The 64988-nt window shown below is 40.1% G+C and overlaps 5 protein-coding genes and 1 long non-coding RNA gene across 7 annotated transcripts in view; 3 read left to right on the forward strand and 3 right to left on the reverse strand.

Moving 5' to 3' along the window:
- Positions 1–4974, forward strand: part of LOC134632453 (S-adenosylhomocysteine hydrolase-like protein 1) — a 7467-nt gene extending 2493 nt beyond the window's left edge. Inside the window, exons 7-17 of the mRNA XM_063481177.1 lie at positions 980–1086; positions 1173–1289; positions 1690–1753; positions 1841–1929; positions 2054–2124; positions 2248–2342; positions 2425–2523; positions 2952–3020; positions 3135–3213; positions 4217–4337; positions 4447–4974. Coding sequence (XP_063337247.1) covers positions 980–1086; positions 1173–1289; positions 1690–1753; positions 1841–1929; positions 2054–2124; positions 2248–2342; positions 2425–2523; positions 2952–3020; positions 3135–3213; positions 4217–4337; positions 4447–4453 — 918 coding nt within the window. The 3' untranslated portion in view covers positions 4454–4974. The remainder of the gene's footprint in view (positions 1–979; positions 1087–1172; positions 1290–1689; positions 1754–1840; positions 1930–2053; positions 2125–2247; positions 2343–2424; positions 2524–2951; positions 3021–3134; positions 3214–4216; positions 4338–4446) is intronic.
- Positions 4975–8217: 3243 nt separating this feature from the next.
- LOC134631495 (uncharacterized) lies at positions 8218–12489 on the reverse strand. Of its 2 annotated transcripts, none has more exons than XR_010094404.1 (3): positions 12373–12489; positions 11719–12002; positions 8218–8873 (listed from the first exon to the last, which is right to left on the reverse strand). It is a non-coding gene; the product is annotated as an uncharacterized LOC134631495 (long non-coding RNA). The 2 variants fall into 2 exon arrangements; XR_010094405.1 differs by having other exon boundaries at positions 12320–12437.
- Positions 12490–18536: 6047 nt separating this feature from the next.
- Positions 18537–27792, reverse strand: LOC134631496 (ubiquitin-conjugating enzyme E2 H-like). Its single transcript, XM_063479898.1, has 7 exons — positions 27470–27792; positions 23878–23954; positions 23689–23763; positions 23550–23589; positions 23305–23357; positions 21313–21441; positions 18537–21082 (listed from the first exon to the last, which is right to left on the reverse strand). Exons 1-7 carry the CDS (start codon positions 27520–27522, stop codon positions 20958–20960), a joined length of 552 nt encoding a protein of 183 aa, XP_063335968.1. The 5' UTR covers positions 27523–27792; the 3' UTR covers positions 18537–20957.
- Positions 27793–35490: 7698 nt separating this feature from the next.
- On the forward strand, positions 35491–41972 carry LOC134631498 (kelch domain-containing protein 10-like). The gene is made up of 10 exons (XM_063479901.1): positions 35491–35736; positions 36664–36756; positions 36984–37205; positions 38762–38916; positions 38994–39142; positions 39262–39346; positions 39431–39497; positions 39582–39629; positions 39705–39844; positions 39933–41972. The coding sequence occupies exons 1-10, from the start codon at positions 35652–35654 to the stop codon at positions 40140–40142; spliced, it is 1254 nt and encodes a 417-aa protein (XP_063335971.1). The 5' UTR covers positions 35491–35651; the 3' UTR covers positions 40143–41972.
- Positions 41973–42133: 161 nt separating this feature from the next.
- Positions 42134–56352, reverse strand: LOC134631497 (uncharacterized). Its single transcript, XM_063479899.1, has 20 exons — positions 56198–56352; positions 53015–53161; positions 52818–52924; positions 52611–52725; positions 51058–51174; positions 50919–50980; positions 49032–49184; positions 48629–48820; positions 48440–48539; positions 48220–48361; positions 47946–48129; positions 47548–47647; positions 47017–47150; positions 46892–46923; positions 45213–45358; positions 44978–45123; positions 44810–44904; positions 44652–44730; positions 44439–44547; positions 42134–43770 (listed from the first exon to the last, which is right to left on the reverse strand). Exons 1-20 carry the CDS (start codon positions 56265–56267, stop codon positions 43697–43699), a joined length of 2304 nt encoding a protein of 767 aa, XP_063335969.1. The 5' UTR covers positions 56268–56352; the 3' UTR covers positions 42134–43696.
- A 4528-nt stretch (positions 56353–60880) lies between these two features.
- On the forward strand, positions 60881–63430 carry LOC134631847 (zona pellucida sperm-binding protein 4-like). Its single transcript, XM_063480405.1, has 8 exons — positions 60881–61559; positions 61735–61919; positions 62012–62109; positions 62206–62348; positions 62436–62628; positions 62924–63086; positions 63174–63249; positions 63330–63430. Exons 1-8 carry the CDS (start codon positions 60881–60883, stop codon positions 63428–63430), a joined length of 1638 nt encoding a protein of 545 aa, XP_063336475.1.
- The last annotated feature ends 1558 nt before the right edge of the window (positions 63431–64988 follow it).

A 64988-nucleotide genomic window follows, 5' to 3' on the forward strand; every position in this document is an offset into this window, starting at 1 on the left:
AACTAGTGATCATTTTATATTTCTTCCATTTCCAAATAATCACATCAGCAGTTGTTGTCTTCGAACCACGCTTCTTGCTGATGGACTTATAGGCCATTCCAGACTTGTGCAGATACTTCTTAAGATCAGAATTATCTGTAATTGATTGATTATAATCTGTGTGCTATATGGACTCACAACCAGCATGAATTATGGCAGGGTTGTAGGGGATCATTTCACTCAGTGTGTGTGTGTGTGTGTGTGTGTGTGGGGGGGGGGGGGGGGGGGGGGGGGGGGTGTTGTTATTTTTTCTTGATATTCTGTCTCTCTCCAGTAAAATGAAATTATCATGAAAATTAAACACTGTTCATTTATTTCTAAGTGAGCAAACTTACAAATTCAACAAGAGGTTGAATAATTATTTTCCCTCACTGTATGCATAATGTGTCCTGTTTTTTCAAAGTGGGTCTATTATGCACATTTCCAGCTCTATATCCTTAGCTATGTGTTCCTGCAGCCTCATCTGGAGTCTTAAAATAAACTTCTTTGAGCTAACTTTCTTCTAAATGTTGGCTTTCACCTGATAGCTTCATGTGCAGATTCTCTTAAGAGAGATTAATGTAATATTTAAGCATACATTTCAGGAGGAGTGTATTTGTACTCACATCCTCTGTGGTATTTCAGAAGATACTGTTCGTGTTTGAAGACTTTTTGTAGCCTCAGATCTTAAACACCGCTAGTATTTCAAATATAATTAATACTTGGTAAACTGTTCCTTTACACTCAAATTTTCAATGTAATTTATTGGAATTTATTGGAATCTTAATGAATAATTATTTGAATACATGAACCTTTGATTTTATATATTTCAGATGCATTTTATTCAAAATTATTGCTTCATGTTTATGTGGGCCAAGAACCATTTGACCTACAATTCAGTGTGTTATCTATAAATGCTTCCATGAAGGTGCCTCGAGCTTGTTTTTCTTATTATTCCCAGATCCTGGATGACGGTGGTGACTTGACTGACTGGATCTATAAGAAGTATCCGGAACTGTTTAAGAATCTCAAAGGTGTTGTGGAGGAAAGCATCACAGGGATCTATCGGTGAGTGCAAACACGAAGCTCGAATGACTTTAAGGTTACAAAGTCAATCTGCAGCTCACGTGGTTGTTTCCGTGCCTCTGATTCAGGTTGTACCAGCTGTCAAAGGCAGGCAGACTGTCTGTTCCTGCTATGAATGTCAACGATTCAGTGACCAAACAGAAGTTTGACAACCTGTACTTCTGCAAGGAGTCTGTACTGGAAGGGTAATTAATCCTGTTGCGACTATTGGAGATTATGTATCGGAATTTCAGGAGCGGGACCACGCCTCCAAACACGCTCCTTCCGGTTGTCATCTATATAGGTTCACCCCAGTTCTGCAAACTGTTCATTCTCGTTTACGTGCCCCACCCTCCCTCCCTCCTTGTTCTCAATTCTTTAACTTCTTCACTCCTATTTAGTACATGGGGATCTGCCCGGCCCGGGAGCCGTCGCCAGTCCCCTTCGAGGCCTTCCCCAAACAGCAGCTCAGTTCATGTCAAAGCATTCACCTTTACCTACTAAAACGCTGTCAAACCTAAAATGAGGTCGTGGGCCCAGCTAGTGAATAAACAGATAAAAACACCAGCATAGCAGCAAACTGACCATGGTCAACTCTGCTTCCAGGCTGAAGCGGACCACTGACATCATGTTTGGAGGAAAGCAGGTGGTGGTGTGTGGATATGGCGAGGTTAGTGGGATATAAAGTGTTTGCCCCGTGAAATAACCCACATTTAAGCCACTCGGTCAGACTGTGTTGAATTTCTTTTTCTTGTAGGTTGGAAAAGGCTGCTGCGCTGCCCTAAAAGCACTGGGTGCTATAGTGTATGTCACAGAAGTGGATCCTATCTGTGCCCTTCAGGCCTGGTATGAATAGAAGAAGCTTTTATCAACCAAGATGTGAAGTGTTCCCTCCTCTTACGCCACACCATGAAAAAAACATGATGAAATACTGTTTTAACCCTGTCCTCTTATCCCCCACTCCACTCAGCATGGATGGCTTCAGAGTAATTAAACTGAGTGAAATAGTCAGACATATAGACATGGTCATCACCTGCACAGGTGACTGCTGTCATCCTATGATTAATACTTTTTTTTTTTTAAACAAAACAATCAAAATATTATTTTTAATTAATATTTATTTTTCACCTGTTTTTTTTTATTTTACTCACTGCTTCTCTGCAGGGAATAAAAATGTTGTGATGAGAGAACATCTGGACAAAATGAAGAATGGCTGCATAGTCTGCAACATGGGACACTCCAGCAGTGAGATAGATTTGGTAAAGACAGATGTTGTGTGTGCGTGTATAGGCCTCTATATGTGAATGATTTGGCGTTAAACTATAGATTCCTATGTCTCAGACTGGTCTGCGGTCTTTAGATCTGAAGTGGGTGCATGTGAGACCTCGGGTGGACCATGTCATCTGGCCTGATGGCAAGAGAATTGTCTTGCTGGCAGAGGTGAGGATACTCTGTTCTTCTAATGAGGCCCAAATCATGTAAGGACTTTAAATATGTGACCTTGAAGTACACTGCTTATTTAGCAAGAGAAATATGCGCTCTTCTTAATGTATTATAGGGAGCAGATGGATGAATCTGAGGGATTTTGAGATAAAAATAGAGAGAAATTCAGAAAAGAAAAGCAGCAATTATGATATAAAGACCAGGTGTGTATCCTCCAAAACTAAATAATGACATCAGACAGCACAGGAAGACCATTAGTGTACGCTGTGCTTTAAACTGGGGGCTCATACTACACTAATCATAACATTATCCTGTTTAGTACATACAAACCACAGCTCAATTGGGATGAAATATTATTTCAAATGGTTGTAATCATAGCCGCTCTTATGTGATTTGTTTTCATTTAGTATTGACTTTCCTCTCAGGGTCGTTTGCTGAATCTGAGCTGCTCCACCGTGCCCTCATTTGTCCTCTCCATCACAGCCGCTACCCAGGTAAGAAAACAGATTTACAAAGTGGTTATTCTTTTCTAAATGCATCACGGCAGCTCTGTCAGTCATTAGGCTGCTCGCAGTCACTTTCAGTTAACGTTTGCTGTTATGTTTCAGGCCATGGCTCTCATAGAGCTGTACAATGCCCCAGAAGGAAGATACAACAAGGATGTCTACCTGCTGCCAAAGAAGATGGGCAAGTTACAATACACTGTTACAATAGTTTGATGCTCATTTTTAAAAGCTCAGGTTTTAGACTACTCTATATACTCAGTTTCAAGTTGTTTTAGCAACTCTTGCTTCTGCATGATGTCACTACAGATAGAATGAACAGGGATGTGTAGTACATTAACTCAAGTGCTTTCCTCAAGTACAGGTTTAATGTTCTTGTACTTTAGTATTTCTGTGTAGTGTATCTGCATTGTGCTAATTACTTCCAACCGGTTGCAGCAGAGTCCCAGAGTTCTGCTGGAGCATTCTTCATGTTAAAAAGGAGTTTTTCCCTCCCACTGTTGCCAAGTGCTTGCACATGTTGGTTGTAGGGTTTTTACCTTTTAATATAAAGTGTCTTGAGGATTGTTGTTGTATTTGGTGCTATACAAGTAAAACTGAATTTAATTTAATTACTTTCTCTTTCTATTCCACAGCTGTTAATCTTGTACTCGATACTAAGCTTTAGTTACTTACCATTTTGTATTGAAAATCTACAATATATAAGTGATATACCTGTAATACAGTCATTAAAAAGTTACAAAATTAAAATGCATATCAATGAATTAATAATTATGATCTAATAATATAAAGTATTGATTGTGGAAAAGTGCCATTCTAGATAATGACTACATTTACTTTAGTGTTACTAGATACTTTAAATATGTTTTTTATATTACATAGCATGAGAACTATTAAGCTACTTAAATGGGATTTAATTTAATTTAAGTAAAAAAAAAGTCTAAATACTTTTTTGCACTTTGCAAAACAACTATCCAACACAAAATCAAGCTCAAATTCAAGCTTGAAAACATTCACATAATACATTTGTAATGGGTCTCAGGGCTGCACATAAGCCTGAAAATCATATCAAATGTTTTATAGACCATTATAATTTTATTTGTCATCAATTATTCTTTTTCCTGTTTTATCAGTATAGCCAAGAAGGAAATTAAGGTGTGATAATCTTTGTGTCTCCATATTTTCAGATGAATACGTGGCCAGCCTTCACCTGCCGATATTTGACGCACACCTCACAGAGCTGTCAGATGATCAGGCCAAGTACATGGGCATCAGCAAACACGGACCCTTCAAACCAAACTATTACAGGCAAGTAAACGTCTCTCTCTCTCTCTCTCTCTCTCTCTCTCTCTCTCTCTCTCTCACTAACACACATTTTAACGTTTAATGTTTCTTTTTTTGTTTTTTGTTGTAACAGGTATTGATGTTTTGCTCACAAAATTAACGGACAGACGCTCTTCAGAAAAGCTGCTGTGAGAACAGGAGCGCTGACGCCCTCTACAGTCTGAAGCTTTATCTGAATTTATCTGATGCGACAGCATATTAAGACTGACTTTTCTGTATTCCTATGTATTATGTCGTATTTGTTACACTGTTCCAGATTTTCACATTGTCCACAGTAACCAGAATTTAATCAGTGTGATGTCTTAATTTGAAAGGGAGGAAATGAAAAACTGTTCTGAATGGGATGGAGTTACTTTTCTATCAGCTGAATGGAGTACCTGAACATGTATTCTTGTCACATCACCTAAAATCCCCATCCTTTTCTAACATTTAGCTAAATTAATATTAACTAACAGGCAGGTTGTTAGATTTTTGTACATATAAATATAAAAGAATTATTATAATAAAAAAAATACATTTTACTCTTTCTGCATTTCTGCCTTATAACTTGAAAACACCAAAACCAGCAATGAACTTTCTAACTTATAAACCATAGAACAACTTAATGAACACTATGTGACTTTTTTTGTATTGATAGATACAGTTGTGTACAACCTTGTATACCCAGGTTTATGTATGGTTTCCAAGAATTAAAATATATAGTAAATGGGCTGGTTCTGCCTCATTCACAAAAGCCATGTTTCCCCTGCACGCTAGTGCTTTCTATCTAACATTCACACACCAAAAAATGCATCTGAGAGCAACTTGGGGTTCAAACTTTAGTTGCCAGGGATTGCACTACAAACCTCTTAATTAGTAAATTCCGAGCTTAACGATTTAGCCAGAGCTTGACAAAGACTGTGTATTGTGAGTTTCACCCACTAGGAGGAGGAATAGTAACATTATCGTTTGGTAAGCTATGGTCCTAATTGCTTGTATGTGTCACTATCAGAGCCTTCAGTGCTGCTATCCTTGTATGAGTATCTGAAACCAGTGTGTGTGTGTGTGTGTGTGTGTGTGTGTGTGTGTGTGTGTGTGTGTGTGTGTGTGTGTGTGTGTGTGTGTGTGTGTGTGTGTGAGTGAGAGAGAGCGTGCATGATTGTGCGCGCACACACGCACGTGCATGTACACAGTCACAATATGGGGGCTACCTCCATTGTGAGGTCAATAAGTCCCCATAACATATATCACCAAATTTTAAGGTGAAGGCTTTGCTAAAGGTTAGGGTAAGGGGTTGGACTGGGAAATCTTAGGTTAAGTCGCCAGGAAATTGATTTTTTCAATGGAAACACAACTACGCGTGTATCATTGTTGGGTGTAATGCATTATAATACTATAATGCATTACTGTAACTTGATGGAATGCATTACTATGCTAAATTCAGTCATTACCTTAAAGTTGTATTTATGTTGTTACTTGTGCCACAAAGATTCTTCAGATATCTGCATGCCAGGTCGATAGAAAAAAAATCATCTAGCAAACATGTATTTTTCTTCCTGCACGCTTTCATTTCATGTGCTGGAGGAGGAAAATTGTGGAGCAGTACAGAGACACAGCTTTTCAGGAGCAGAAATATAGACAGTACTTTTATTTTTGTTCCAGAAAAAGGACAAAAGTGTGATGGTAACGGGCAAACTGTTGCCAGGACAGAAACAATCACAATAAGCTGCAAACAGAACTTTGGCTTTTTGCAAATATCTGCACTGACAGCATGCTAACACAAAACTAGCCAAGAGAACCCAGAGTAACGAGTAAGTTGAATTGAACATTTAACAGTCAGGAGTCAGCCTCCCTTTCTACCTATTCATGTTTTTAAAGTAGAATCACCACGGTGATCACTTTGAAGTCTCTTTCAGCTGTTTTTTTTTTATCTTTACTTTTGTTGTCACACCTTCATGTTCATATGTAAGTACTAAAAGAAAGATTGTACGTGTGTCTTCATTAGGATAGGGATTCATGTTGGTATTAGTGTGTGGGACTGTAGCCTAAAGTTTTATATGGTTACGTGATAGTTATGAGACAATGCATTTGAGGTCATTTTATGGAGTAATGAGAAAGTACTGTAGTGAGTAGTGTAACAATTTACTTAGTACTTATTATTTAATTAAGTAATGTAATGCAATACTTTTAAAAAAATCTCTAATACATTACTTTTTTTTAACATAAGAATCCCTACAACTAACAATCGCAACACTGGTATTTACCTTTTAGCCATAGCTTACATTTTATCCACTAGTTTTTACCCTTTTTGTATCAAAATTGAACATCCTGCTGAAAATATTCTTATTTACCTGTACAAGTTCAATTCAAGTCAGTATTATTTATATAGCACCAAATCAAAACAACAGTTTCCTCAAGGCACTTTATATTGTAAGGTAAAGGTCCTACAATAGTAAAGACCCTACCTTACAAAGGAAACATGGGAAACATAGAAACCCCAACAATTAGACCCCATATGAGCAAGCACTTTGGCTTGCTCATATAAAGCCCCCAGCAGCCCTGACTTATTGCAGCATAACTAAGGGAGGATTCAGTGTCACCCTAACTATATACTTTATTAAAAAAGAAAGTTTTAAGATTAATCTTAAAAGTAGAGAGGGTGTATTTCTCCAAAATCCAAATTGGAAGCTGGTTTTCACAGAAGAGGGGCCTGAAAGTTGAAGGCTCTGCCTCCCGTTCCCACAGGTGTAGACCTAGAGGAAATAACGAATGGGAGATGTAAACATTTGCACTGCCATTTACAAAAGCCTTTGTTGGAAGATAAAAAGCAAATATTTACTGTAGACTGCCTTAAAGTTGGGTTATGTTGCTTTCCAGCTAGATTAGAAGCATGGCTGGAAAGGTCAATGGTAAATGGACTTGTTCTTATATAACATATATAACCATATATAAACTATATGTAGTTTGTTGCTCAATCTGTCCTGTAATTATAACACATAAAAGTTTTGTTGATTTGCAGATTTTTTTTAATGTGGATTCATTGTAAAAAACAAATTTCTTTAATAGACTGTAAATAAAAAAAAACCTTTTCTGTCATTTTATTGTTTATCTATTAGTTAATACATTTTGTGTGGTATGAATGGCCATGGGGGAGGCCTTTTTCAGTATGAAAATAAAATTTATAAAAGCACCGGCAAAATATTTGACACCCCTGTGTTAGGCGTAAACTAATACAATATGAGGTCGCATGAATTTAAATTTAAACTAATCGGCTCAATCAGAAAACCAATAAATACACTATTTGGTTCTGTTATTAAAGTTCTGGGGAGTTAGATGGGTTAACAACCTCTTTCCCTGAGATAATTTGAGGCAGTTAAAATAATTTTGTACTGACATCATGCGCTCTACATGTGTTCCTTGCAGATGCTATTTAATTAACTGTATATCAAGAAAATCCAGCTGGTCATATGACAGTGATTATCTGTTTTCCTCAAGTGTCTGCCTCTGGTCATGGAGTCCTAAAAATACCCCCAGTCCCTGGATTATTGTAATCCAGTCTCCCTCTTTGTACGCGTGTGTGTTTATACCAGTGCATGGCCTCTATACTTCTTTAACTATATAATACGATTCTTTATGGCAGCAGACTAAAGTTCACAATGCTGTGTTTGCTCCTTTATTTCTGATTATCAAAACAAATCATTTTACACATTAACCTCAAACATCTAATACTCTGATACTGTAACAATAAAATTAACCCGAAAACAAGTTTTGCTTCCAAATCCCAGCTTTTCTTTGACTTCCTCAAGCATTTTTTGGTCGTTTGTATTGTGAGATAATCTCAAATGAATCAACACGTACCATCCTGTTGAGATTAAAACACCTTTATTGTAACAGAGGAGCTGCACAGTGATGTACAACGGAAAGAAGCAGTTGAGACAACAGCTATTAAACTGCCATTAGTGTGTGTGATTAATGAGGAGATCCTTCCATAACATCCACACCCAATCTAATCTAATGATACCACTCATTCTGTTGTATTACCAGACTCTCGTAGTCAGAGGGGGGTTAGTATGTGTGTGAAAGAGGGGTGTGTGTCCTAGGGCAGAGCTGCTGATAATCCATTGGTTGGTGATGCATCTGCAGAAGACAGATGGTCAGTGCAGCCTATGCTGTTGGATGTGGTAAGCTCAGTTTGTAAGCAGTTTTAGCAACCAGGAAGTTGTGTATCAGGATTTCATTCCTCTCTCTCTGTATGTGTGTGTGTGTGTGTGTGTGTGTGTGTGTGTGTGTGTGTGTGTGTGTGTGTGTGTGTGTGTGTGTGTGTGTGTGTGTGTGTATCATTGTCTCCTCCCACTAAGGGATTCTCCCTAAAGAGCTTTGATGCCTTCCCTGCATCACTGCACGGTCTAATCACTCGTACCAGCTGTCAGCGTGTCGGCCTCCCTCCTTCCTCTCTCTGCTGGCACCACTTAACCTCAGGTCCTCTGCAGTCGGCCATAATGGACTCTCACGGCATTCGGACTGAAACATGATGAACATACATCAGCCGCTCGTTGCTCCGACGGTGCTGCACAGATGAAGCCCTGCCAGCTATATGTTTTGTCCTTTTATGAATGCACTGTACTTCAGTGTAACCTTAAGCTACTTTATGGACGTGTTAAATTAAGAACACAGATTTTTCACTTTTCTCCACATCATTCTTAAACCACGTGTGCTTCCTGGTTTTGACTTCATTTTTATTCAAATTCAGGTGTTTAGCTAAATCTTTTTTGTACATCTGCATACTTAAATTATAGAAACACTGAAATCTACATTAACGTTTAATGATGGAAAAATTTAAAGACAAATTTTATTTAGTAACAGATTTTAGATACATTTTATTGGAATTTTCCGAGCTGTAAAACACCTGTTTTATGTTTTGCACATTTATTTAACTGTTTAAACATGCTATCTCTACATAAAGGTTCGATTATTCCTTGAAAGTCTCCCAAAAAATCATAATTTCAGAAATATAAACTCTTTATTTTAACATGCAGAGGTCTCAGAAAGTGTACATATCAAACGTCACTATCACTATGTGCATTGTATGTTAAACTGCAGATTGTAAGCATCATCTTTTGTCTCTTTAACTTCCCGGAAGTAGAACTGAGGATTTTACTGCAAGCCCTCAAAGATAGTTAAAACCCTGTGGAGCTAACAAAATGCATCTAGCCTCAGTTTAACATCATTTTGCACCACTTCACTTCAGTTCTTTCCTGACTGAGAAAGATCAGGTAGCACCATCAGCAGAGCTTCTGTATCTGCTGCTGCTGTTAATACAACATTGTAGATTTGCAGCTATGGCTATTTACAGCTGCTCCTTTCAGACAAACGAGCACTGCTGATTTCTTAATCAGGGCAGATGATAGTCAGTTCAAAGCTTAATGGTCTGCACATGGATTATTGTGTCACGGCCTGATAATCAAAGTGTCCTTTGGTTCGTACTTTGAGTGTTTAAGGCCTGAGATTACAGAAGAGTTAGATACTGTGATCGACAAACCGTGTCCAAGAAAACTCTGAGAGGCATCGCAGCTCTAGGTGGTTTAGAGGCAGACTGGGTGGACTTGAGAAGTGTTTGTCTTTGTGTCTTGTTCCTTCCAAATATTGGAAATTTTCTCCATCCTAGCAGATTTCTAAAGTGTTCTGAGACTGCAAGAACGCTCAGGGGGGATCATCAGTTTTAACCCCATGCTGCTCCGGCTGCAGTCACTCACACAAGCGACATCTGAACCTGCTGACCTTTTTTGACACCAGGATTAAATAAAACAAAGGTTATGACCCTTTTTCAATCACCTTGTCCTGCAGTGAGTCCCCTGGTGGAGGGTGAATGGGCAAAAGCTCTCAGTCAGTTGTTGGCAAGTCTAGAACCACCGGATCCTTCCAACTCACCAGAGTGAGTTCTACCATTGCCAAACACTGTGGGAGAGTGCACCGGTAACCACCACCAGATCTGTTACACGGAGCAGCGTCTCAGAGATAAAGCCTCCATGGCAACCAGCGACATCTGAGATAGACGACCCAATCGATGAGATCCACAGTTCACCCTCCCCGTCCCTCCCTCTCCTCTCTCTGTGGTTCTCACTGTTGCACAAAGATAGTACACAGGAGGCATCAGAAAAAAGTTTGGATTCCTTTAATCTGAAAAGCTGCACGTCTGTCTCATCCTATATTGGCACCACACATGATTGCTCAAAAGAGGAGAAACAAAGCAAAAATGTGCTAGTGCCAAAATGGGCAAAGAAGACTTGGCATGAGGTCGAGAGTAGATCCATCAATCACAAACTTCAGAATCAGAATGAGGACACCAACGTAGACTGTGTGGTTCTGTCTCTACTCTGTTTATGGCCCTATGGTAATTCACTGATAGTGTGCTGTGACAGTGAATTCTACCAGTGCCATACACAGAACAGGAGGAGAAGGAAGTGAAGTCTGACTATTCTGCAATAGAGCAACAGCACAAGTGTGAATCCTGACTGGACCTCCGTGTCTTTTCTGTGAAGCTACCACTAACCTTTTGAAGTTTTGTGTTTTGGTCCCAGTGGTTTTGCAGTCCCATGCAGAGTCTCTATCAGAATCAGTAGTGTCCTTCCCTCATCTCTGTTTTGTTTATAGCTCACAGGATAGCGAGTAAATCCAGCTATGCCATCTGCTGCTGGGCTACTGGATCGGGCTGTTTATCCCAGTTCACCCACTGTCTTTGAGCTCTAAATGTTAGCACTGGATAGCTGAAGGGGGGGTGTTTTGGCACTGCATTTATGGCCTCCATGAGAGCCTTCCTGAACACGGTCTGAAGGTCTGCTGCTCGGATTGATTCTGGCTGTAGGGAATGATGTGCTAAGTGATTTTTGAGATGCTTTCAATGGGTCCCAAAGCAGGGCTCATATTCCCGTTTCCGGGAGAGATCGATACTGTAAAAAGCTTGAGTGAGAGAGAGAGAGAGAGAGAGAGAGATCAAAACATCCGAAGTTACTCTGTTTAGCTGGTTGTTTTTAGTTTGGATCTCACAACTGAACAATAATAATTATTAGGTCACACATTTCCAAAAGACCTGATGGAAGCTATAATTTTTTATAAATGGAATAAAATGCATTCATGTTTTTATAATCAGACCACAATGAAAGCTAAGTCCACTGAGCCTTGTGTTATAACTGTGTCTTTATGCAAAATGCTCACATCTTTACATCATGAAATTTGCAGTAATCTGGAGGAAAAAAATCATTAACTTGTCATTTTCAACTTGACTACAGACTGTAGTTCCCCGTTTTGTTTTGTTTTTTATTTCTTTCACTCTGCCTATTAAAATCCTGCGCTGGACATTGCTCCTTACCTTGATCATGTAGTATCCTTATAGCGCTCAAAACCCCATCAGTTAGAAAAACTGAAGAAGCTTCTTCGCTGAACCCACCCTTCAAAGCAATCCAGGAGTAGAATATTTTCAAAATATCTTTAAACTGCAATGAAGATGACAAAATTTCCCGACTGGGCAGCATGTGATGGACTTTCTTTGTACTTCTTCAGCCTTCAGAGTCCAAACGGAATCCGTTTATTCTCCTGGGCTCCACGTCTCCATCCCTCGCGGCTCCTTGCTTGTTTGGGGCAGCAGAGGATTTTCTAGTGGACAGGTAATTAGTTGGTAAGCATCTTAACTCAGTAGCAGTATAGTAATCCATTATGCCCTCCTCCCTTTCCTTCTGCCGCCTTCACACGCAGGTCTACGGAAAATTTCCCCTGCGCCTTTTACGCACTGGACGCGCACTGCAGTGGGAATGATGAGGTCAAGCAGGACTAGTAATCCAACACTGCCCATATTTACTTTAACAAAATATGTGTTGTGGTTAAAAAACAAACCACAAAGGAACAAAAGCTTCGTTGTATAATTAAGATATAAAGCAAACAAGAAAAACTAGTATTTTTTGGCTCTTATTTACCTTCAAGTGTCCGATAAAACTCCAACCGTCGTGATATCTGCAATCAGACCTACCAGCATCCAGCGGGTGTGGCTCACCGCCGCAGCCAGGCCTCAAGTTCCTCTCATCCCGGCACAGGTCCGAAAGTGTCTCCTAACCCAGGCCTCCCCTACTCCTTGTTTTATACCAGCACGCAGATGTCCCTCCAGAGCTCATTTACCTGCTGTCGGTGATTATTAGACAGATTGCAAGTGGAAAAAGAGTCATCATCCTTTCAGCTGACGTGAGTCCACTGGAGTGGGATAAGACAGGTTTGGGTTACGGCTCTGTCAAAGTTGAGGCTGAAATCCACCCGTGCGCCCTTTGTCCTCTCCATACATTATGAAGGATGCCCAGCCGGTCAGCAGCATCTCCTCCTTCTCCTTCTCCCCCTGCTGCTCAGATTACCCTGAACTAACTAACCTAACTTTACTACTTTACTGTTATAATTACCTGCTTCCCCCCCTTTTAGCAACATTTGCAAACCGGGATTATGAACAGAAGGATCAGTTTAGTCAAATTTGCGTAATCCATCCCCCAGAATCGAGGACCAGAATTGAATAGTTCATCAAACTATTCATTTTTGTTTATTGTTGGTTTGTTTGTTTGTTTATGTAACACATTTCAATAGGAAATAAATTCATAACAAAATAACCTGCGTAATACTGCGTGTGGTAAAGCGCCCAAACTAAACCGATGTAGGAACTGGAAACCAGAATAAGCTCAGAAGCGAGCTACTTGTCCGAACACCGATGAATATTTCATAGGATCCTTATACGCTCGGTCTTAGTCTACAGAGCATCTCCTCAACACACACACGGACCATCTTCGGGTATTTGTTTTCGTCTTTAATTTGAAAAGCTTAAAATGATCGGATAAAAAAAGAATACCTCCAAGTTTGTAGTTTTTCGGGCTTAACGTGTATATATGATGAGGTATTTTAGCCGAATTCCCGGGGTAATGGTTAAGATCAAGTCTGTTTATCTGCAAAAGCGACACTTTCTCAAGCTTCACCTTATACAAGCAGTAGACACAGGAGTTAATAACTCCCTGAACCTGAAGCATCGAAAAGGAAATCAGCCATCAATCATTTTATTAGCTGTCTTTTACGCTTGTGATTTCCCCCACATTCAAGTGTCACAAGACTTCCCAGTGCCGCTAGTGCAATGACATAAAACAGCAATAAAATATAAAAACGGAACATATATTTATATATATACATGCAGAGGTATTTTAATAGCTTTCGTCATACTTATCCGTTTAAAGAATAAACCTCCAAAGTTACATAAAAATAATAAAAATGAATTCTTTTTGTGCTCTTTTGTGAAGACACGTCAACGTTTACTGCCATCCAGTGGACACAGGAGGTACACACGCTATAATGGTTATTCTGTGTGAGACGCTTCTTCCAAAATAAGACCATTTTTATTAAACCTCAAGACTTTACAGAACATAAAGAATTAAATTTTATATAATAGGGATAACAGAGGAGTGACAGAGTGCATATTGGGTCAGCTCATGTTTCTAATAACGGCACAGGTGTAAATGATCACCTCTCTTTTAGAAAACAGTCTCAATCCCAGGATTGGAATAAACTGGAATAAACCTCTGACGCTGAGCTTCATTCATGACAGCCAGCATTTTCACTATTTTGATGAGTTCGCTGATGCAACTCCATCATCTCCTCCCTGCTTCACTGCAGAGGCTGTACGGAATTTCTGTCTAGCTGATTTTCACTGATAATCCTTGTGCCAAGTCTAAATACTCACCTGTTATTCCAAGCCAGACTGTGGCTCTTTTTATCCACACCTATTGTTACAACCGAACTTCACTGTAAAACAGATAACTTCATATTCAAAATCTTTTAGAGATGGATATAACTACCAAAAATGGCACATGCACTCTAACTTTTACTCTTTTTTGATGAAGTCCCTTCGCAGCTGAAAAATGAAGATGAGGAAAATATAAATGTTTTAGCTGGTGAGTCAACAGGACATTGCTAATAGGGATGCAGGGTTGTAATTACAGATTTTCAGCCCAGACCCTAGGTCACCAATAGGTGGAGTGCAGTCCGGATTAAAGAAAGAAAGAAATTAATATGATATTAACAGGCTAACTCGGCTAACTATTATGGCTTCTTTCTGTGTTCTTAAAATGTCTTTTAAGTTCACAGGCTGTTATAATTTGGTGGACGTTCATTTCAGCAATGTATCCAATAACTGACTGGGTCCTAAAATATCTTTCTTGGTAGGACTGCTATTCTTGTTGTCCCCTTTTTCACCCTTATCTAATCACTTCTGTTATTTACTGCCTCTACCAGAGTGCATTGAGGAGTAAGACTATGTGGTCTACAGAACAGCATTAAATTAGTTTTTATGAGATAAACTGTGTGGTCTGCAACTAACCAGCTCCTGTTACCTACTCATTTCCCTCATGTCTTGCTCTCCTATGTTTCAGAAATAATGTGGAAAAGTTTTAATAAATATTTTCCTTCATTTTCGCCCAAATAATTGATGCATATTCTCCCCTTGGGTTATGTTGGTGTAACTTGTGAGCATTTTAATAGTCACGGTTGGGCGTTTTTCTTCAAAGTTGCAATAATCAGGTAATATGCGTACGTGTTATTTAGGCCAGGTTTTAAAATGGGATCCTCTGGGAAAGAAGTCCTCCAGTGTTTGGATTTCTTGCTATAATAAAACTTGGGAATTATATCTCTCCCTGAAATAGTTGATGAATAACAGCTCCACTTTAACTTATTTTTTTAACTCTTGTGGTCAGTATAAACAAATTCTTTCATAATAAAAGACCTGTAGCAATAAAGCATTAGTATCAGGCAATGACTTTTGGCATGGTAAACTGCATCAGCCGCGGGGTGTGTTTCTCTGATTTGTTGTGTTATTTGGCTTACTGCATCCCCTGTGCTGTAACAAAAATAACATTGTTTGTATCGGTCAGAAAACTATGTGCACACACACCTGTATGGTGTAATAATACATAATTATAGCTGATATATTTTCCTTCTGGTTTTATAGTTTATATTGGAAAACTTGGTGTTGTGGGGGATTTTTTTTCCAATGGAGTGAAATGCTAAGTTCGTTTTGGGGATGAGGTGTTAAGTCGTTGAACATTACATTAACAGTCACAGACATTAGGGAGGAAACTGTCCACTGCCCTGCATTTACACAGACTCTGAGCAGTGTTTCAGATCTAAAAAAAAAGCTCTGCAGATCAATTTGGGGGATCACGGGGTCACAGAAGGAGTATGTAACAGACTTGCTGGCTTTAAACTAAAATGCTTGTTGTGTAATTTTAATGAGACAGTTGCCTTAGCTCTGGGGTGTCCAACTCCAGGCCTCAAGGGCCAGTGTGCTGCAGGTTTTAGATATCACCCACGACACTTAACTTTGCTGCATTTTAGAGAGTGGATGTCTAGGATCAGAACAGAAAAGGTTGTCCTATTTCAGAGACAAATTTGGTGTTGTAGACCCAGTTGAATATATTTAGAACTGTTTATGGCCCAGTTCTAAAAATTCTGCAAGGATTGTTAAATAAGGATGACGGTATTGACAAGAGGCAATAACAGAAGATTGTAAACCCACTTCTGGGAGACCTACAACTGGGAACCAGTGTTATGGGTACAGTGTTGTATGTGTTATCTGATCATTTAGGAGCACATTCCTTTGTCGGTTTTCAGGAGTCATTTAATGTTGATAAATTTTGTCGGATCTGTTTGTCCCCTGCAAAGTGGGTCATTTTCACTGAGAACCAAAGAGTCGTATAATGTCAGTGTTTCAAAGCTCAGACAAAATGTGAAAATGCAAAGTGCTGACAGGGTGAAAAATAAATGTGTATTCAGCAGGTTGTCTTACTTTCATTGTATAAGGTACTTTTGACATGATGTTTTAGAAAGTATTGAACCTTTGGAGCTCTGATTGTGTTTGAAAAATGTTATTAGAAAGAAATACTTTACATTTACATACTTTACTTAATAAAATGCTTCCCCTCTAAATTTTCTGACAAAACTAACTGTCCACGGAAAATTTCAATTTCAAATACTTGTATGTGAAACTGTTGGGGGCAATGGGCATGAAAATTGGGCTCTTAAACTTAACATCATTTTCCTGGAACACTACCCTCATTTGATCCACTGCTTTGGCCCACTTATTGACTTTTGGTCAGTACGCTCCAAAGCTAAAACTAGCTATTTATGTTAGTCCGCCTTTTACAGCTGAGGGGTAATAAAAAATAAAATAATGTCAAGAGACATTTTAAATCAACCAGAATAATTTGAATTAACATGCAAGAAAGATTTGTTAAAGGTTTACACTTTAATGTCAGATGAAACCCCAGACTTTTTTTTTCCCTTTAGGCTCACCTAAAGATGCAACCATTTAAGCACAAGGATGGTAAGTGCTAAAGGCTTAGTTTTTCTGTCCTCGAAATCTTCTACAGCCCACAGACAATGAAGACATATTGAATCAAGGGGATGGAATTTGGCACTGTGATGGTAAAAGAAGAAGACATCATTGATGTGTTGGTTGTCTTGAGGATGCAGTAATCCTGTCTGACCTGAATGATGTCCCGTGTGCCGTTGCCATGCTGATGGATCTTATTTTTGCCCTCAACATAGAATATCCAGAGGAGCTTAGGTACACATTTGAAGTCATTCAGAAGATTCTTATCAACATTGATTGTTGTAATTCTTAAATTCCAATTTTACTGTTTGCCTTTCCACAGCAAATGCCTTTACGTATTTGTCAATGGTTTAAGAAACGTACTTCTGTGAAAAACAGTATAATGGTGGACTCTGCAAGTGCTCATCTCATGCAAGTTCATAGGGGTTTTTTTGTGTTTTGCATATGAGCACACTGAAAGCTGTTTCAGAAGCATGCAAGCACTCATTTTCAAAGCAATTGGTTCTCTGGAATTTATTGAGGTTGTAAATGAAGTCACATACCACAGTTTGAGGTGTTTTATGGTTTATATTCACACACTGATCTGCAGTACAGCGTTTATGCTGTGAACTTTAATGCAGCAGTTTTTTAGCTCATGCCATGGTGAAGGTTCTGTTGTCCAGCTGTCCACAGTTCACAAGAATCGTTATTCCTCCCAGAGTATTGGTCAGAATTTAATTAAACGTGCAAAAAGCGATTACCTAATGAGTAAATAAATGGATGGATTGTGAACCCAACAAGCAACATTAATGATTTTTCTGACATCTGTTTCTCACATGAGTAAGATGGAGCAATAAATGAAATAATTGTGTACTTGTAACAAACTTGATGCGTGAAATAATGAGATAAACTTGAATCTGTTTTCAGGTTAATATAAGGCTAGTTATTTGGAAGAATCTAAAATATAAAACAGGTTTTGAGTTATTTAACACTTTTGTTTACTACATAATCCCATGTATGTTCATTCATAGTTTTGATGCCTTTGGTGAGAATCTACAATGTAAATAGTCATGAAAATTAAACATTAAATGAGAAGGTGTGTCCAAACATTTGACTGGTAGTGTAAGCACCAGTCTAGTTACTAGTTTCACTTTAATATAGTTTTTTTTTTTTGTAACTCAGAGATGCTGCAGTAAAATACTTTTTCCTAAACTTTAAGTGTTCGCCAAGTTGGATCATTTCAAAAAATTTTAGTGCCACAGTAACAAACACAAATTCTGGCACTTGTTTCCACTTTTGAAACACTGTTTCATCAGCTGTTGACCTGATCTTCCCTGATCCTTTAACAGTCTGGATGAAATCTCAGCAAGTTTTTCCACACACAGAGGTCACAGCTGTACTCCCATTGCATCTTATAAACAGTACATTTGCATAATGACTGAAACCAGCCCACTGAGGGAACAATGGGCTGGGAGGTCAGTTCCTTCATCATAATTATGCAAATTCTCATGATCATTGATCAACCATTGATCAGCAACCGCTGATCAACAACTACTTCAGTGGGCATTATGCAAATGTACTGTTTATAAGACTGGGGAAAACCTGCAGTCAGCTGAGACTGAAGAAGTCACTTGGATGAGTGACGAAACGTTTCTCCCACAAAACGCTACGTCCAGATGAACAGAATCAACTTTTGGAGATTTAGAGCATCAAGACGTTAAAACTACCATCCACAGAAGCATTAAAGAAAAAATAAAAAAAATAAATCACACTGTATATAATTTTTTTTGTTTATTTCTTTCTTCAAGTTACAAGGGAAGCACATATATTCATTTTTTGCCTTTTAAAATTTTGGGATATCTTGAACTGTATCCTGGAAACAGGGCATAGGAAACTAAAAAAAATTATTTTAAAAACAAACAAAAAATAAAAATACACATTCAAACAAATTTAGGCATCAAATATATGCGTTCCAGTAAAATACATAACACAACAAGGAATCCAGAGGCTGACAAACAACAAGTGGTTTGCTTTCTGTTGCAAATGAAAACCAACTGTGACATCATGTCATCTTAAGACCAACACCCTCATATATTTGGTTATCGAGCCTAATTAGAGCAATTCTCACCTTTTTTTTTTTTTTAAATCACCACATCAAGAAGAAGTCTGACATGCAGTTTTTACCACCTTAATTAAGGTATCACCCTCTTGCAAGACACCACGAAAGAAACTGATCTTTTTTTCCTTCTTTTTTTTTTTTAAATTCATTGAATTTTTGATTCAAAAAAGAGAAATGGCTCCTTTTGATGGTGATACGACTCTAATTTGGTTTTCTTTCACAGGGAAAAACAAAACAGCAAACTGATCTGTAATGCAACGAGCACAGGTTACAAACAAGTGTCAGACTTCAGATCAGGGTGCCATCACAGCTCTGGTAACACCTCCTCCACACTAATGCTAGCAGGCACATAAAGCTTTTCATAAAGCAGGAAAAACACTGAAAGTGTCCTCTCAAGAAGAAGAAGAAGATTATGAAGAGTGTTGTGTCCAAATTGAAGTTTAAACTAATCTGAGATTCACCACTTGAGAGTTTGACCATTTGAGGAACTTTTATCTACTCAACTTCACTCTTTATCCATAACCCAGTTTCAGCTGGTCCCCCCTTTTTTTTGGGGGGGGGGGGGGGGGGGGGGGGGGGGCATGACACTACAGCCTGTAAGATTCATTAGATTTTGGTCCCACCATTTTTCGGAAAACAGGCCACCAACAGCATGAAAAAGTAAACGGGAAACAGCGCTTCTGTCTGGCAGCAGAAATCGCTTTTGATTGAGATGTTTATGTAAGAGGAAAAAAAAAGGGGGGGTGCAGAGGAGCAGGGCTGCAACACGCCTCCAAAGACGTTCAATTCTCCCCGTCTTCATCAGGACAAGAAGTCTTTTTAAACTAGTGTGTAAGTATTAAACCATACATTATGATAGGATTCACCACCCGCGAAAAACTAACTATCCCTACGCAAGTCAAACACCTATTATAGTTCAACACAAGCAATAGGCAAAGTTAAGAAGTCCGACGATTCACCGAGAAAACCCGGATAACGCGTGTCGAGCGCGGGCTCACTCACAGAGGCGTCCCCTTCGTGTCTATAGCGATACAGCTCCACAAAGCCCTACACAAACTTTAACTGTGTCATGCCACAATATACAAAGATACTCAGAGAATGACAAACGCTTTCCTAAAACGGAGAGGAAGAGGAGGAGGAAGAGGAGAAGGAGATGGGTGCTGAACAAAAGGGGTGTCGGGATTATTGAACCTCCTCTTCTGGTTTCTGCTGAGCATCGGAGGGGGAGCCGGGGCGCCAAAACAACACAGATTATCAATGGATTACATTCATGCATGCACACACACGCACACACACACACACACACCAAGACACGCACATGCTGTGGTGTTTTGTGCGGCTCATGGTTGATGTGCCGCTTGCTTGTTAAGTGTGTGACGTGCCTGCAGGTTGCACAGAGGGCACAGGTCTGTACACATGACCGCACGCTTGTGGCCTTCTGCTCCTTCAAAGTGATGCTTTTAATGGCAACTCCTCATCGTGGCAGTGTCAAAAAGATGAAGATGGGGCACAGGTAACTTAGGGGAAAAAAAGGAAGGAAAAAAAAACAAAAAAAAAAACAGGATTCCTCTCTCCTTAGAAGCAGAGACTGCTCTGAATCATGGATGTCCTCCTGGCAGTCTTCTGTCGGCGAGGAAAAAATGCCTCTTGACAAAAAAAAAAAAAAAAAAACTTGAGCGTGTTAGAACGAAAGGTGGCGAGGTGAGGCCTGTGGTACACAGTCTAGTTTTGTGCTGATGGCTCTCCTCCTCTGCCGGCCTCACAGCTCAGTTTCGGCGGTCAGACCAATGTGAAAACGTCGGCTCGAGCCACAAAAGATCAACAAAATCAACCCGGTCTAAACTGGGCCTTGGGACGAAGGAGGAGGAGGAGAAGAAGAAGAAGAGGAGGAGGAGGAGGAAGATGAAGGAGGAAGGAAGGGCAGGTGGCAATGAATTCCTAAGTAAGAGTGAATATTCTGCAATCATACTGCAAATCCTCGTGTAGCGATAAAAATCCTTGTGTTGCTGTAAAAAAATTGTCTTGTTTAAATATGAATATAGTACTGAGTTTCTGCTCTTTTTAGGAAATGACAGTCTGCTGTGAGGTGAAGGCTGCTCCACCTTCACTACAACTCCATATCCTGAGCCTCGTCCTCCGAAAAGTCTGACATGGAGCTCTCAGAAGATGAGTCGCCTCCTCCTTCCTCCTGCTCCTTTAGCGCCTCCTCCGTGGCGTACTTCTGGATGTACTCTGAAAGAGACGCACAAGTCGAGCAGACTTGATGATGACAAACGTGGCACAAACCCATTCCGTGCACATTTTCAGGCTAAGCATTGATAAAATATGATTTTAAATACAAAATCTTGGAAAATCTGGTGCAGGTTGACGTACAAATCTGACATTTTGGGTATAAAATTCATAGTTTGATGTTACAGCGCTGTATGAACATTTGTGTTTTCAATCATGTGTGCGCACACTACCTTTGATTTTGTGTTTATAATCCTCTGGCCGGTGCAGGTACATGGCGGCTGCATCCCCGTTCAGAGGATCGATGGGGTTGGGGTAGGCGAGCAGCTGAGGGAGGAACGACTCAAAGATGTTGGTGAGGTCTGGTGGATGTGGGGAGAAAAATTACAGTCAGTCCAGAAAACAACAAAGCTGCAGAGAAACGCCAACAACATGCACGAGCACTCCTCACTAGTGCTCGTCTATGCTTCTGTGTTTAACCTCCCTGGAAATGTAACTACACGTCACATCAGTGCAGCACAACTATTCTGATTGGCCTGTTCAAGACCACTGACTGACTCCCAGGAGCAAAAAATAACAATTAAAAAATGCTTTGGACCAAGTATAAAACAAGAGGAAATTACTACAAGGTAATTAGCACATGTAGAGTCTTAAATGCTGATAATTCCATCAGCTACTTGCATAGGTTAGGCTGTACGTGCTACAAAGATTCACAGAAGAAATCTAAATCAGACTTTATTTGAAGCAGTCCGTCCATTATGTGTGCACCTATAAAAACGCCCACTAGGGGTCTCCCTTGCAAAGAAAAGTTCACTTCACAGAGCTGTTTCCTCTCTGGTTATAACCAACCTTCACTTCAAACTGTGAGTGGATGACACCGAAGGAACTGCTCAGCCTTTAATGACCTTTATAGCAGCGTTCAGCTCACTGTACATACAGCACTGCACAGGGTGAGGCATTTTCCTCATTTACTAATCTACTAAACCAACCACATATAAGTTATATGGATATTAAATTACAGTGTTTCCTACAAAAAAGTCTTTACCTATAATATTTTGCAATTTATTTTTTCATTTGTCCAAAGTGGCCACTACAGGACAATACCCTGGCTCTTATTTTGAAAGTTCAGTTGCTGTTAACCAGGTAGTTCTGGAGCTTCCCGTGTAACGTTTCCCTGCAGGCAGGCTGGTCAGGTCGTTGTTGTTGTTACAGCACTCAATGCAAACCAGCTCTTTCTCTGTTTCCACTTGATCGGACAAACGCCAACTGCAGGCAGTGACGGCAGTCTCTGTTCTGCTCTGTAGAAGTGCTGTGAGTTCTCCAACCAGAACCTGCCACAGGTGGAGAACTTCAGGCTTTTTACTCCAAGGCTTCAGAGCAGAACAGGAGCTACTGTCACCAGCTTGTGCAATTTAAAGAAAAAGGTCAAAAGGTCACATCGCAGCACCCTATATTACGATTCTATCATCATCAGGAAGTATTTTTAGAGCAGCCAATGAAGCTTTAGGACAGACTGAAGATTTAACACCAGTTTTTGGCTAATTTAATATCTTATTATATCACCGTGATAGCCTCTTTCAGTTCGTCAGGCTAAAACTACACTCAGATACATAATTAAGCAAGCACTGTTCTCAGTGAGAACATCCATTAAATATACATGCTGAAAGCCAGTATAATCAGTATTAAGGTGGCACAAAGACGTCACTGAAATGCTACAATGATAATGCCTCAACTGGGGGCTACTGACTGTAACCTTCCATTTGTGTAGATGTTGAGTCAGTTACAGCTTAAGATTATTATCTATGTGGAGTTGTCATCACACCGGTGTTACAGCACCCACGCAAAACACTCAAACACATATAGAGGTGTTTTCACACATACAGCACTTCTAGAAAACAAAGACAGCTGTGGATCACGAGCAGGCTGAAAAAAAGAAATGTACCTTGTGTCCATGAATGAAACAGTTGACTTAAACTTTGAGTTTATTTACACTCTCACATAAAAGACAACTCCACTGCAGCCGAGTGTGTGTAAAGACCTCTTAGTCTCGAGACCTGACCCATCTATCGGTGCTCAATGCATGACCTCAATACCAGCAGCAGTTATCACTGAAGTGTAAGCCGATTAAACCGAGACGCTCTGCCTGAAACCGCGCTGCAGAGGTGCAGCACAGGCCGCTCGGTCATTGTTTTTATTGGCACCAGTCAGAGTATGCGTGTACCTACCATAGAGAGCTGTCCACGTCTGGTTAATGACATCTAAACACACAGTTCCTGACCTAAAAAAAAAAAAAAAAGACAAAACAGTGAATAAACTACACACAAATCATTAGATAGAACCAATGATTTTCTGTAGGAGTGTGTGTGTGTACTAAAACAATTTCCTATCACATAACCGTCAGGCTGTGCATTTAATCTTCCCCATGTTCACCGGATAAATGATCAATGATGTTTGAATCTGTCCTACTTACGCTTCATCGATGTTGGGATGAAAGATTTTGTTCATGAATCCTGAAAAAGAAATGCAGATTTTTTTTTCCACGTTTTTAAGTTGTCTACTGTTTTTTGTTTTTTTTTTAACAGTGCAAGGTGAGTTCAAATGTTTTATACCTATTGAAGGTGATTTGAAGGGGTATTTATCAGGCAGGTCAACCCGGACCTTCCACACGCCTCCTTCATATGGCGCTAAAATAAAAACATATCAATTATCCACATGTCACATGAAGCTTTTAATATATGTTTAACATAAGTGAACTGACAAAAAGCTGGTTAACACTGTGGAAAATTCAAGGGTCTTACTTCCAGGTGGTCCGTGAAACTTGACCACAAACTCATTGAGTCCACTAAGGATGGTGACCTCGTGCTTGCTCTCGATGCTGACGCCGGGTTAAGGAAAATGCTACAAACAAAAACAAACAAACAAACAAAAAACAACAGCGAACAAGCTGGAAAAGTCACACATGATCACATATGGTTGTTTTCTGTTTATTTTTCCAGCTGGGCTGCTGTGTCGCTGTGTCTGCCTCTTTCCCTGTGGATTTGTCTGGGCAGAGGTCACGCGTGGGTTCAATAACATCAGCCGTAATAATGAGATCAATAATGCAGCGGCCTCTGTCAGACAAACAGCCTGCTTCTAAAGTGAAAACAGGCTCACGGTGAGACAGGATGGAAAGATACTAGCAAGGGCAGAAAGTTTTCTACTGCACACATCCTTTCAGCGCAGAGAAAGGCACAAACACGAGCCTGTGACGCGTTCTGCTTAGTTAATAATCACAGCATGTGGTGACAGCGAGAGACTGAGTCAGCTGTCTTGACAGCGGTGCAGAAAGGTGGAGTGCGTTTAATCTCAGCAACTGTGTGAATGTGACACAACGACGGAAAAACAGAAAGGAAGAAACCACAAAAGTAACAGTTGCGCCCTGTTTCATCACCTCATCGTAAATCCTGTCCTCGCCATTCCAACAATCTGAACGAGGCGACGTTCACATGCTAATTTAGTTACATTTCTCAAGCACAAATAGAGCTACACGGCCTGAATGCATAATAGCCAGGAGGCAAAGAGACTGTAAACATCCAGCAGAGCAGTCGGTGGTTTAGAAAAAAAAAAAAAAAAAGGTTCGCAAACCACTGACCAAGACAGGGAAGCTCTAAATGTGATCCGAGGGAACAGCTCCTATAAATAAAACCTGTTATAGATGTACGCTTGTGCAGCAAAGCTGAGCATCTCTCTTGTGCTTTTTTACCCCCTACAGGGTTATCCATAGAAACCTCACCAGGATTTATTACACAAGGCAATTCCTATATTTGGACAGAAGCTTGCAGAGCACCTTATCAGCTCCTTTTGACACAAAGATATGAAGGATTTATTTATCTCTTTTAATTGTTTTCTTCATCACACCAAGCACATCTGTCCCATCTTCACTGGCACAATTAAACCCGACACCAGCCATACAGAATCGCCTCACCTACAGCACATGTGGAAGTATATTTTGAGTGATATAATCTGTCACAGTGATTCAGTCTTACATATTTGATTTAAAGACACAGCGTGAAACTATGAAAGGCATCTACTGTTACACGCTGCTGCTGCGGCGCTCTCTGTTTGGGAACTGGTGAAACGAGATCCACAGCAGCAACACCTGATGGGTCCCAACATGTTTTTCCTCAGTGACTCCTATTATCCAATACTGAATTTCTCATCTCACTCAGCTAATAAAACACAAGAATCTTATTTTGTAACCCCCCCCCCACCTCTTTTTATAGATGTGACTCTTTGGCACAATTCAGTGTCTGTGGTTAAAATTTACCAGGCTGCAATCCACATACAAAATACCTCATTCTTACTTCCTAATACCAGGTAACATTGGTGATATGAAACATTAAACCCACTGTACACCTTATATGTGGCTCCTGCTAAGGTCAAAAAAGTTTCACTGTTATCACGAAAATACTAAAATAACGATAGTATGAATGCGGCCAAGCTTCAAGGAACGAAAGGAAGTGTTGACTTAATTAAAATCAATCAAGGCATTGACATTAATAAGAACTTATTAGATCCTCTAAAATATGTATGTTGAAAACTTTTTGGACCACAAGGAAAAAATGAAGCATATAAAATGGTTTTGTTTATCCATTAGACAAAAACCACATGTAATACACACTTCTGCTAAATAAGGTAATAAAGACTTATTGCTTATTTACTTAGATAGAAACATTTTTTTAAAGCATAATCTTTTTAAATTGTGTCCCGCAGGCCAGCGAGGAATGATTATTTACATTCTCACTAACTAATTTGACTGTTATTTCTATTATACAATTAGGATCTAAAAATATAATGAGGTTATAATGAAGTTAAAACATCAATATCCTGGTGCCTATGGTTATTTTTCATTTTTAAGTAAAACATAATCACTTATTTTACAATAACAAAAAAATAAATAAATAAACAGGAACTCTTCTCATTTCTTTAAATGGAAAAGTAGATGTTTTCGGTTTGTTTTGTTTTTTAATGAACGCTGTTCAATACTGAGTCATGTGCTTCCCGAGGTGTGTGTCTGTGGAGGTGATAGACGAGTGTGAGTGAGTGCAGCCCTGTCCCTGCTCCCAGACCCCACATCCCACCCTTTGCCCCCCCAACACACACAGAGCATGCTTGTTGTTCCTCGATCAGCTGTGTGAAAGAAGCCCCGCCCTCTACCATGTTCCGGATGGTAACAAGGTGGCCAATGAGAGCGCGGCATGTAGCTGCAGGACAAAAACAAAACAGTTGAACCTCACGCTGTCAGAAAAAGCTTTCAAGCAGAAACTTCAGCAGGTCACTGCAAACAATTACTAAACCACACAAGCATTTATACGAATATAAGAAACGCAGGTAGAGGTCGATAAATGAAAACTGCGGGGGGGGAGTAATTATGTAAAAATAAAGATCACGATCACTTTGGTTTGTATTCCTTTTTTTTTCATTCAGACTTAAATTAAACTAGTTTTGCTTCACATCCTGCTGGAGAATCTGTGCCAAATACGCCATCCGTGACTACTGTGTGTACCATTTGTGATTTGTCTTCAATTAGAAGGATTGTTTTCATTTGGACAACAAATTTAAAAAAATAAATAAGCAAAAATTATTAAAGTCTTGTTTTACGTTCTCTGATGTTAAAGAGCGAAAGGTCGTTAGCTGTCGGCTCTGCATTTTTCAAAGATCGTCTCCACATCGACCTTAATTGTTCTTTCTTTGGTGATAGCATGCTACACAGCTAGCTTCCTCGGCGTCAACGCTACCAAATCACGAATAAAGGAACGTGTCCTTCCACATATTTGTTTCCAAAACGTACAAAACCCTTCGTCAGGACTTCCCAGTGTGCTGTCAGTCCTGTGGGAATCACATTTTAGAAACCAGTGGGCTACCTATAGACGCTATCAGGCTAACGCTAACAGTGTCCAAAGCTAACACAAGAGTGAGCAGCCAGCGTTGTATTGCGACAGTTTCCGCTGCTAATTCTCTATCGATACAAACAGGACGATAATGCTAACGTAGCAGCGAGCTAACGCTTCACAACAGGCGGTGGAGTTCACTCAAAAAACGTTAAATAAGCGTCCTGTTCGCCACTCTGCTAACCGAGCTAACGTCCAGACTCGGTGGAGACACAGAGCTGTCTGTTAACGTTAAAGTCTTCATACTTTTTTTTCAGAATCTCTCAATCTCACACAGCTGCCAGCCACCTCACATATATATATATATATATATATATATATATATATATATATACACACACTTACAGAGCACCCATCGAGAGCAAATTATGTAATTAAGCACTACCACAAAGCTAACAGCTGATCATTAAGATAAAAAGAAAAAAAACACCAGCTTGTGTTTATATACTGTAAAGGATACAGTTTCACCACGTCGGTATCCATTCGCCTCTTTCCCGGACTTGGAGACGACATTTTTGTATTCCTTTCAGAAGTGAGCTAAAAATACTGCGGCTACTCAGCTACCTCAACCTCTCAGCTTGAAAATACCAAGAGAAGCTCCCCGGTCTCTATCAGCAGCCTTTCCACAATGTCCATAAACGAGATCCCAGCTGCAACATCGCCCACTTTTTTCCTCTCCCTCTATCAGCGGCTCCTTGCCTGACCAGCTTGTGTCCTGTCCTGAAGACTCTGCCAGTGACATCAACCTCCAGCGACCAGAGCGAGCAGAGGAGGGGCTGAGCTATAGAAATACAGCCGAAGGACAGGGCCATACTGTCAGCACACCGCCTCTCAACCACTTTAACTTACTGCGGTGGAGCATTTCTGCAAAAACAGGAGATCAGGAGGAGATAAGGTTTAAGGAGAGACATTAACTTCTGGGTCATTTTAACGAGTCTGCTCGCATAAAACTCAAAAAGAAAGTGCGTGCTGTTCTATCGTGTGTAGATCTATGTTAAAATCTCATTATTGAGGGGCTGAATTAAGTACATTAGGCCGAAGTTGTTTGGTTTCTTTAAGTGCTGAATGAATCATTTAAAGGAGTAGATATAGGTTAATTCAAGGTGCTTATTGCACACACATTGCTATGACATCCAGCAGGTTTTAAACAGTTAGTAAGAAGTCAGCTAATGACTGATGCAATCCAACCCAGCTGTCCTGTAATGCACCTTGGTGTTTAATGGATTTTCTATTTGTTTTGAAATCAATATTCCTTTATTGATATGTACAGTTAAATGGATTGCAGACTTCTAACAAGAAGGCAAATACACAAACTACAAAAGAGGCTCAAGAACACAAAACACTAATGATTTATTAATAATAAAAAAGACTTACAATATAACAGGTAAAGAAGCCAAATCCGATTTGTAATGCAGTCTTCCTCAGAGCCGTGCTTGTGTTAGTATTGTTCTTCCTTTCCTCAGGTTTTTCCCCTTTTCCAGCATTCTCTTCACTAAAATCCATCCAGGGTTTCCAGGGAAATGAAGTAGGGCAAGAGGTAGCTTTGTTGTAGGCTTGACGGTTGTCCTAAAAGCTATGAAAAAGTATTTTCTCCATTCTAGATTTCTTAGTTTTTTTGCACATTTGTTGTTGTATTGTATTGTTTGTTGTATTTCATCAAACAAAATCTAACATCAGACACAGATAACCCCCATAAATACAAAATTTAGTTTTTCAAATGATGATTTTATTTATTAAGGGGAAAAAAAGTGATCATACCTACCTGGCTTCTGAAAAAAAAATTACTCGCCCTCTGTTCAATCATGGTATAACTGTGATTAAACACTTTTATTCAGGAAAGCTGATTTTACTTTCTGACTTCACATGATCTAAAGAAAAAGTTGAAAAACAAATTGACATCTATGAGTCTGGAAAGAGTTACAAAGACATTTGTAAGGCTTTGGGACTCCAGTGAACCACAGAAAGAGTCATTATCCACATATGGAGAGACTGGCATACCAAAATTACTCCAGGAGCCATCGACGACTCATCCAACAGATCAAAAAATAACCCAGAACAACATCTAAGGTTGGTTAAGATAAATGTTCATGATTCAACAATAAGAAAGAGACTGGGCATGCATGGGAGAGCACAGAGGCAAAAACCACTGCTGACCAAAAAAGGAACACAAAGGCTCATCACACATCCTGAAAATATCCCCAAGACTTTTGGGAAAATAATCTGTGGACTGTGACAAAAGTTGAACTTTTTGGCAGGTTTAAGTCCCGTTATATGTGGTGTAAAACTAACACAGCATTTCATAAAAAGGTCATCACACCATTAGTCAAAAATGCTGGTGGTAATGTGATGTTCTGGGCTGCTTTGCTGCTTCAGGATGACTAGCTGTTGGAACCATGATTTCTGCTCTCCACCAGAAAAGTTTATGCCCTGAAGGTCAAGGACACTTGGGTTATGTAGCAGGACAACCACCAGAAACACACCACCAACTGCACCTCTGAATGGCTAAAAAAAAAAAAAAAAAAAGGTTTTGGAGTAGTTTCAGCAAAGTCTGGTTTTAAGTCTGATTGAGATGCCTTAGCATGACCTTAAACAGGATGTTTATGCTGAAAAACCTAATGTACCCGAATTAAAACAATTAGGCAAAGAAGACTGGGACAAAATCCCTCCACGGTCATGTGAAAGACCCATTGGCAGTTATCACAAACACTCCTTTCTGCCAAGGATGGCACAAACAGTTATTAGGTTTAGGTGGCAATTACTTTTTCTTGCATTAAACTGTCTGCTCTTGAACTAAACTTGCACAGTTGACTGTCTGCAAATTCAGCCCATCTTTAGATTTATTCAGTCTCTTACTAGTCTCATAAGCACCCACAACTACTTTTGCCATATTTCACCTCACAAAATATGGCAGCACCATTTGTTTTTGTTTCAGAATCTGACTTTATTCTGTTGCACTCTCACGAACGTTCATTGCACATGAAACCTTTCAAGCAGTGCTAAACAAAGATCAGCTTGTCCATAATTTCTTGTTTTAAAGACTGGCATGTACGACATTTTGTGTGAAGGCCAGCACACTCGCTGTAAACACAGATTCATCCTCCCATGGTCAAAGGTGAGGTTTAAAAAGGTGCAGACATCTAGCGCAGACATAAAAGAGATAAAAACGTGTCTTTATGCACCAGCGAGACGTATTTGCACAGCGACATCTGCACTCAGAAATCTATCCATAGATGCCTTTGAATATCAAGTTGATCACTGATTCATACTGGTTTTGTATTAACTCATAGTTTCCATTATTGGTAACACCTCACCACAAATGTGTTGTGCCAGCTGTGCTTTAATATAGTGATGTGAGAAAGGTTGCTATATATTTTTTTAAAAGTAATCTCCTCCATACCAGGTTCTAAGGTTATTTAAATACAACCTCAACTGAACAACAGCACATCCTCCTAAAATCTGTTCATTTATTTCCTCTGTAGTGGACTTTTGGTTTTGGTCTATATGTTTTGACTTATTTCAGCTACCCTACCAAAGGTTAAACTGAAAGATAATTTTATCCCCCTCTAGGATCTCCAGGATATGACACATTATTTGTTTAACAAAACTTTATTTAGGCTTGTTTTCCAGCAAGAAAACCGGAGCTTGCTGTCGCTGAGCTGACCACGAACTCCTCTGGATACCACAGCAGCAGCAAATCTGCAACAGAATGACTGAAAAAGAAAAGAATCAAGGTGGCGCAACAACCCAGTCAAAGTCCAGTACTCAACATGATTGAAAAGCTTTGGCAGGATCTTCAGGGAGCTGTGCACGAATGAAAGAAGCTGTAAAGAAGAGTGGGCGAAAATTCTTCCACAACGATGCAAGGGTCTGATAAAGACATGCAGACGTCATGTTTTCTGACGTGCTGATAAATCTTTCATCTAACTAAGTTAGACTATACTTTCATTTTTACTATATTTTTAAATTTCTTAGCATCTACATACAGAACTACAGATCATTGAAGTATGTTGTATATCATGTGAAACAGAGAAGTAAGCCATTTTATTGAGCTTCCTAACTTGAATAACAGGGGTTAAGTCATGCTCTGATAGAAGCTTATTAAACTTCATCTATGATTGATACATATGACATATTCATGTGTAACACAATAAAGCAGCACTTTGTCTAGCCTGACTTATTCAGACTAGCAGACACTCTGACAACATCATCCAGTTGGATAGTTCAGTTATCTTTAATCTTTACATGGAGGAACATAGAAATGTCATCAATGTGGTGCATCTTCCAGTAGGTCTAATCAGTTTTCAAGCTGGTTGATCTCACGTTCTGACCTCTGTAAGTCAATAAGTAGATCACAGCACGGAACAAAAAGCTGCCGACTCATCTCCTGTTTGATCTCATTAACACAGCAGTGGCTCATTGTTCAGGAATTTCTTACTGTCTGTGACATTTCACAGACTCCCTTCATTGTCTACCTGCTGCCAGTCTGTTCAAGGGTTATTTGGACAGTCTGTGTTACATTATTAGACCAACAGTGGCTGAGAATCTTTCTGCCTCTAGGTGAGCTCTGAATGTACTCTTTGGGATAATATTTTAGCTTCAGATGAGAAAAAATGTATCTGTAAACAAGTGAACATTGTAAAAGACCAGCAGAAGGATTGTTTGATTAATTGTTGCATTGGGAGTAGCTGTCCCATAAAAAGAGATCAGGTGTAAAAACCTTTGTCTCAAAAGGTTCTTGCATTTTAACAGCGTTTGGGCACGCCTGCTGTATTTGTGTTTGTACCTTAAACAAAAGAGGGTGTTGATCTTTTCCAGATCATTACTCACTGTGAGAATTAGCAATTATTACAATTCTAAGTCTATGTTTATTTACAAATGGTCCATGTAAACAAGCTACAGTGGCTAGTCATGCATTTGTTTTGCTCCTTCTGCAACTCCCAGTGAGCTTCAAATCCAGATTATAACATGTCTGCAATGCAGCTCCCAAAGATGTGGGCGAAAGGTTGACTCATGGTACAGCTGATCAAAAGGAGTTACTCCAACCACATGTTTGGCTCAAATATCCCTTATTTAAGTTGTGTGTTAATTATCCTTTATAGCTTGGAAGACATAAACAAAGTTTGTCACTTTTTAATTTCTTAATACACTTAGATCCATGTGTTTACAAACAAATAATGTAATCAATATATGATTGACATGCAGAATTTCAGCTTTTATTCAAGGCCTTTAACAAAAGCATTGAAGTAACTGTTTAGGTGTTGCATCTGTTTTAGCTCCTTATATTGATACATTATTTTTTAAATTCATGAATAGAAACACAGTGGGTTTACAGCAAAGTGGAAACTGATTCAAATCTTTGGACTGATAAAACTAAAATTGACTTGTACCAGACTGATGGGAAGAGAAAAGTATGGAGAAGGAGGGAAATAGCTCATGATCTGAAGCAACCACAGAATCTGTTAGTGGTGGAGACAGTAAGACAGTGTTTATTGATGACATGACTGCTGATAAATGTAGCAGGATTAATTGTGAAGTGTACAGGGCTACGCTTTCTGCTCAGATTCAGCCAAATGCTGCAAAACCGATCAGACCAAGCTTCACAGCGCAAATGGATAATGACCTAGAGTATGCTGCAAAAGCAAAGCAAGAGTTTCTTCGAGAAAATAAACGTTCTTCAATCTCAGAGTCAGTCACATGATCTCATCTCAATCGAGCATGCTTTTCAGTTACTGAAAGACCCACAGACAACAGCAGTTGAAGTCTAAGGAGCTTGGAAAGAAAAGCGTCTGGACTTCTTTAAGTTGCTTGAAGACGTTTCACCTCTCATCCGAGAAGCTTCTTCAGTTCTAAGGTCAAATGGTCGAGAGTCCCAGGTCGAGGGTCTCAGCCACCCTCTCCAGTGCCAAAGTCCCTCCGTCTAACCTCACATTACAAGAAAAGAAGGCCATCGCTTCCCTGAGCAAAGACCACAACATCACTATATTACCAGCAGATAAGGGAAGGTGCACCGTGGTCCTAAACACAACGGATTACCACACAATGATCACTACTCTCCTCAGTGACAACAATACCTACGAAGTCTTAAAGCGAGACCCCACAAGCAGCTACAAAAAGAAAGTTATAGCTTGCCTTCAAGACCTTGAAAGGGACAAAATCATCGACCGCCTCACATATCACCGCCTTTATCCAGGGGATGCCGTACCCTGCATTTATGGACTTCCTAAGATCCACAAGGAAGGTGTCCCTCTCAGACCCATAGTCAGTAGCATAAACTCAGCCACTTATAACATTGCGAAACACCTTGCTACCATCCTTGCACCTCTGGTGGGGAACACCCCACACCACATCAAGAACTCCACCGACTTCACCGACAAGGTCGAGAAACTTACCCTGGATCCAGATGAAACCATGGTGTCCTCTGATGTAGTCTCTCTCTTCACTTGCATACCCACCACGGAGGCTGTGGAGACTGTCAGAAAACGAACTTCACACCCGATCAGATCTGCACACTGTTAGACCTCTGCCTCACCACTACATATTTCAAGTACAACGAGGGTTTCTACAGACAAAAACATGGCTGTGCCATGGGCTCCCCCGTGTCACCTATTGTAGCCAACCTTTACATGGAGGAAGTGGAAAGGAAGGCTCTTGGCTCTTTTAAAGGGAGAGTACCCAGCTACTGGTACAGATATGTAGACGACACCTGGGTCAAAATCAAAACACAAGAAGTGGAATCCTTCACTGTGCACATTAACGCCATGGATAAAAACATCAAGTTCACCAGGGAAGACACAAAGGACAACTGCTTGCCCTTCCTGGACTGCGCTGTGCACATTGAAGAAAACGGCAACCTCAGCATTGAAGTTTACCGGAAGCCCACACACACGGACCAGTACCTCCTCTTTGACTCCCATCACCCTCTGGAACACAAACTTGGAGTAATCAGGACCCTACACCACCGGGCAGAACATGTTCCCTCTAAGTCTGAGGGAAAAAAGAAGGAACACACACACGTAAAGGAAGCACTCAAAACATGCGGTTATCCTAACTGGGCGTTCATGAAGTCAGCAAAGAGGCACAGAAGAGAAGATCAGACACCAGCGAGGGAGGATAAGAAAGACAGACGCAACAACGTTGTCATCCCCTATGTAGCCGGTGTATCAGAGAAACTCAGGAGAGTTTTCTCCAAGCACGACATCCCAGTGTACTTCAGACCCAGCAACACACTCAGACAGAAACTGGTTCACCCGAAAGACAAAACTCCAAAACACAGACTCAACAATGTGGTGTATGCTGTACAGTGCAGCGAGGAATGCCCAGACCTCTACATTGGAGAGACCAAACAGCCACTTCACAAGTGCATGGCACAACATAGAAGAGCCACCTCCACGGGACAAGACTCAGCAGTCCATCTGCATCTTAAGGATAAAGGTCACTCTTTCGAGGATGCCAATGTTCACATTTTGGACAGAGAGGACAGATGGTTTGAAAGAGGAGTGAAAGAGGCCATCTATGTCCACTGTGAGCGACCATCTTTGAACAGAGGCGGTGGTTTACGACACCAATTGTCTGCCATCTATAATCCAGTTTTGAGATCCCTTCCCAGACGCCTTAACGCCCACTCACATTCTGGGCCATCTGACCTCAGAAATTCACATGATAGGGTGGGGCCAGGTTTCACAATGAGCTCACCCGAAACCCTGGCTGATTAGGTCCCACACCCGCTTTCACACCTTGGCTCATGTGATTAGAGGATCGCCAGGGGGTCCTTTGTCCCTCTTTGGGGGGATACTCCCACTGGGTTTAAATCTGGGACTCTCGACCATTTGACCTTAGAACTGAAGAAGCTTCTCGGATGAGAGGTGAAACGTCTTCAAGCAACTTAAAGAAGTCCAGACGCTTTTCTTTCCAAGCTCCTTAGACTACGATGAGATGGATGACTGAGAACCTTCACAGACAAACAGCAGTTGAAGGTGGCTGCTGTAGAGGCCTGTCAGAGCATCCCAAAGGACGACTTTTTGTGATGTCCAAAAATGATTTCCGACACAGAAGTTTCATCTAACTAAAAACTGTCTTTTTAAAATCCAAAATATGTTAGTTTCTCCAATGACGTATGAACCTCTGTAAATCCCCAGGTATTCAGAGGTTCCAAAACTAACATTTTGGATTTACAAAATATGTAAAATGTGTCAAGTTTAAAATCACAGTTGTTTTTAATGGCTAGTATGTGCATTAAGTATATAATATAAGGTAAACATGCAAAACTACAAACATATATCTCTGATAAGCCATATTCATTGAGAACAAAGGGTATTGACGTTCACGTCAGTTGTTACTGACTCTTTTATTTATTTGTTAGGAGATTATTGCGGCGAGGCCCTTTAATAAAACTATAAACATTTCCATGTGGCTCTTGAACGCCACTTGAGCATCCCATTCTCCTCTGATTGGTTAGTTCAGACCACGTGGCTATGACGTCGCGGCAGCAGCAGCTGTGGACAGTTGGAGGAGTTAGCATATTTCTTTATTTTGCTCTGAAGCCAGAGCTGGCGGTTTCATGTCGCGCCGTTTGTTTGCACTGAGGCGGATTCCTGTCCGGGTCTGGGTGTGAGCCTCTTCGGTCGGCGTGTCCCAGGTTAATCATGTCTTCGCCTGAGCACGGTGAAACTTTCAGTCAGCTCAATAAGTTTGAGAAACTGTCGTGGAGGCCCTCCATCCGCGACTCAGGTTTGTAAACACAGGCGAATGCTCTGCAGCTGGATCCAATCAGCAAGCCTTCCTGAGAAGTTAATGTAAATACTTGGTAATGCTGCTCAGAGCTCGCTGCCTCTTTGGGCAGAGCTGGCTGATCATTTGCATTAGCTGGGCTTTGTCTGTGAGCTAGCCATACTAGCTTTGTGTGCATTCTGCATCGCTACAGCAGCTACACAGGCCAAAGGTTGCTAACGTTGCTACGGAAGCCAGCAGAAATCAGCGAGTGAATATTTCAGTGTTATTGTTGCTTATGTTCCCATTTAAATAGAAATGAAAGACAAAGGCACAGCAATGATTTTCATATTCTGTAAGCTCTCCCATACATGAAGTGGATTCTGGGTTACACAAAGCATACTTAAGAATAGAAAATAAGAGAGGGTACACCTGAACTCCTGATTTCTCTGAGTGTAGCAGTGCACAGAGTATCTTGATTCACCGAGGAAGTACAATAGCTGTGGCTTAAAAACAAAATAAAAAAACTATCAGAGTATACGATGACTGTATTCATATACTTCTGCGGTTTTTACTGGGATCGCCCCAGAAACATCAGCCTCGGTTTGCTGGAAGTGTGACGCTTGGCTGAATATGACTGTGGTTGTTCAACATTTGAAAAGCCTGCAGTGCGGTTGAAGTAAAATAAACAGGTGTGACGGCGGTGGAGCTATCAAATGATCGTCCAGGAGCTCCAGAAAATCTTTTCCATGACAGAAGGATCATGGACAACAACACCAGCTGCTCACAGCAATCTGTGAGATCCTGTAATTAGTCTGTAGTGAAAAGGGGAAAGAAATGTCCCTTTGGAAGTTAAAATGAAACGGTAGATGCTAATTAGTTCAACCCCTGACAAGAACATGAGAGAAATGGTTTATGAATCTGTCTTTTTCTCTGTATATCTTGCAGCCACTAAGAAGCGAGCACGGTGGTTTCAGGCCCGGCGCATCTTCTCCCCTTCCTGCCCAAACCTGCGGATCCCCAACAGGTTTCTGAGAGAAGGTACTAAACCTGCACAGACACCACATTGGACTGTCTAAACTCATAAACACTAGAATTCAAAGTGCAGGAGCTGCAGTTAACGTCCTGTAAAGCAAAGCTAGAAGTGTTATATCGCTCCTAATAAAACTACAGTGTTCAGAGGAGAGAAAGAAGTCTGCGTGATGATTTACATCGTGGTGTGTGGCGATGAGACTGATGGTGTCTGTCTACAACTCCTCCTCCCACAGGACACTGCATTCCTCCTGCCCGCAGTGGACACCGCTGTGTAGCAGACAGCACCAACCTGTACGTGTTTGGAGGCTACAACCCAGACTTTGATGAGGCAGGCGGCTCAGAGAACGAAGACTACCCTCTGTTCAGGGAGCTCTGGCGGTATCATTTTGCCACAGCGTCCTGGCAGCAGGTCCGCACAGAGGGGTACATGCCAACGGAGCTGGCTTCTATGTCAGGTAAGGACTGATGCTGCTTTTATTTTTATTCCCTTGGTATTCAAATGATGTGATGGGGTTCTGCTGGATTGATGAAAATATTTTTTGACTTATTCCAGTATTTTTATCAGCATATTCTAAAGGCTGTATGCACACCCCTGCCTTCATTTATGCATTAAACATTGAGCACATGTGGTTAGTCTGTTATTGAAAAGCAGCTCTAAATTCACCCCTGCACACTTCTTCTTTTTTTTTTTTTTTTTTTTTTTTTTTTTTTTTTCTTGAACTCACACAAATTAGGACGCATCACATTTGAGGCTAGAAACTGGCCTGCATTTCTCAGCAAGTTGTGAGACTTTTAGTTGCAATTTACAGCTCAGTTAATTTAGGTGTGAATTCTGACATTTTATAGCAATGTCTTTTTTAGCAATAAAAATAAAATATTCTGCTCTAAATGATATTTCTCAAGTTTATACTTTTATCTGATAACTAAAATTTTATCCTTGTTTAGTCAACAAACAGATGCACAGTCCTGCAAGAACTCAACTCTTTGGTTTGTAATTCATTATTTGTGTAGTCACAGTTGACTGTTGTGTAGACTTTAGGGGGACCTTTTGGCAGACATAAATGTATTCAGATTTATTTTTAGAATTAGCCCATTATAAGAGGGAGGTCCACCTCCACACTACATTGTGTTGTCATGTTTCCACAGCATAGGCAGAAGTGTGCAGTGAAGGCCATTTAGTTGGTTGAAATCTGTAGCCTCACCACTAGGTGGCACTAGCAGCGAAAGCAAAGCTAGTAGAGTTATCGCTTCTGGAAAAAAAAACTACAGTATTCAGAGGACAGAAGTCTGCATGATGATTCACTGTGTTGCATCAAGATGAGACTGCCTGAGAACCACTGAGCCTGGTTTGTGCGCGTCAGTGTGTCTCACCAACATACGTGAGCCAAAAATGACCTGATGGCGGCTGCCGTGACCTGCGCTTTAATGTCTTTCTGGTTTTGTGTCAAAGTGATTTCCAATGTTTATGCATTTTCTTTTTGTGTGTGTGTGATATTTTTGCTTCTATTGGTAAATAAACTGTAGTCTAGTCTCAGGATTTATGAAGGTTATGTATTAAATAAGGAAATGACCCGTTTTGCAAGTATCTTTGTGACTTGGCTTTTTTTGTACCTACATTATAATCAGTCCTTTGTATCGACTTCAATGTTTTTATACAACTACTATGTTATATTTGTCTGCTGCCCTCCTGGCAAGGTCACGCTTAAAAAATATACATTTTTAATATCATAGAAACGTTTTGGCTGGATACATTAAAGATATATAAAAGTCACTTTGCCAAAAACTGATTGCAGCTTCTTCTTTGTGACAGGAATATTCTTTTCTGGCTCAACATGACTTTTTATCATTCATGGGAGATGAGATCTAGAAAACACTTTGACTCAGATTTCCTATAGGTTTTGTGTAACAGAAGACTCCTGTACAAAACATTCAGGGTTTTGTTGTTTCTTTTTATTCCCAAACTTCACTCCTAATCAACAAAACTGAGTTTGATGCTGTTGTCTTTCCCCAGCTGTCCTACATGGGAACAACCTGCTTGTGTTCGGTGGCACCGGGATTCCATTCGGTGAAAACAATGGCAACGACGTCCACGTTTGCAACGTTCAGTACAAACGATGGAACCTCCTCAGCTGCAGAGGGAAGAAGCCCAACAAGATCTATGGACAGGTAACGGTTTTTGTGTATGAGGTCCTTTTGAATGTTCTGTCCCATCCCATCTGTTACAACCATTTATCCTCTTCCAGGCCATGGTCATCATAAATGGCTACCTTTATGTGTTTGGAGGGACGACGGGCTACCTTTACAGCACCGACCTGCACAGGCTGGACCTGACCACCAGGGAGTGGACCCACATCAAACCCAACAACGCGCCCTCAGACCTACCTGAGGAGAGGTCAGTCACCTTAGGTCATTCATACACAGTTAAAAGCAGCAGGAACAGTTTGTTAAACACACAGTGAATTCTCTACATGTGGCTCCAGATTTCCTGAAAATGAATCAATAATTTCGCAGATATAGACATGAGCTAGCTCATGACGGGCAGAGAATATATATTTTTGGAGGCGGGACTTCCTGGACATCATATCCACTAGATAAGGTGAGAGTAACTGGCACTTAGACACCATTGCATGCAAACTTGTTGTCGTCCTGTCTTTAAATTAAGGTTATTTGTGTTCATCAGATTCATGCTTATAACTTGGAGACAAACTACTGGGAGGATATCATGACGAAACCCCAAGAAAAAATAGGTTTGACTCATGTTCAACTTTTATTTACAACGGTAAAGCGTTTTGACTGCCACAAGTCGAATTCATTTCATTTTCTTCTCACAGGATATCCCGCCGCCCGTCGATGTCACAGCTGTGTACAGGTCAAAGAGGGTGAGTGTTTCACACGACATCATCAAACGGGTTTTCTCTGAAATGTTTCTGCTTCATGCCTCTTTTTATGTGCAGAGGTTTTTATATGTGGGGGTTATAACGGAGAGTGCATCCTGTCAGACCTCTGGAAGCTCAACCTGCAGACTTTTCAGTGGACGAAGCTTCCTGCGATCATGCCGGAGCCGGCTTACTTTCACTGTGCTGCGGTCACTCCGGTCAGTACCATCAAACACTGAGAGAACAAAAACTAAATCGTCATAGAGTAGACGCAGATTTCATCCTCTGGTGTTCCTCTTCCTTTAGGCCGGCTGCATGTACGTCCACGGCGGAGTCGTCAACATGTCTGGGAATCGAAGGACTGGCTCTCTGTATAAAGTGTGGCTGGTGGTGCCCAGCCTGCTGGAAATGACCTGGGAGAAACTGCTGAAAACTTTCCCTCACTTATCCCAGCTGTCCACCCTCCAGCTGCTCAGCCTGGGACTGACGCACACGTTAATCCAGCGGCTCAAATAAAGACTGAATGCAGCGGTATGTGATGGCGTAGCACTGACTCTAAGATGTCTGACGATTTAGGATGAAAGGACAAAGCCTGATGATGTCAGATGGTTATGAAAATACTTTGATTGCCTTTTTACTTTAGTCTGATGTAAATGTGTGGGTTGTTTTTAAAAAGTGCAATTTTTTTAAGTTTCTCAGTGTGTCATATGTGCACGCATCCATTAGAAACCGTGTAGAAAATAGAAATTACTGTATGCTGTTTGTTTTTCACTTCCGCCTTCTTTGGGTTTTTCTTCTTGTTTTTTGGTCGTGGAAACTTGTGGAGCCTGAGAGATATTTTATAAACTCCAAAGACCACTTGTTAAAAGGCTAAATGAATGTTGGTATAGTAGTGAAGTTTTAGCTTTTATTTAGAGGCAAAGAGACTTTTTTGTCTGTTCTTCCTTTTTTCCTCGCCTCCAATCCTGAAGTGGAACAGGTTGTGCAGCACTACCCTCAATCAGTCCTGCTGTTCCCTCTTCAAACCCAGCAGAGGCACCAGTTTGTAGGTCCTGACATTTAATTAGAAAGTTTCCAGATTCTCAGTAAAAAGCAGACTTGTATTTGTGATTGCTCTTCACAGTTTAAGTAACACGTTTCAGCCTCAAAGACTCACTGATTAGGGTGCTGATGTGGAGCTGCGATTAAAACTCGACCGTTCAAATTGAAAAATGTTCCTCTCGCCGGTCACAATTAGGCTTTCTGATCAGATGAAAACATGTGACACGGCATCACTGTGAAATGTCTTATGCCTCTTCAATTTTTATTCCTCTTTTTTTGGGGGGGGGGAATGAAAAACACCTGTTTTGAACGCCTGTAGCTCCAGTATCTATTTATTTAGTGCCTTTTGAATTTCAAAAAGTGGGGTGTGCAAATTGGTCTGCAAGAGTCAAGTTTGTTTATTTCAGTCAGTGTGTAGCCCTTTTTTTTTTTTTTTTTTTGTTTTGTTATTCACCCACTAGGATTTAGTCGGTGCTCTTCACAAGCTATGTATGCAGCATGTCTGTTATTTTAAACCCACGAAGCCATTTTTACTATTTTAATCACTGTGCTGCTGTTTTTATTCTATTAGAAATCTTTGAACTGCACCCGACTTGTAGCTGTACCTCCCCAGAAACCCCAACCCAACATTTCTGTCACGTTCAGTTTTTTCCACTTTAAAGCCAAGAATTCATTTCAACTTTTTGTACTGCAACATGCATTGTTGATATTATTATTATTATTATTATTATTATTATTATTATTATTATTATTACTACTATATTGTTGTTTATTTAGAGATGCTGTGCTTTGGTACTTGGCAAGGAACATTAACAAACTAGTAACAAGGTGACGTGTGGAAGGTGTACTCAGGATGTGAAATACTGTGATCAGTCTGATGAGCCGCGCAGACACTCATCATTGAAACATCAGCAGGTTCAGTGTGAAACCAGATTTAGGCACACCAGCAGTTTTGTTTTGTTTTGGTTACTGTGGACTGTAAATCTTTGATACTGTTGTGGTTCTCCTAGTTGCTTTCATGCAATTTTTTTTTTTTTTTTTTTTTAAACACATTTTGCCTTGCATTGAGCCTTTGAATTCACGTTAACTGCAACTGTGCTGGTTCGATATCAAGCTGCGTTAATCTGACGGCTATTCTACTACGATCCCTTTTGTACACTGCGCCGCACCTCAGTTCCTTTAATCATGTCATGGCCTTATTCATTTCTATTTTGAAGCATTCTGCTTCACTGCGTGCTCAAACTTAGTAATTGTACGACCTTGCTTCAGATTGACATGTTCAATATTTGCATCATTTTTTTGATGTTAATGAAAGCTCAATGATCTGTTGCATGTCAGTATGGTGTGCATGTCACTTTAAACTCTTGGGAGAAAAGTTGAATGTCTTTATAAAAGGCAAATATGGCTGCAATATACGTTGTTTTGTAATTTCTGTCTGTACAAACAATAAAAAACGCAGGCAGCTGGTTTTTCAAAACATTGTATTGATTCACTTTTTTTCCCCCATAGCCTGTTCATAGAGAACAAATCTTTGCTGGCACAGCCTGCCATGCCTGGTTTCCAGTTAGTCATGTGAAAACTCGAGTACACAACCGTTCAGGTCTAAGGTGTTGCGTGTCAGTGTGTACCTTAAAACATCATCTGAAACATTACAATTGGGTAATACAACCTAAAATGAGCAAAAACGGCAGAATAATACAGTCATTATTTATTTAACAAAAACAAATAAAAAAATGTAGAAGCAGTTTGTGGAAAAGCTAGGTACTATCTTACTGCCTATATAAGAGGCTAAGTACAAGCCAGATGCTGCTAATCAAATGTACTTGATTAACTGATCATCAGCAAGTTTGAGCGCCCCAAGCTCAGATCGTGCAATCCTGAGAAACTGCAAAAATCCCAAAGGCTACATCACATGTGGCTCAGGCAGGGAACCAGGTCTACCAATAAGATCAGTGCATCCATTCCTGGTTCCTGCTGTTCCTGCTCATATGTTGAAGTATCCTTGGGCAGAATACTGGGTAATTCAGATTTATTTATATAGTGCTAAATCACAACATTTGCCTCAAGGTGCTTTATTGTAAAGTGATGACCCCCCCCCCCTCTTATGGGGAGACAGTGGGAAGGTAGAACTCATTTTGGTAAGTCAGTTTATTTATAAGCACATTTTAAAAACAACACAGGTTGACCAAAGTGCTGTACAATAAAACTCAGTCACAATTAAATGCTAGGGATTAATGTGTGGTAAGACCCCCGAGGGGTCTCCAAGGGATGGTGGTCTGGCAGCCACAGGACTTGGGACCTCTTTATGTGTATTCTAGAGTCGAATGTGAGGCCATCTAACTGATGACTCTTGGCCAAATTGGGTAATGCAACAAAAGGATCTGAAGCACAGCAGCAAATCGAAGTGTAGCAAAGACATTTCAAACTCCAGACGTCAACCTGACTGAGAGCTGTGCATGAACAAACGGGGTGTGTGGTAGTTGTTCACACACTGCTTCTGTTTTGGCGTAGCTTTGGTTAAATAATGACACTTTGTAATATCTCATGCTGTTGTCGTTCATCTGAGGCTGCGTTTGAATCATTATAAAATCTGCTAAGCACTGTGTGATGTAAAAGAGGGTAAACTTTCTTACATAATCCACACGACTGTCATTTAAAAATGTTACATATCGCACACATACCATTTTACTGCAGTTAAAATATACAAACTTCATCACAATTGTTCCTTTAAAGTATGATCAGTGCAGAAACTCCTGTTGTACAGTAAAAATAGTTGATCTCTCATCGCTGTTAGTTATGTCAGTTTATAAAATATACATTTTTTAACAGCACTAGTCACAAAAGTACCATCCTGAGCTTACAATTTTTAGTTTTGTCTCAAGTATGATTAAAATAAAAGAAATAAAATAGATAAAAAAAATTTAAAGATTCCATTTGGGATTCCCCCATCGACATTTATGCATAATTTGACGAGATAAGAACCTGCCAAAAAACATCTGCAATTTGTGCTGAAAATCCCCATCCAATGTTCAACAGCTGGCTGGAGATGGAGCAAAGTAGTACTGAGCCAGGAGGATGAGGTAGACGACCACCAGAGCCGTACCTGGGAGAAAAGACACCAAACCACACTGGACCAAAACACCCTAAAATAAGATTCAGGTCTTTCAGCTGCCATTAGTATCAGATCCCAGATATGCCTGTTTAAAAAGAGCAAAACTCCTCCCGAAGGGCAAGGGCTATACTAATGATATTTTTATTACAATATGCTAATGTCAGCCTGTCGTTCCGTTATTGTAGGGATGTTGTAGGGAGTCATATTGAATTTCATATGACTTGATATGGTTACTTGAAATTTTTTTGGCAATGATCGACTTTCAAGTTCAAGGACAAACGCTTAGCCAACTAGGGTACTCCTGTCCCCCAAGGCCTAGTATATTGTTTTGAAGTTTTAAGACCATCCATAAAAAACTGTGGGCAACATAAAATTTTTATTTTTACATTTTACACATTTTTACATGCTCCCGCCCTTCAGGGGAAAAACAGCTCACTCTGTTATTTTTTTTATTTTTTTTGGTCTATTTTTTCAAAATGGCCGCCACTAATGCAAAAAATACAGTGCACAGACCCCTTTTACAGTCTTATATGATTTATTTCCCAAAGGGGGAGCACATCATAAAAATTCTATTTCTTAAATGCACATGTATATGAGACAGAGCCAGCTATCCACAATTTCAGCTCCAAAATCTTTTAAACTTACTTACTTTAACTTACCCTGAAAATAATCACACTTGCCATCCATGAAGATGTAGTTGACCAAGATCACACTGAAGATGCTGGCCCACAGGTGCTGGTCACTGAAAATCAGCACAAATCCCACATCCTGGGAAAGGCAGAGATAGATTGTGTCTATTATAAAACACTGTAAAGCAGCAGAATGACTTGTATTTATATATGAATAAATGAAGGATTAAAATGAAGGCTTACATAGAAAGCATTAAATAGGACCAGTATTGGTATTTGTAGCATGCAGACCTGCACAGCGATACAGCTTCCCACCTCGAGGCTGGAATAATAAAAGAAAAGTAGATACAAATGATGCTCTTCAAACTGTTCCTGTAGCTTATTGATGAGACGGGATGTACCTGAGACTGATGTTGTTCTGGAGTGCAAACTGGATCCCGTTAACAATCTCGGGGATCTCAGGAACCATAGCCAGAACGGTCACCCCGATGAAATACTGCCGGGAGAGAAGAAAACATTAAAGCTATAAAATACAAACAGCCTGAGCGTGCTCAGATGCGTGTACTTACCTGAGAGATGTTTGGTTGGCTTAGTATGGGCTGAATGTGCTCAGTGGCAAGATCGGCACAAGCAGACGTGAGCACCGTAGCCAAGATGAGGATGACCAGAGACCTCCAGCGTGACCAGTGGACCACCGTCCCGTGGTGGCCACTCACTGGTGAGATTATAGTATTGTAAGTAAGCATCAAACACAGCTCACTTTTCTCTAAAATAGCAAAATGTAACATGAAACTTTTGGCTGACCTGTTAAGTGTGACTCGTTAGAGTGATTCATACCCTGTACTTCTCCTACGTGAATGTTGTAAATGTGGGAGTGCGTCTTCAGAGTGAAGAGCAGACCGATGATGTAGGCAACGGGCAGAAGGGCACACACGGTGTACACCAGAGGCCTAAAAACAAACATTGCACAATTAATGAGCAGCAAGTGCAGCAAAATGATGATGAATGAGGGCTTAATGTGTGATTTTTAGACACAGTTTCTACAGCTTCAGATTGAATTACTCCTCTTCAGGAAGATTTGTTTCATTAGACTGGTGCAGCAGTTAGCTTTGCCACCTCACAGTGGAAAGGTCCATGGTTTGAATCTCCTGATGGGCTCAGGACTTTCTGTGTGGAGATTGCATGTTCTCCTCGCGCCCTGCAGAGGTTAACTGTTTATTCTAATTTGACTTTAGGTTTAGATGGGAGCCTGAACGGTTTTGCGGTTTAGGCCCTTTGACAGAGTGGGCACCTATCCATGGTGAACCCTACCTCTAATCTTGGGTCTGCTGGCATAGAGGTCAAGAAAATGGATGGCTAGGAAAAGAGAAAAGCCCTAAAAGTAATTTAGGGAATATTTAGATTTAGCAACATCAGATATTCACTTTCAAATTACAATGTCAAAGTAATTCCCAATTATATCCATCTATACTTTTAAATGCTGGAGCCAATCCCAGTAACATTGGGAAAGAGAGACAGACACTGTCTACACCTTTGCCAAATCAGAATAACCACTCGGACTAACATGCATGTCTTTGAACTGTGAGAGGCAGACACAGGGATGATGCTCAGAAGCCCCGCAGCTGGCCAGCAGGTCCGAACCAGGAGCTTTCTTGTTGTGATGCAACGGTGCTCACCACTGCACCACCCAACAATGATCACTTTAATAAAAAGTTAAGTCGGTACGTTAAATTGGAGAATCCGCTTAGAACACCTCACCGGCCACTTTGATAGGTACACCTGTTTAATTGCTTATTAATTCAAATATGTAATTAGCAACTCTATGGTTGTTCCCATGGTCCAATGAGTCTCAATTTCTGCAACAACATTCGGGTGTTTCAGCTGCTAACCTTTCTTTACATCGCTTCCATTTTCCCTGCGCTCAAAGCAGATGTCATTGCTTTAGTCTAACCATTTTGCTGCCTGCCTTCTCCAGCCTTCATTCTGAATCCTTTTCTGTCATTCTGTCTTTTTGGGTCTCCTACAGGCCACTTCCTCACCATGTCCAGCTCAATATCTAAGCCTTCATCTTCATCTTCACCTATCCTCCAGGTGTCCTCTCATAATTCCTCACTGCTGGGCTCTGTTCTGCTATGATGCGACATCGGAGTCTAATTGCCAAATGGCTTAAATTAATTCTGTATTTCAAAAATCTTTTTCAGTTCTTCCAAATGATTTCTCCCTATTGAACTGAAGGAAAAAGGGGGTCCAAGCCAGTACTCGCAAGGGGTAGCTAATGAAGTGTCCAGTGAGTGTATCTGCATGTATGTGTAATGATAATGTATCACCAAAGGAAGCACTGCATCATATTCCTTAGTTTTGCAGGTGATTTTTATACTGCACATAATGTGAGCTGAACAGCTGTGAGGACGTTATTCTTGAAAATTAACTGTGCCGTTCTAAAACGAATTTTTATTAGTAGATAAATTTGAAAAATAACTTACTGGACATGGTTGTGAAACAGTGTACCATTGCTCTGTTGAAAACAACAACAACAATAAAAACATTGTACATGTGCAGTACAGTGCATACGGACAGGGTGTATGTCCTCCTGGCTAAAGATACCTACCAGGTCATAGTGGCAGTTGTGGCAGACAAACGGCCCGCTGCTGTTGCTTGTGCTGTTTGCCCCGGTAGAGTTGGTACAGGAGTCACACACCAAGTTCCCATAAGCCTTAGAGAAGAGCGTGGGTGCAAACACACCTGCCAATAACATTCAGAGGAGGGAAGTGAGTGTTTAACACTGTTTGTAATGTTTTTAAACTATAAGATGTTTCTGGGGAGACTAAAAACAGAAACTGTTCGTGCTGCTTTCAGCTGACTTGATTCATGAAGACAATCCTCTTAGACTTAGCTTGTATTCGGTGTTTTAAGGGCACCAGTTCGATGGTATTTGCATTTGATTATTTAATATCCAGAGATTATAATGGCCAACATCTGCTCCAGGTGTTACTTACTAACAAAAACAATGAAATAAAACTATCGCAGGCATAAACATTTGTTTTCTGATTGTGTCACATACATACTATTCACATATTTTCATGTGGCAGTCTGAACTGCTTCTGCAGCCTTCTGCGTGTGCTGATTTTCAAATACGTGCCTCCTATGGAGATGAAAAGCAGCGCACAGCTCACTCCTGCAGAACGGCTGTTGAACCTTTGCTCACTGTGACGCAGACCTCCAATTATCATGCAAATGCCCTGAGAAGCAAACAAAACATGAGGTCGCACTCATACATGCTTATTTAACACATTTCTCAAACCTATGCCTTGAAATTATATATACAGTATGCTGGTGCTGGAACTAACTGTGTTACTTAAAAACTGACGTACTGGCATTTTTTCTTTTTTTGTACAGGTAGACTTTCCAACATATTAGCCATTCATGTTGTTGTGCACAGCAGTGCAGTGCCAAAAGGATGTAGGTAAGTCTTACCTACTAACTAACTAACTAACAAACCTAAGCTACGCAAGCTAAACAAGATGAAACTTGACCCACAGGAATAAAGAGGATACATCCAAGCAGTGTCCCAGTCAGCGCAGCCTTAACAACCTCCTCCAGACAGGTGTTAGCTTGCTGGTGACCTCTGAGCAGGGCTGTGATGTAAAAGGTCAGTTCTGTGATGGAACCAAAGGTGGCGTTGACCACAGCGCCCACAGCAAAGTTACTCTGAGCTGAAATGCTGCAAATGCAAAAACGAAATATAAAAATCAGAGACTCTTTTTAACAGTTCTGCTTCTCGAGGTGTTAATGGTTAATGAAAAATGCTCACCTGGCAATTCCCATGCCAATGTAATATGACAGAGGTATGATGGAGCCAATTGCTATGGTGAATTTGACATCGGAGCTGGCGTACTTGTTTTCTCTGTCAATATATCCAGTTACCAGGGCAACTATCACTAAAGGGAGGAGGTCTGAGATAGGAGTCAAGGATGATAACAGGTCTTTATATCACACAAGGAAACACACACATTATATGTGTAAAAGGATACTGGCAGCAAACACATTAATCCCATCAATCGTGTACTTGTAGTAGAACCAGTTGGCAGCGTGGTAACAACACAGTAGCGCTCTGGTCTCATAGCCTTGATGCTGAAAGTGAAGAAAACCAAAGAAAAATGGTGCATTAGGAACTCCCCAGGACTATGCAGTGACCAATAAACACTACGTGTCACCTGTACCTTCCTCTGTGAGCCAGCAGAGATAGACACATCCTCAGGAGGCAGCAGGAGGATGACGCCCAGAGTTCGTGCGTTCATCTTGAAAACTGGGATGGTGAAGACCAGGATCCAGGAGATGAAGCACGCCAGAGAGTGAACGACCACCAGAGGAGGATATCCCAGCAGCAGCCACACATAGGTGGCAAAACGACGCTGTACAACAAGAAGGGCACATTGTATAACGATATGTTACACTTGCAGCAAAAAATCTGCTAAACATGCAATGTATTCAGTGCTAGGTCAGTTTTACTTCTATAACCCAGTACTGCAAATTACAGCATGCAACACCCTCTGCCCTAAATGTCAAAGTCTTGCTTGTGAATTTCCGGTATCTATATATATGTTTTTAAGTGTGAACATTTACCCAGTAAGGAGTGCGCAGAGGTCGGTCTGGCATCTCTGGGACTGACACCTCTGTGGGTGATGGCAGCAGAAATGGTGAGTTATCTTCTTCCGCCTCCATACTGCACTCACAGTCTGGTGCGCGCTCACAGCATCGCCTCAGTGTATTTCCCATCTGGAGGAACACAACCAAAAAGATGTCTTTTACAACCATGGTTTATGCTTCATGCTCCAGGTCCGTTCAGTGGTTTTATTAAGGTACGACTTAACAACGTGCACACATTTAAGGTATTCCCGCACCAAAGATTCTACAATGCACTTAAAACAGTGGTGTCTAAACTCAGGCCTCAAGGGCCGGTGTCCTGCAGGTTTTAGATGTGTCCTTGCTGATTTAAATGGCTAAATTACCTCCTCAACATGTCTTGAAGTTCTCCAGAGGCCTGGTAATAAACTAATCATTTGATTCAGGTGTGTTGACCCAGGGTAAGATCTAAAACCTGCAGGACACCGGCCCTCGAGGCCTGGAGTTGGCCAAGCCTGACTTAAAACATGCTGTAAATGAAAGAGTCAGTGGAAACATGGCATAAAATTACTGCCTACTGACCAATTAACTGCAATTAAAAGGCTTATTTTTCCATGCTGTGCATTAAATCACCAGATTAACAATTAAGCATCGTCTCTTGTTCTGTTTTCAGTTTTACTGTTATATATTCTACGTTGTTCATAGTTTGCTAATCACCATTTGATAATATTTTAAAGTAGATGTCATAGGGATCGTTTTCTGTGGAGGAGAGAAGAGTCAAATGATCCTTAAAACACCCTCTTTTCGATTGGTCAGATGCTGCCAACACCCTTTCATGTGAATGCGCAGGAGAAAGCTTGGGTTAACATAACAAACTGATGACCAGCTTCATGTGACTGTTTATCCTGATTTCCAATTTTAGGGTAAGTAAATCCAGATAACAGAAAGATACCCTGGGAATGTTGAATGACTTCGTAGTATAGGGCCCAGGTTATGTGTTTGGCATACACTACCATGGTGAGCAGGTAATATATAAAGCCAGTTTCACGACACAGAAAACTTTGACTTTAAGCTTGTTGAGCCATTAATCTCACTTCACAGTACACCTCTCTGTGTATGGGGAACAAATACAGGAAACACAACAGATGCTGTGACACAGACTAAGAGAAGGAGAGAGAGGGGGGATTAAGGAATAACCAACAGGAGGATAACAAGCACAATCCCATACAAGTGAAGATTATCAGGAAAATTAGGGGGACTGTCGAGAAAAGTGGGACAGAGAGATATTGAAGTTCCCCCGGTTTACCTCTCATTACATCTGAGAGAGGGTGAAAAGGGTTAAAATCCAGTCTTTTCACAGTCTTCACTTTCATTTTTGGAGTGCTAATGCAAACTCTTCTTTTGCTAATAGTAACTTTATTCTTAATCAAAGGGATAAATCAAAGTATAAGTCTGAGAGAAATGTAGTTTGAGCTGTGAAAACGTCTAGACCAGGAGTAAAACTAATCCATAAACAACAGAAAACAAACCTTCAAACAGGAAGTACCAAAACAAAAACTAAACACGGAGACAAAGATACAAAGAAGCAATGGAGGACAGGGACATAAAACAGAATAACAAGTCAGAGGAAGGAGGCGTTAGGGACACACTGAAGGAACTCACTGAGGGTGTTCAAAGTCGCCCCTGCACCCTGAACGTGTCGCAATAACAAGTTGTTGCAAATGCACTGTTGCAGACTTGTGACATCATTCAGAAAAACACGACTTCTGCTTTAATGACCACAAGTCAATGAAGAAACTACTGGATTTACTGTGAATCAGTCTGATGCCGGCTAAATGAAAAGGACCACAGACAACAGCAGGAATATTAACTCAACCCAAACAGCACCTCGTGGATTGGGTTGCCAAACGGCCACAGGAAGTAGCAGCACAGCTTCCAGCACAGTTTACCTGAAGACAGAAACAGAGTGAAGAACAAGGGGAATGGCAGATGATCAATCATTATCATTATCTATTACCTCACCTACCATACGGTACCCCAGTAACAGTGATGAACATCAGTGTGCCAACCAGGAAATATGCCAGAGAAACCCACCAACCAAACAGGAGCACGTAGGCTACGTTTCCACATGTGATGAAATGACCTGATAGCAGAAGGACACAAAGAATGAAATAATTGTTTCAGCAGAAATATTTGTACACTTTTAGGATTTCTGAATACAATTTAACTTAAATTTCATTAATTAATGCAAAAAAAGAACAGAATAAATAGACAGATTTCACTTCCAGATTATTATAATCAGACACTTTTTATTAACAATGTTACCAAAGCCTCAAAATATAATAATAAAAAATTCTATTGTCATCAGATTTAGTTCAGGTAAGGATTTGTAAGTCTTATCAGTTTCTTCATTGTTGTTACATGTAATGTGTTCAAAAGAACTTGACAGCCAGTTTTATCTTCTACAACTAATTCATATCAAAGATGGTTTCAAAGGTTTTTTAAACTAACATTCGTAAAAGATTTTCTCAAATTTTTACCGAAAAACTAAAACTAGGCACAAAAAATGTGTGTAAATTGGTTAAATGGTAACAACTGTCTTACTCCCTCTGACTTACTCCTCACTTTTTCCAAGGGGAATGATGCTGTTTTACAATATTAAATCTGACTTGAATCTTTGATCAAATGTCATGATCCTGGGTCATTTGACCCAGCATTTTGAGGTTTCTTTTATTTTTCTCATTTTGTATTAAGTCCACTTTGTTAGTCTAAGGGTTTATTCTATAGTACCTTGGTTATTCTGTTTAGCTTTCGTTTATTAGATTCCCACCTGTGTCTTTTGCCCTCTGTGTCTCGCTCTGTGTGTTTGTGTGTTTGCGCTTGTATGAGTTCTTGTGCCTTGTTTCCCCTCCTTGTGTTTTATTCCATCATGTTTATTCTATGTTTCCCCAGCTCGTTATGTCTCCTCTCTCTCCCTCATGTTTCTTCACTCCCTCTCCTCCACTCTTGCGTCATGTTCCTTCGATTCCCATTTTATTGTGAAGGTCCCATGTTTTCTTGTCTAGTTGTGTTCCCCGTGTGTTCTCACTTCCCTTGTTTTCCTTCTGTGTATTTATGTCAGCGTCTCCCTCAGTCCTGTGTTGCGATCTCCCTCACAGTTGCGTGTGTTTCACCGTGTTCCTAGTTATGTTCCCAGTATAGTTTTCTATCACTTTTTAAATTCTCAGCAATAAAGCTGCATTTTGAGTTCACGTTTCGCCTCACCGAGTCTGCGTTTGGGTCCTCTCCTGCCTGCACACAGCCGATTTATGACATCAAACTTTCAAATCTATCACTATTATTATTTCTGTTATTCTAAACCGAGACATAGTGACAAGAAAACATGTTCGTTTTTCTTCTTTGGAAGAGAAAGGCACACATTTTTACATACATTTACAGTAATTTAGCTGTAGTGTTCCTCAGCAATTATCTTTGTGCTCAACTTCAATGACCACGACAAATAAAGCCCGAGATTTAACAGATAGATATCATGCATCAACACAAACTTTACATAAAACAAAAACATAAAAAAAAACGTACCTGGACCTGAATGCGGTTTTATGACATTCAGCTCAGAGTATAGTTCTTTCACAACATCTGACCGGCCTTCAAACGGCCGCTCCGTCACGTGGCTCTTCCACTTTCTAAACCCAAACTGATAAAAACGGACACACAGACAGCAATTACTCCAGTGTCCTCAACTCAGCTCACTTTCTTTTCCTGTGGAAAACTCTTCCGGTTTCTTACTCTGTAGTTGTTGACCAGTTTGTTGGCTTCCACTTCATTCTCGGCTCTGATGGTTCTCTTATTTTGGCTTTCCTCCCAGCTGTCTTCGCATGCATTATGGCTCGGACCTACAATGAGAAAATAACCAAGAAATGGCTGCAAATATCTCTTAACAGGAGAGCTGAATATGGATATAAAGACTGGTAAATTACACTCACATGCACGTGCAGCAGTGCATTTTGTTGCAGGATATAAGGAGTGTTGTGAAGATGGAGTGGAGGAGTCTGCGTGCTGAGCGCCACACAGTCGATCATGGGCCTGTTCATTACTGTAACCTAACAGAGGATCATGCTCGCTTGAAGAATCTGTAACACCAATGAAACAAAAACTGAAAGATGTCAAAGACAGCATTCATACACCAAGTGCCATCCATAAAAAGACCCAGACTGGAACTTAGCATGAGCTGTTTTTGCCAGGTGTCCAAGGGCCTGAAAAGGACATCCCATAATATATGGTAATAGGCAGCATTTTGTGTTCAATCAGGTTGTAATCAAATATATTGTTGTGGCACAGCAGTGAATTTACAATGACTTTTAGACTAATCAGACAATTTAATTTCAATTGTATTTTTATAGCACGGAATCACAACAATTTGGAATTTGGAAGTGAGCAATCTGGGAAAAAAGCCATTTCAGCAACTTACGGTATTTCAGAAACCGCTCATATACTGGGATTTTTACCCACAACCATCTTCAGATTTATAGAGAATGGTCTGAAAAAAACATCCACTGCCCAGAGATCACAGGAGAATGCAGAAAGGCAACATTGTCTCAAAGAACCACTCGTTACATCTGAGCTAAGCAGAAGAGCGTCTCTGAACATACAGCACTTTAAACTTTGAAGGAGATAAACTACAGCTGCAGAAGACCACACCGGGTGCCATTACCTGTCAGCTCAAACAGAAAACTGAGGCTACAATTTGTAATTCTCGCCAACATTCAGGTATGGTTAAAATTTGGAGTAAATAACATGAAAACTATGGATCCATCCTGCTGTGTATTAATGGTTCAGTACAATCAATAGTACGCTCAGGACCCCTCAGCGCCCATCACTGATGGCTGTTTCAAGCAGAATAACGAAGCATGTCACGAACAGCTAAGCTGTGCCAAACTATTCCAACACTCGCTCCTCTGAACTGATAAGACAAATAAAGACATCACATGGAAACTGTTTCAAAAATCGCCGTGACCCCAACTCTGTAAAAGACTTCAGCAAGAAAATCATCACATGAAGAAAAATCAAAATGGCATGACTCTCAATCGATTCTCCAAAGTAATTAAAACAGTAATCAGAGAATGCCAGTTTTTAAGTATCTAGCTCCCCACTTGCACATATTGCATCTGGGTCAAAAAGTATAATGTACATATAGAATCAGATACACTGTGTCACAGTGGACGCTGGGTTTTGAGGTTTTTGTGGTTTCATGATTTCTTTTTGCTTTTGAAAAGGGATTTATGTTTGAGCTCTTTAGTCTTTTAATGATTAGACTTTATGTGCCTCTTGTGCTTATGAGCGGTTGGTTATTCTACACCTTGTGTCCTTTGCTTAGCTTTTGTTGGCAATAGGTTACTTGCCTTTTGTGTTCCCCATTCTGTTCTTTCAGTCCTGTCTCCATGTGTTTGTCTTTTGTCTCGGTGTTAGTTACTTCTTGTTTTATTTTGACGGTCTCTTGCCTCATATGCTTTGTATTTAGTTCTACTTCCCTTGTCTCGTCCTCTGTGGTCAGCTGCTGCCCCACCTGTTTGCTGTCCCTTCATTACCTGGTGTGTATTTATTCCCTTGTGGCATCCTCCTTCATGGTGGTGTGTCACCTGCCTCTGTGTTTCTGTGTTTTCAGTTTCCTTTGTGCGTGTTTTGATTTTTCCTAAGAGTTACTGGCAATAAAGCTGAGGTTTCTAGGTCATTCTTTCCTCCCAAGTCCTGAATCTGGGTCCACACTCTGCCTGCTTTATGACACACCGACTACTTCTTTGATCAAATACACAGGCGACACAGTTGGGTGACACATTAAAGAGAAAAACAACACGTTTTAATAAAGTTTTGAGCTAACACATGCAGCCAAGTGATTCTCTGACTCTTTGAATCTGTACAGGAGGATTGGAAGACAATTCTTTGCAAGATATCCCCTCATCTGTTGTTTTAATATTGGCCTTGGTGATTCTGGTGAATTCAAATGAAATATCATGTGACTGTCATCATTTTCCTACTAATTGAACCATTAAGTGACCCCCTCATGCCATACAAACGGGGGCTTTGTCAACCTGACAGTGTAGATGAGGAGATTCTGATTTGCCTATGTCTATGTCACTTAAAAAGCTGCACACAAAACGCCTCATCTCTTAAATTTTTCATTATTATTATTATTCAATGACATGAATGAAACGTGTACATAGATCTCCTGAGGGGCATAAAAGGCTTTCTATCTATCTTAACTTGACCTGATTAAAGTAGCTAGATTTGTTACAGTGAAACCAGACTCGTGACAGCAATTAAAGCAAGGGATAGAAACCGCCTGCAGCCATTCAGAAAGATACAGAAGATTGATGAATGAATGAATACATAACAAACCAGATGCATCAAAGGAAATGTGGGCACATCGGTCCTGACTTCCCTTTTTCAACAGCTCAAACTGGCTCACACACTTTTAGGTAGTCTTGTTTTGTTTCCTTGTTCTCCTTTTTTGTTGGCTTCCTTAAGTGTGTCTGCAAATACAGCAGCTGCAGTGTTATATGATGGTGTTAGTGACTGTGCACACACAGCATTACCTCGATACACTACCGTGATTTTGTTCTTTAGTGTGCATGAGTATTTGAGAACACTGAGAATGCCTTTTAAGAAAGAAATCACCCTTGTTCCTGTGAAATCAAATACAAGTAACTAAAAATGCTGTTATCTTTAAGTGACAGAGAAGCTTGAGTAAGAATGGAAGAATTGTTTACATATGCAGTAATGAATTAATATATTTTCTATTTCTTGGTTTAAGCCTCTATGACGTGAAAACTGGACATTGGATGTTGTAATATTTGGCTTTCAGGAACGTTTGTCAGGTACATATAAAGAGTCTGGACAGGAGGGCACTATTTATGACATTTTATAGGTCTATATTAATCTAAAAATTAACTGAAATATATGTTAATTAGTTGAGAGCTATCATTGATTAGTTGAGAGCACAACCGTGCAATAACTCCACAATGAGCTCCTGTAAATATCAATGTAAACAAAGCCTACGCAGACAGAAATAAAGCGGAGACAGTTAAAATGGAGAGTGTAATAACGGTGCTGTTAGCGACACATAACAAATAAAGTTATAAGACGCTAAATAATGAGCTCGTGCCGCTCACCTTGCGCGTGTTCAGCCGGCCTCCTCCTCCGGCTGGTCGTGTCCGGGCTCCCCGTGGACGACAGAGACATCTCCGCCGGTAAAAACACTTCACCGTTTGCTGAGTGTGTTACCGGAGCCTGACCGGATCATCTCCTCGGATGCTGCTGTCGCTGTTGCGTGGACTCACTGATTTAATGAGTGTTATGGAGCGTGGAATTGTGGGAAATGTAGGCCACTGGCGTCTTAAAGGGAAAAGCCACCATAAAAACGCAATAACTGTTCACTTCAGCTCAGCCGAGCCTTTGTGAACTGAAAAATACAAATACAAAGTGGTCTGACTAAATAAATAAAAAAAAAATTTAATATATGTATATTTGTTTTTATTTCAGCTATTTAACTTTACAATAATTACATTTTGTTATTAAAAAGGCTAAAGTGTGAGTGGTATGGAGTCTTTCACCCTTCTTGAACTGTTGCTGGTACTGAAGGAGTTGCCAGTTTAGTTAATTCATTTGAAAGGACTCCCGGTGTCCGGTGCAAGTCGTGAAACAAACACTTCTTATTAATTATACTTCTTATTAATTATATAATGATGCTGGCATATTAGTGAATTAAACATTGTATTTCATAAATATCGCATGGTTTGTGTGGTATACAACGAGACTATTTTAGGTTTGTGAATCTTGGTAAAATACAGAATTCGGTGTAAATAGAAAACGAGAGAAATGACAGCACTGAACTTACTTACTAAACGTTATGAAATGCATCCAAACCCAGGTCATTAACCCCAAGGACCAACAAACAGCTGTTTCTCTTTCTGTTTTTATCGCTCTTTTTCACTAAAAAGGTCACATCCTTCAGCTTAGTTTCACTCACTATTTTTTTTCTTGGTTATCCATGCTCCACATCCAGTGGCCATACAAACGACCGCGGTTGCTATATCTGAAAAACAAAATAATAATAAACTGTGCCAATTTAGTTGTATATATGTGTTAAAGAGTGTAGATTTTCTAAACAACAAAACTGCACAGCTATGTGGTGCGTTTGACTTGAAAATGACTGTAGGCCAGCAGAAACACAGCAAATAGCTCCACGATATGGTCACATGTAGCTATGACATGAAGCGGTTTGTTCTGTTTTTAGGTTTTAGCAGAAGTTTCGTACTATAAGCACCAAACACACTTTTAAAATGGAAAAGGTTACATAGTTGCCTTGTTTAAAAAATTGCCATGAATAAGACATTAAAGCACTCAGTGGTTACATTATAAACCCAGACAGGAGGTTCTTTGCAAAGTCAGTGCTTTATTATCAGCTTCTTTCTTGCTACCATAAATATATCTAAATCAATTTTAAATAAATTAATTTAGCACTGTAGCACAGAAACTCCCTCACTATACTGCACACTGTCCCAGAATGGTTTAAGGATCAGACAGCTCCAGAAACCATCTGAGCTGTCCAGACTTTAGTTTTCTGGAGTTAGAAAAAAAAAACCTACACAATTGTTCAATGAAAATCACTCCACATATATTGCTGTTGTAGTTATTTTGATATTTATTATAGATGTCCATTATAGAGGTGACTGCAAATTGCCAATTCTTTACCACATTTAGTCTTCATATAATTTATTGAACGGCTTCTCAAATTAATAATGATCCTCTATAATTATCCACCTGTGCTTTTAAACATTTCATAAATAAATGCTTAAATGAATGTCTCAGTATTATCTGATATATTTAATATGCGTCCTTTAACATTCTTGTCAAAGTGATGTTTAAGTTAAAGGTCCTGAAATAGAAATCCTGATGAGCTAGTCTGTATCTATCAGGCAAATTTTTAAATGTGCCCACCAACAGACACAGCGCTGTCAGTCCTCGTCTCCTCCACTGGATAAACCTGTTATCATTTGCAGCAGGTTTAACTAGTTTTATAACTTAATCAGAGGAATCATGAATTTGAATTTTGGCCACATAGCTGCAACTGATAAACAAACTTTACATTGTACTGTAAAGTTAGAGACCTTTGCATTTCAGAAGGAAATGGTCACACTCAGAGTAAAGCAGTGCACACTGATTTGACTGGTGAATGAGAGACAGTGCAATCAAAAAGATCCCACAGAATATTTGCTTAAACTCACCAGCGTGTAAAACTAGAGACTGATGATTGAAAACTCTGGTACATTTTATGTGAGCTAGGCTTAACTTTGTTGGGCACTGAATCTGGGTCAACATTATCTCCTTTTTTTCCTCTAATGGAGGCTGGTCCAGTATGGTGAAGAAGATAAGAAAGAAAGTACTGGGAAATACTGCTCCTTTACATTTGAAAACTGGCTCTCATTTCATCTAGCACTTCTAGGTCATTTCACTCAGTTACTAAGTATGAAAACAAACTATTCAACCTCAGCTGCTGTGTTCCAGTCAAACATATTTTTCATCCATAAAGATTGCTGACTGTGAAATAAATATCTAGCACCTTAAGAATTTTTTGTTGTTGTTGTTGTTTGTTTTTTTGTGGAAAATAGTTTTTAACCGTAAACTTTTGCATTCAAAATAATAATCTCTCACAATGATTAACCTTATGTGTAGTTTGGCATTACATTTGGCTTAGCTTAAGATATGTGCATATATCCACTGTGTTGTCCTGTCTTCACATGTCAGTGTCATGTAAATGTTCAACTGTTAGAGGAGTAAGATAAACAGCTGACAAGGTCAAATGTGAGATGTCCAGATTATTGCGTTCTGGCAAAATAAACATTTGCTGGCAAATAAAACTTGAGGCCACGCAGACCCTAAAAAGGTCTCTGTGACCCAAAGTTGGACCTGTAAATAAACTCTTTAATCTCAAACTGTGACCAGCACACTGATCTTTTATTGTAGTTTCATCTCCTTTCCCACCAATACAACTTCTTATCAAGTTTCTCAAAATCATATTACATATAACCAAAAACAAAAACAAATGAAGAGTAGGAGGCTGATACAACATAGGAAGGGGCTTTTGAGATCTCATGCCTACATGTAAATGTAGCAGCAAATATAACTCATTCACTTTAGAGCTCTTTGGGTCAAACTGGGATCAAACCATGGCAAAGTCCTTGTTTTCTATACATAAGAACCTTGTTTAACAAACACACTCCAGTGGATGTACTGGGGGCAACTCAGGGTTCAGTATCTTGTCCAAGGATGCTTCAACATGCAGAATGAGGAAGTTTGGGGCACAAACCACAGACTTTCCGATTGGTAGACGACCCAGTCTGTCTTATGAGCCACAGTCACCCAGTTAAGACAGTACATATGGAGAAGGTGTGAAACAGTTAATGATCCAAAGCATACCACATAACCTGTAAAACATACTGGAGTCAGTGTGATGGCACTGGGACACTAGTGTTTGTTGATGATGTGGCAAAGGGCAGAAGCAGCCAAATGAATTCTAAAGTTTTCAGAGACACAGTGTCTGCCCAAATCCAGCTAAACACAGTCAAACTGATTTGGGGGCATTTTCATAATACAGATGGACAATGACCCAAAACATACAGCCAAAGAAACCCAGGAGTTTATTAAAGCAATGAAGTAAAATATTCTTGAATGACCCACTCAGTCACCTGATCTCAACCCAAGTGGCCACGCATTTCACGTGTTGAAGACTAAACTTCAGACAGAAAGGCCTGCAAACAAACAGCAACTGAAAGCTGCTGCAGTAAAGGCCTGGCAGATTATTAAAAAGATGGAAAACCAGCATCTGGTGATGTCCATGAGTTCAAGAATTCAGGTTGTCATTGCCTGAAACCAGAAATGAACATTTTATTTTCAGTTATTTAATTTGTCCAAGTAGTTTTGAGTCCCAGAAATGATGGGACTATGTTAAAAATGCTTTAGTTCCTCAAATTTTTTATGCAGTCTTTTTGTTCAACCCAGTGAATTAAAGCTGAAAGTCTACCCTTTAACTGCATCTGAGTTGTTAAATTTAAATTAATTTAAGTTAATGTACAGAACCAAAATTAGAAAAAAGTTGCCTCTGAAAGAAAGCAGGCTGCACTGACATGCTATCAGTTTGGATCCATGCAGTGTTAGTTTTAAAAACAAATTTAGCAAATTAAGTGTAATTAAAACAGCAAATTATTTATACATCTTGATGAAGTTGTACAGATGTCTGCTATTCTAACTAAATAATATGAGAAGTTTACCTTTTCTTATCGTCTGCTGTCATAGCCATGGTTGTTGCATAACACTGCATCGTGTTTTGGAAAACTCCTGCTGGACTTTGACTGATATTTTCTCTCAAATAAACTGTGACAACCGATTTTATCTTGTACTTGATGTCAGTTGTTCTGTTTAATAAACTGCTACAAAACTGTGTTTAAATGATAGCACTATGGTAGACAAAAACATAGAGCAATTTTGTTGCAAATTCTGAGGAACAATCAATTTGCTTGTCATTGTGCACTTGCAAAATAAACATTTGGTGACAGATACAATTTGAGGCTATGAAGACCTTTAAAAGGTTTGTGTGACCCAGATTTTGGATTTGTCAACAGATATTTAAATGTTTCTGATTGTTGAAAGTTGCTAAGCTTTGATTGGTGTTTTTTTTGACCCAGGAGGCGGGTTTAAACCCCCCCCAAAAAACTTTAGGGTTGGTAACAAATAAATGGCACAACTGACTGAAACTGTGCACTTTGGATGTGTCCAGATCAGACAGCTGAGAAACCATGGCAAAGTTCTGGAGTGCCAAATTTTTCATGGCACTAGCTTTGTTAGGCTCTTTAGCTGGGACAGAGGTAGAGGCTCAGAACGTTCCACCATTCCAGCCTCCTCCGTGGCAGAAACCCCAGGACCCTCAAGTTCCACCATTCCAGCCTCCTCTGTGGCAGAAACCCCAGGACTCTCAATTTCCACCATTCCAGCCTCCTCCACTTCCAAAGCCCCAGATCCCTCATCCTCCACTGAACGAGCCTCCAAAGACCCAGAACCCTCCACCATACCGACCTCCTCCACTGCAAAATCCTCAACAGCCTCGACCTCCTCCACAGCAAAATCCCCAGAACCCTCCGCCATACCAGCCTCCTCCGTGGCAGATTCCCAAGAAACAACCTCCGCCTCCACCGTACATCCCTCCACCACAAACTCCCCAGCAACCTCGACCTCCTCCCCGGCCATTGCCTCAAGGGCAGCAAGTCCCACCTTTTCCTCAAGTATCCAATGATTACTTTCCCCAAAAACCAAAAGTCCCACAGACTCCAAAGGTGCCTCCGACGCTGCCACCTGTTCAGAGCTGTGATGTGGAAAGAAGTGTGAGAGTCCCATGCGGAACCACTGGTATTTCAGGTGCTCAGTGTGAATCCATAAAATGCTGCTTTGATGGCAATCATTGCTACTTTGGAAAGGCAGGTGAGGTTTTTTTGGTTTGTTTTATATTAATTGATCCAAAGCTGTTGTCAACAAAACCTTGAAGCCTGATTACACTAAAAATATTCAAGTAAAAGTGGTGTTCTTAATCTTTATGTTGTTTACAGTTTGTCAGCAATATCAAATCCTTTATCTGCCTACTTTTTTTTATCACCAGTGACTGTCCAGTGCACTCGGGATGCCCAATTCGTTGTTGTTGTCGCCAAAGACGTTACTCTACCCCACCTTGACCTACAGACAACCTCGCTGGCAGCAGGTGGCCCTGGATGTTCATATGTTGACTCCAATTCAGCCTTTGCCATATATCAGTTTCCTGTTACTGCCTGTGGCACCACCTTTATGGTAAAACAGTGTATCCTCCTACTTTTCCACCAGTTAGGCAGGGTATATTTGTAAATATTGTTATCTTACCAACCACGTTTAACCTTTTGCAGGAGGAGCCTGGTGTAATAATCTATGAGAACAGAATGACTTCCTCATATCAGGTGGGGGTTGGGCCTCGTGGATCTATTACCCGAGACAGTCACTTTGAGTAAGTAAACATTTTAGAGTGTCCTGGCATTAAATTAAAGTTTCGGACTGTGTAGCATGATATCATTTTCTTTTTCAGCTTCCTCTTCCAGTGTAGGTACATCGGCACCGATGTTGAAACTGTGATTGTAGAAATCCTACCGTTACAAAATCCCCCTCTGCCAGTTTCTGCTATGGGACCCATTCATGTAGTCTTGAGGTTGGCCAATGGACGATGCCATACAAAGGGTTGTAATGAATGTAAGTGTATTCCAACTTAAAAGAGTCCATTCGCTTGCAAGATAATGTAAAATCTTGTAATAATAATTGACGTCTCTGCTCTCACAGTGGATGTGGCCTATACTTCGTTCTATACGGAAGCAGACTACCCTGTGACCAAAGTACTGAGGGAACCTGTGTACGTGGAGGTTCAGCTCCTCAAAAAGACAGATCCGATGCTTGTCCTGACTCTTGGTCGCTGTTGGGTAACCACAAGCCCTTTCCCTCACACCTTCCCCCAGTGGGACATCCTGATAGACGGGTAAATAAGATACCAGTGTACTCAGTCCTGTTTGTGACAACATGTTGAATTTTTATCAAAATGTATTTAATGCTAGATTTTTGAAGAAAATAATTTTATTAATATTTGAGAATGAAATAAAGACATGGTTTTGATAAATCATCCAATAATCTACTAAGCTGAAAAGTTTGTCTGTAGTGGACAAACAGTATATTATTTATAATTGATCTTACCCATAGTTGGTATTGCTGAAGACAAAAAAAACGGTTGGGTAGTGTTCTCTTAACTAAAATTGTTCTCCATGCACTCCATCCAGATGTCCATACCGGGATGATAATTACTTGTCCTCACTGGTACCAGTGAGTGCTAACTCTGGTCTGGACTTCCCCAGTCATTACCGGCGTTTCGTTTTCAAAATGTTCACCTTCGTGGGTTCCTCAGCAAAGGACCCCAGGGCAATGGACCCACTGCATGAAAAGGTAATGAGGAGATCAGTTTGAGCAGTGTTTCTGCACTAACTAAATATTTTTCCTTTTTAACCAACACGCTTATCCTTATTCCTTCAGCTGTACATTCACTGTAGCACAGCCGTGTGTGTTAGCGGACAGTTTGTCAGCTGTGAGCCAGCATGCCACAGGACAAGTAAGATACAAATTCATAGTCTCTGAAATTCAAATGCAAAATGATCTTCAATCTGATCATGTTTATATTTCTGTGTGTAGAGAGAGATGTCGAGGCTGAAGACCAGATGACGAATGAACCAAAGACTGTAGTTTCCTCCGGGCCACTGATCATGACTGCTCCTGAGCAGTTAACAGCTTGACCTCAAGAACTTGCTGAGAACAAGTTAACAAAAATCTGCAACATGAAAACGGTTATTAGTAGTATGAAGTGGAAATTATATTGTAATGTATGAGAAAAGAATTTAAGTGTGCTGTAGGAAGAAATATGTCCAATCATGTCATTGAGATTTATATTAAAGAAGTATTGGCTCCGACATGATGTAAAGTTTGTTTTTTGCTTGTACTATACCTTTTTTAATTACCAGTGACATTTCTAAAAAGGAAAACCAATTTCTGTAGTACCCAAGTCATGCCTTTATAATGATTCCTACATAAAATACAAAAACTCATCTTTCCCCAATTACATCCTTTTATTTTAAGAATAAATTAGAAAAAATTAACAGATAACAGAAACCTTTCCAAAATCATCCAAAACAAACAAACAAAAAAGATATTAGATATTGGTTTACAGCAAATCTGTATCAGGTATATGGACCCAGAATGCAGAACTAAACTCAAAATCACAGCATTATAACTGCTAAACAGGTGACAAAAACCAAAAGCTAAACAACAGATAGTGAGACATGACAGACTGGAGACACAGGGACGATGAGATGAACATGGCAACATGGAGGGAGAAAACACAGGGACAGGACTACTCATGGAGACAGAACACATAGAGACCAGACAGACACATGGACAGGACTGGGGAGATCAAAAGTAAACAGAAATTAAATAAATTTGCAACTTAATTTACGTTCCAAATTATAAACTAAGCTGAATATTGTGCAGAAAGTTTAAACTCTTCAGACAGATTAGCGTAATACACACTCACCAGCCACTTTGTGAGGTATACCTGTTTAACTACTCGCTAATGAAAAAATCTAATTAGCCAATCGCGTGGCAGCCACCCAATGCATTTAGGCAGGTACAAGTGGTCAAGGTGGTCTGCTAAAGTTCAAACTGATCATCACAATGGAGAAGACAGATGATTTAAGAAACTTCGAATGTGGCGTAGTTGATGGTGCTAAACACACTCGTCAGAGTATTTCAGAAACTGCTGACCTACTTAGATGTTCGCCACGCGAATATCTCTCAGGTGTACAGAAAATAGTTGGAAAAATTCAGTGAGTACATGGAAAAATGGTGGAGGGAGGTCTGGCACTCTATTCAAAGCCAATGGGATTTGATTTTTTGATAAGGTAATAAGGATAGAGATACTAAGGTGCTCAATCCAGTAAAGCACCTTTTGGATGTTATAATGTCAATATAGACCAAAATCCCGGAGTAATTTTCAGCACCTCATTGAATTTATCTTACGAAACAGCAATTCTGATGACAAAAGTGGGTCCAACCCAATACTAGCAAAGTATAGTTACTGAAGTGTATGTCATAAACTGAAAAATAAATAAATAAATGAATAATAAAAATTGTGCCTTTCTAGTGTTTAAAAAAAAAAATATGAACAAAAACTGGTAGAAGAAAAATAAAAGAAATGTTAAAGCCCGCTATTTAAAGTAACATTAATAAACTACAACAAAAACATGAAGGACTAAGCCTGCTTTAAACCGTGACATGAATTTTACAAAATATATTGAT

Source organism: Pelmatolapia mariae, linkage group LG7, assembly GCF_036321145.2.
Source record: "Pelmatolapia mariae isolate MD_Pm_ZW linkage group LG7, Pm_UMD_F_2, whole genome shotgun sequence".
Classification (NCBI taxonomy): domain Eukaryota; kingdom Metazoa; phylum Chordata; class Actinopteri; order Cichliformes; family Cichlidae; genus Pelmatolapia; species Pelmatolapia mariae.

Excerpts from the sequence above, each read along its gene's own strand:
- LOC134631847 (XM_063480405.1), top strand. The coding sequence starts at position 60,881 with ATGGCAAAGTTCTGGAGTGCCAAATTTTTCATGGCACTAGCTTTGTTA. Across the intron at positions 61,920-62,011 it reads CCTGTGGCACCACCTTTATG|GAGGAGCCTGGTGTAATAAT; the intron begins GTAAAACAGTGT and ends AACCTTTTGCAG. Across the intron at positions 63,250-63,329 it reads GCCAGCATGCCACAGGACAA|AGAGAGATGTCGAGGCTGAA; the intron begins GTAAGATACAAA and ends TTCTGTGTGTAG.
- LOC134631497 (XM_063479899.1), bottom strand. The coding sequence starts at position 56,267 with ATGTCTCTGTCGTCCACGGGGAGCCCGGACACGACCAGCCGGAGGAGG. Across the intron at positions 50,981-51,057 it reads TGTTACTGGGGTACCGTATG|GTAAACTGTGCTGGAAGCTG; the intron begins GTAGGTGAGGTA and ends TTCTGTCTTCAG. Across the intron at positions 44,548-44,651 it reads TCCTATTTAATGCTTTCTAT|GATGTGGGATTTGTGCTGAT; the intron begins GTAAGCCTTCAT and ends TGCCTTTCCCAG.
- LOC134631496 (XM_063479898.1), bottom strand. The coding sequence starts at position 27,522 with ATGTCGTCTCCAAGTCCGGGAAAGAGGCGAATGGATACCGACGTGGTG. Across the intron at positions 23,955-27,469 it reads GATACCGACGTGGTGAAACT|CATCGAGAGCAAGCACGAGG; the intron begins GTATCCTTTACA and ends ACCCGGCGTCAG. Across the intron at positions 23,590-23,688 it reads CTTCAAATCACCTTCAATAG|GATTCATGAACAAAATCTTT; the intron begins GTATAAAACATT and ends TTTCTTTTTCAG.
- LOC134631498 (XM_063479901.1), top strand. The coding sequence starts at position 35,652 with ATGTCTTCGCCTGAGCACGGTGAAACTTTCAGTCAGCTCAATAAGTTT. Across the intron at positions 39,347-39,430 it reads CATCATATCCACTAGATAAG|ATTCATGCTTATAACTTGGA; the intron begins GTGAGAGTAACT and ends TGTGTTCATCAG. Across the intron at positions 39,630-39,704 it reads CTGTGTACAGGTCAAAGAGG|AGGTTTTTATATGTGGGGGT; the intron begins GTGAGTGTTTCA and ends TTTTATGTGCAG.